Genomic DNA, 72,089 nt, shown 5'->3' on the forward strand with positions numbered 1-72,089 from the left:
ATAAAATCCAAATATAAATTATAAGTGCAAAAGAATTACAACTCAATCAAAATCGGATTTCTTCAAGAAATTGGTTGGAATCTCGCTATAGGATGAGCTCCAACCCCCTTTTCAATAACCACACACAAATCCTATTAAAAAGAAAATTCTCAACATGAACGTTAGCATTATGACTAGCCATAAAATTACGCAACCTCTTCAGAAAATCAATGGTTTTGTGGCCTAACTCAGCAAGGGTAGTAAAAGCCTGTGTACCAAAATTATAACCTTGAGCACTACAGTTATCAAAATACTTAGCTTGCTTACGAGCAACAACACCATTGATAGGTTAGCCCGGACTGAAGGAACGAACCCCACATCCAGTGAAGGGAGAGACACCTAAAACATCAATACACGTATCACGACCATTATCCCAATTATAAGCCAGGATTTCCGCAAGTCTCAAAGCCATACCCTCATTCGCAAGAAAACCAAGAGCCCCCTCTTTCCTTGCAGGCACAACAACACGATAACACATATCAACAAAGGTGTCTCGTATAAGGTCATGTTTGAACTTGAGGCCCATCTCACTAGCATAATGAAGAGTGTGATCATCATCGACATCCATTTCCCTGTCATAACAAGGGGATGCACTATCTCCCTCAAATAAGGGAATCCCAAAACGATAATGTAGGATAGCGTTGAATTTTCTAGACCCAATCTCCTGTTTAAGGCCCTCAATGGAGATGGGGCAAACAACAGATTTAGTTAGCATAGATTCTTCACTGCCTCGAAAATGGAGAGTTGCCAGGGAGTGATGGGGCAAACAACATCGACACATAGGAAGTAATTACCGCTCCACAATTACATCGATTACCTCCATGATCAACAATTATGTACTTTTGTTATATTACAATTCTTATGTTTTTGTAATATTTTATTTTTATACTTTTATGTTGTATCTATCGGATGTACTTGAATTAGCCTGTTCATGACTTCCAATTAATATAATCTAAAGAGGTATATCCTCTTCTTTCCTTAAAAAAAATTACGGCTTCACAAATTTTGTTAAAGACCCGTAAAGCGTGAGTAAGGTTGGAACAAGGCCCAGCAAGTCGGTGTATATCCCCTTCCCTCGTACAAAAACAGGTTTTATTTATCTTTACTCTTCTACAAACCCTAAAATCCCCTGATTCCCATCTCTATTTCTGAAACCCCAGATCTTTCTAAACCATTTTCTGCAAATTTTTATTTCGATGGATTATTTCAAGATTCTCCCCTCTGATATTACATTGGACATCTTAGGTCGAGTACCTACTGAATTAGTTTTGGAGTGTAAATCAGTCTGCAAAACATGGAACTATCTCGTTTGTCATCATCCTTCGTTCTCCAAGATCCACTTCCATCACCATCTTAATCATCCTTCTGATTCTGGTAAGGTGGGTTTCATTGCTGTTACTATTAAGGAAGATAGTAATCCATATTTTCATTATTTTGAATATGACGAGAACCATGATCAGTCAACAACACCCAATCAGAGAATTACAAGGATTAATTTAGCCTGTCCATTTGAGCAAACTATGTTTTTTGGTTCGATTAATGGTTTAATCTGTTTTTATCGATTTACCCTAAAGCAACCGAATGGAACTGTTTGTATCTGCAACCCAATTACCAAAGAGTACGTTATGCTTCCTGAAATTAAAACGGATTGTCGTGGTTTTACTGATCAGAATGGTTATTGGATGAGCGCATTTGGTTATGTTTCTTCAACCAATGAGTACAAAGTTCTGAGAATAATGGTGCGCACCGAATTTGTAGAAGTTCACATATACACCTTAGGGAGTGGAAATGGATGGAGAAACCTTGGGAATTTCGATGTTGGAATAGGTTCATATTGTGATGAACAAGGTATCTTTGCCAATGGAGCTGTTTATTTTATGGGAAGTCAATTAGATATACGATCTTAGTCTTCGATTTATCCAGCACCTCCTTTGCCCCATCACCAGACAGCAATTCTTGGCATCATAATAAAATAGGGATTTTAAATGGGTTTTTGTATTTTGCTGTTTTGCTAATTGACGAAGGCTCCTGTGCCATTTATTATGACGTATGGCTATTAAGAAAGAAGAATGACAATCATGACATGAAAGAGCAACAAGATCATCAGTCATTTGTTTGGAGTAAAGAGTTTAGGATTGACTCATACAGGTCCAGATTAGTAGCCATTACGAAGGCAGATGGTGTTTTAACTTACATTGATAACCATCTCTACATTTTTGACACAGAAGCTTCGATCTCAAAAACGCTTATGGAATTTAAAGACCGATTTCTTAGCGTACATCCTCACAATAACACCTTAGTTTCACTGAAAGAATTAGGGGAGGAAGATACAAAGGTAATGTAGTCAGTTGAAGGAGATCGGAAACCATGAACTGATTACATCTTGAAATTGGATAACAGGGAACCTTTATGCCGCCAACCTACTGCTATCGGAATTGTACTAGTGAGTTTTATTTTAAAAATTATTGTTAGTCCTATCTTTATATTGTTAATTTTAATTTATAAATTATTGCAGTGTTACTTGTCTCGGTCTAAGCTATATTAAATTATTAATTGCTTTACTATTTGTGCATTTTGTTAGTAACTTGACCTTATTTGAATGGGTGAATTTGATGCATACTACGGTGTACTGTGACTTGTGCTATGTGGCTCATCATAAGGGATATGTTGCACCATATTTCTTTTGACAGCACTGTTTTGCAGTTAGCTTTTGTGGGGCTTCCCTGGAGGTGAACACGGTTTATACAAGGTTATAATATCTTTCCCTAGTGTAACTCTTTTGATGAACATATGAAACCAATAAAAAATCTACAGCTCAATAGTTATCCAAATAGATGGCAACGTACGTGAGTATTGCTTTTTGACTAAATATGTACATTCAGATTATAAGAATAAAATCATAATGTTCTTGATGTTGTCCAGGAGGATCTGATTCATGCAACCATCGCCTAATAAAATGAATGCTTCAACATTTCTGCAAGGTGCTGAATGTATTGGTATGCGATCATAAAACAGCCGTTCTTCTTTAGATTTATCGTTGTTATACCGTATGACTGCTTCGTTTGTTATAGCATATGCACTACATTGCAATTACGCACAGTCATCATTTATATATTCCAGTTACTAGACTTCGAATTTGGGGCTCCCCAAACTCGGATACAAAATGGAATACTTCCTTGCACTTGGGTAAGATTTCGATGAAATTCATGGTTTGACCGTTTGTATTTCCGGTCCTATTTTAATTACCAGATCATTCAAATAAAATGACATATATTGGCCTAACATATACTTTCCGCAATGATCAGTCCAAATTGGTGTCACAATGGATCATCTAGAGTGAATTATCAGTCCAAATTCAAACCCTTTTTTTTCTGACTCTCTGTTCATTCTGTGTGCATCATCGAAAACACAAGAGGTTATAAAGCTGATTACAGAAATCAAAAATGGAAACTCAGAATCTGATATGACAGCGTGATGCTTTTATATCTGTTACGGATCATTAAACTTTTGTTTGTTTATATTGTGACCCCAAATATTGTCACTTCCGCAGGTCTTGTTCTCCCTCTAGGACTAGGTGTACCTGTCACATAACTATCAGCATTTCCGGTTCACATTATAAAGGTCATGAACTGATATATTATTCATTGCTAAGATGTTATTTGTTTTGATACGACATACCAAACTGCCATTTTCATAGTTCTGGTTTATAAAAAATCACTTTGGAGTCATTACCCATTGGAACTGAGAACCACAGAGGTAATAAAAGCAGGCTGCACGCAGATAAAGCCAGCAGGCAATGGTATGTCTTATTTTCTGTCCGAGTTTAGCATTTGTAAGAATCTTGTTGTTGAAGCTAGTCGATGACTTTCCTTCCACAAGGACCAAAGAATTGCAGCAGGTAAGGCTTTGATGATGAGAGATTTTCTGGTTTTACTAGGGTACTCAAATTCTGCTTGAAAAAAGTCCCATATATGAATAGCTAGGTCACAGTTGACAGTGACGAAGCAAAGGCGATGGTGTTTCTTCATCCTTAATGCACATATAGCAATGATTGTAGCCCACGGTCTCCAATGTCTTTTACAAAGATGATCTTGAGTTAAAATTTTGTGTTTAGTAGCACTCCACATGAAAAAGCTGACTTTTGCTGGCCAGATATTCGACCAGAGTTTCTTTGGATGAACACAAGATAACAAGCTGTCTTCTTCGATATTTTCCTTGATTAACCAATTGTAGCATTTCTTAACATTAAACTCACCAGTATTTTGACCATTGGAGGTGAAATAAAGGGTGGACTCTCCAAGCTGTCGTCTTCGATATTTTCCTTGATTGACCAATTGTGGCATTTCTTAACATTAAACTCACCGGTATTTTGACCATTGGAGGTGAAATAAAGGGTGGACTGTCCAAGTGTTATCCTTAAAACCGGCCACCAAACCAGATGGGTGTGCACTAGTGAATACTCCACATGGCATGTTTACGGCTCAGTCCCAGAAACTTTTATGCTCCAATGCTGGTGAACCATCATCTGTCAACGACTGATTTTCCTTGGAAATATTTTTGGAAACCAAAATCAGTGGCTTCCAAATTGGGAGGGTGTTGAGAAATGGTGCGGTGTCCTTGGAAAAAATTGGGAGGCATATAGAGGGTATGCACATGGACTGCCCTTTATGTCAAAATGCTGTAGAGACCAATAATCATCTTTTCATTCCAATGCCAGGTAACCCAGACCATTATCATCCAGAGCATTATTACGGAAGGTCTGTATTGGTACAATACTTCTAAAGAAGTGAAAGCTGAAGAAGTAGTTCTCTCTAGCGTTGATGACCAGTCTGCACACCCTCCACATGGCTCCTCCCTGCTCCTAACATTTTCAAGGTGAATGTGGATGCAGCGATTGCCATTGACAGAGCTCATACAGCTTCTGCGGCTTGAGATGCAAATGGAGAAATTCTCGGGCTGGTTCAATGTTTGTCGACACCGTCCATCCTTTAGTGGCAGAAAATCATAGTTTTCTCCTCGCCTTCAACCTTGCCCAGCGTGTCGTAATTCAGAATATAGCCATAGAAGGTGACTGCCAGAGGGTAGTTCATATTTTGCAGAAGAAAGCTAACTCCATCCCATGGAGAACTCATCATCTTATTGATGAAAGTGCCAAAACCACCCTTATGAACTCAGTTGAGTTCCAAGTTGTCCCGAAGAAAGTCAATACTTTGGGTTATGATATCTCTGCTTACGCAAAACTCCACAATGTCCGAGCCTAGTGGACATCTTCTCAGTTCTTATCCCATGCATGTTGTTCAACTGGATAACACCATGATAGCTTGTTTTGAGTTTTTTTTGTTTTTTTTTTCATTTCTTGTTTTGTCCCTCTGCTTTGGAAGAGGTATGATCATCAAGGGATTGGTAATGAAAACATGTTGAACAATCAGGGTAATTCTTTTAACCAAAAGTATATTTATAGTGATTTGGGTAGGTTTTATACATTGAATATATAAGCTAGAATCAACGAAAAAGAGTTTGATCATACTATCATGATTTTATGCAAACCATGTGTCTGATTTTTAGATTGATTTAGATATTAGTTTGTTCATACTTTTAGATTGATTTAGATATTAGTTTGTTCATACAAACTATAGCATTATAAATAACGAATCTATAGAGACCCGTATGCTTGATTTTGGAGTAAGAAGATCAAGCGACTCATTGAGTTGACTCAGCGAGTTATATGAGTCAGATTAGCTGATTCGTTATCCAGATCGTGTCAGATGGACATGGTTAGCAGGCCGGTTTTGGAGGTCCGGGCCGGGTTGGCACATGGGTTGGGTTTAGGGCCATATTTCTTTTTTTGGATATTTGAACCCTTATGATCCGAATTAGCTTTGGGTTCCTTCTGCAAAGTTGAAGAGTTTTTCGACAACTTTATGATTATTGCATCAAAGTTGACCCATTTGGATAAAGAGATATTTATTTATGTTGAGATAATTAAATATCATGTTATAGATTCTTCAACTTGGAATAGATTCAGAAAAATTATTCTCTTTTTTATGTAAAAAAAAATCTTAGGGACATTAATAGAATCTTTGGTATTTCAGTACGTATACGTACATATCGTAGGTTTATCCCTCATTCTTTATGGAGTTTAAATTCAAATTGAATAGAAGGAGTCCTCTACCAACGCAGTCAACTCCATTCATTAGAACAGCTTCCATTGAGATCCATTTATCCACGATCCAATTATATTTGTTCAATACACTATTGTCAATATGAACGTTGAAAACATAAAGAAAAAAAGAAAAAAAATCAAATATCAACACGTTCTAAAAAAATAGGATTTAACGTAATAAGATTTTGATATTCAGCAACCCCGGTTAAAAAATAATCGCAGAAATCTAAACATTTATCTATCCAGCAATGAGGTAGATCAGCAGTTACTCCTCCGATATGAAAATAATTATGTTAACAACAATTAGTAATCTCACTTAGACATTAACTGGAAACTTGTATGATATTATGTTACGAACCTTGTAAAAGCCCAATGGCTAAATTCTTAGAATTCTTATGTGATTAAAAGTTAATCACATAAGAACAACAATCGATTCAAAAAGCGAAATATATTGTGGATTTCGAGGTAGGCCTGGATTTTCATTGAGAGAGGTGGGAACTCTGCAACCTTCTTGTAATCATTAAGATTCTTCTGAAGTGCGAGCATGATTTTCCTTTATATGTTGCAAACATAATTGTATGTGATTAGTGGGTATGTTGTGTAATATGCATCGTTGGATTTTTGAAATGTTATAGACATTTTATGTTGATTAGGAGTTCGAATCCAATATTATTATAGAGCGTTAGACCCTCAAAATTCTTGTTTTACATTTTCTTGTGAGAATCTGTTTGTTTGCATATTATGCCTGATTGTAAAACCTTCGGAACTAGTGACTGTAGTTTATTGAATCACGGAGTGTGCGGGAATTTTGTGTGGATGGAAGCCTGGAGCTAATATATTGCGTCTTATCTCATTAGAAGGGAGAAGTCAGAGTAACATATTTTGGTTGTTCGAGCGTCACTTTTGTGGATCATCTGGTGGTGTTTTTTACGGATATTGTTATTATAGTCACAATATCTGAGAAGATGATAGAATAGCATTCCTTTCGTGAATTAAATATTTCGACGTGTGTTGATTTCTTTGTGAAAAATTTCCCTGCGAGAAGTGCCTGTGGATTCCCAAGAGCTCCTTGCTAAGTCAAATAGCACGGGAAGTGCAAAATTATTATTCAGCAGAGAAAGGGTAAATATTATTATAGCACGGGAAGTGTAATATTATTACTTTTATTTTATAACTTAACCTAAATTTAAGTTACACGGGAAGTGCGTTAAATAACACAGATGAGGAAATAGTATAAACTAAGGTATCTAGGGAAATTACTCTTATACATGGTATGCATGATGACCGTTCAATGGTTGTTTCTTTTAAATCTGTTAAGCATATTATTGATAACTTGGAAATTACATGTTTCTACTTGGAAACCCTTTGGGATGATGTGCTCACTCATTCCCACTTTAGTTTCAGTAATCAAAAGACATGATGTGCGTGAAGATATCTGTTTCGTAGTAAAGCTTTATCAAATTTAAGAATATTATATATATTTTATTATATGTATTATTTCCTTGGTTGTAAAACAATCTAATGATATATTCATATCACTCGGCAGACTTTCAGTTATGCAGCATCCGAGAGTTTGGGTTTCGTTGTTAGTACTTTATGTAATTATAATTATTAAAATCGATAATCTAAATTTGATGCTTCAATTAGGTTATAACCTTATTAGCTAAGCAGGTTTAATATTTGGGACGCCACACTCACCTCTCTAGATATTGCGTACCATATTATAATATGAATAAAACATCACCACCAGATGATCTACAGAAATGACGTTTGAACAAATTAAACATATGTTATCCTATCCTAATCCTACTCAATGAAGAAGACGATGCTAAGACAACTCCAATCTAAAATGGTAACCCCATCTATACGAATGCGTACACCCCATGATTCAGAAGTTATCATCGAAGTCTAGAATATATAATAAATTTTTGATTACTCTAATATGCCTTTGCATAAAAATCTCATAGGTTTCTCAATCAAACCATGAAACCAATTTTTTTCCAAAGTAACTGAAAAAACGGGGGTCTAACAACACCACCCAATATTTCGCTTAGCAATCTGTATGGACAAACTCGAATATACTTTCAAGAGAATCAACAATACTCAATCAATTAAAAGTATATCAACGAGTTTATATCTCTCTCTTGATTTGATTTACTCAAGCAGATCCTGCGATTTCTAATCAAATACAAGGAATAACTTGGACGGTACCAAAGACCAATGTCCAAGGATCAATCAATGATAATAAACAACCAAAGGTTGGATTAATCTAATTGATGATCTAAACGCACAACCTCAATTATTTCAATTATAAAGATAAACAATATAATGCGGAAACTGAAATAACACAGACACCAGAAAATTTTGTTAATGAGGAAACCGCATATGCAGAAAAACCCCGGGACCTAGTCCAGATTGAATACACACTGTATTAAGCCGCTACAGACACTAGCCTGCTCCAATCTAACTTCGGACTGGACTATAGTTGAACCCCAATCAGTCTCCCACTGATCCAAGGTACAGTTGTACTCCCTACGCCTCTGATCCCAGCAGGATACTGCGTACTTGATTCCCTTAGCTGATCTCACCCACAACTAAGAGTTGCTACGACCCAAAATCGCAGGCTTTAACAATAAACAAATCTATCTCACACAGACAAGTCTATCAAAGGATCAATCTGTCTCCCACAGAAAAACCCTAAAGTTTTTGTTCCGTCTTTTAATAATAACCAAGGCGAACAGGAACCAATTGATAATCCGGTCTTATATTACCGAAGAACATCCTAGATTAATCAATCACCTCACAACAATCTTAATCGTATGGTAGCGAAACAAGATGTTACGGAATCACAAACAATGAGACAAAGATGTTTGTGATTACTTTTTATATCTTGCCTATCGAAGAAATCAAACAATCTCAAGCCAATCCATATGATTGTACTGTTACGATAGAAGATGCAAGATCAGATCACACAACTATGATAAAAGTAGTATCGATCTGGCTTCACAATCCCAATGAAGTCTTTAAGTCGTAACCTGGTTTTAGAAGAAGAAAAGCAAAGGTTAAAGGAGAATCGACTCTAACACGCAAACTAGTATCACACGTAAGGTGTGGGGATTAGTTTTGCAGAGTTGCTAGATGTCCCCTTATATAGACTTTCAAATCAGGGTTTTGCATTAGTTACAAAGCAATCAATATCCACCGATAGATGAAAACCTGATTTAGATTCAAGATAATATTTCTCAACCGTTAGATCAAAAACTTAGCTTGTTATACACAAATGACTGTACTCTTCTAGGTTTATTAACCTCACCCAAACGTGTACATTGTTGGTTCAACAATAGTCTAACCAAAAAGTTTAACCATATGAGCTTTCATACCAACCATGTTCTTCTTCACCATAACTAGTTCAAATGACTCAAATGAACTAGTTAAGAGAGTTTTGCAATTGCAAGGAAATCTTATGTAACTACACAAGAAACAATTAAAGCAAAGATGATTTGATTCACTCGAACCGGTTCATGAACTTTAATAGCCACAGTTTGCTGATGCATTCCTTAGTCTTTTAAGATTAAGTTCAGAAATCATCTTTAGATATATAACCTTCTCAAGTTCGCAGACTAGGTTCGTGGACTTAAGACACCGGATAGAGTTTACAAACTCCAGCGGAAATTCTCGAGATGAGAACTTCGCCGGTTCGCGGACTGGGTTCGCGGACTTATCTCACGCAAGTAGTTTGTCAACTCCAGCAAAAATTCTCGGGTTTGAGAACCTCGGCAGTTCGCGGACTTGGCACTTGCCATAGTTCCGGTTCTTTTGATCAACAAAGTTCGAAAACTTCGGTTCAAGGAATCCATTGGTTGTGTAATCTAAACTCTCATTCTAATCATTGATACTTTCTTAGAGGACGTTATATAGTTGTTACACCATTTCTCGTCAAAGCAATTTCCAAAGTGATTGAAACACTCATGACTTTCGCCACTAGGTAAAGATAAACTTGGTTGAATTGAAGAACTTACCAACACATATTTCGAGATATAGATAGGCGAGGTATACTCGGCTCGAAATACCAAATGTGTATAATCTAGTCTATATATAGCATACGACTTTTTTCTCAAAGAGTAGGAGATAGAATATATAGACTTTTGAGTGACAGATAAGTTCAAGTATCCACATACCTTCTTCCATGAAGTCCTTGAGGTCAACTACACTTACCATCCTAGTCCGAGACTTAGCTATAAGAGACTAGAAATCAAGACTTATAGTTTTGATCACTAACATTGACAAACATGCTTGAGATAGCAACGCATGCGAGTTTGACCGAGCGGTGCTCTAACAGTAAGGTTAGAATAACTTATTCTCATTAATAAGGTCGAACAATTAAGCAAAATACACACTCTTTTTTCCCATATTTAATGATAATAAATTTTGACACCTTGTCAGGACTCTAAACCTTATAGAAAAAGTCGTCTCTCTGTATATATGTACATAAGTATCACTCATACTTACAAAGGTACGAAATTCAAATCCTTCTAAGATGAATTTGAAACTATAAAGACTCAAATAAGAAATCTTGTTGAAATATAGTCGAATTTTATCTTTCTATATTGCTTAAATATTTAACCATTTATTTATTTTAATGAAATCTAATTTTAATTCCAAATGAAATTATATTATAACTTAATAATCTTTAAATTTTAGTAACGTAAATTATAATTCCGAAATACTAATATTATTATTGTTTTTACTTGAAAATATTACAATACTATTTAATCAAATACTATGATTATTAATTATTTAATATTATTGATGACGTAATTATTATTGTGTGGTTTTGGTCCATTTGGAAGAAGAATTGCATAAGTAGCTAAGTTAGGATTTCGTACCATGTGATTCCTATGTTTAGGTTGTTACATGGTTCTACAACTTAGATTAGTTGCAATAAAAGATTTAAAAAAACATAAAACTCTATTTCACATTTTAAAATTTTCAAAATAAATCACCATGTAATTTGTTGTGTGTAGATGTGTTATTAATAAAAATAATAAAGAGTTATAAGATGGAGTTCATTTGAGTGTACATCTAATTTTTGATGAAAATAGTTGTTCTGGTGATTTAATATAAAGTGTGTTAGATATGTATACATAAGACTAGCGAAAAATGAATTTTTAAAAGGGGAACATATCGTTTGGTCCTTTTTTAGGTGGTCCCAAGTCTGTTTAGTCCTTTTAGAAATCACCTTTTCCATTTGGTCCATAATTATTTAAAGATATTAAATGAACCAAGGTACTCTTTAGTGTTAATTCCTACTTATTTTTTGTAGTTGTTCATTCTGTCTGATGAATTCTGAAGTTTAATCCTTCAAATGAACACCTAATAAAACCTAAAAAAAAAATATTTACTTATTTTTTTGTAGCAGTTCATTCTGTTTGATGAACTCCAGAGTTCATTTTTCAAATGAACACCGAAGATATCCAAAGTAAATAACATATGAAAACAGAGTTCATTTTGTAAAATGAAACATAACACAAAAATTCATCATTATGACAAAAACAGAGTTCTTTCTTCAAATGAACACCTGATACAACCTATATAATCTTGGTGGGAACAGAGTTTATTCTTCAAATGAACACCTGATAAAACATATATGAAAGCATAGTTCATTCTTCAAATGAACACATGATTGAACCTACAAGAATACAGAGTTCATTCCACAAAATGAACACCTATCAAAAACTAACTAATTCAAACCTTGAATTGAGTGCATTCTTTACATGAACAAAAAAAAAACAGAGTTCATTCTTTACATGAACACAGGAAAAAATAATCAGAGTTCATCTTCAACACGAGTTCATTCTTTACATGAAAACACAAAAAAAAAGAATCCATAAAAATCAAAGTTCATTTTCATCTTCATCTTCAACATGAGTTCATCATTTTCATCTTAAACAACAATAGTGTCCATCTTCATCATAAACAACAATAAAGTTCATCATCTTCATCTTCATCTTCAACACGAGCAGCAGCAGCAACATGAGTTGCTCATGGAGACGCCATTGTTACAGCAGCCGGAAGAAATCAAAAACAAATCCAGAAAAATAAATAAATAGACTTTCACCTTAGAACCAGCAAGGATGAAGAAAAACATAAATCTATCGTCGTCTTCATCATCTTCATCGTGTTCATCATCATCTTCAACCGCAGCAGCATCAAACACAGAAGAAAAACAAAAAATCTCCGTCGCAAATCGTCGTCTTGTTCATCTTTGCAAAATCAAAACCCTAGAACTCACACAGATCTTTATTATGCAGCAGCAGAAGAAAAAATAGAGAGAGAAAAACTAGTTCTGAAAATATGGAGGTGAGAGAAAGTAAATATGAAAATAATTTCTTCTCTCTTGATAATTGAGTATATATGTCATAGGGTGACGTCATGGATGATGTAATGGTCCCAAAAGGGTATTTCTGCCACTACATGATGACAATTACATCATCCATGATGTCACCCTAGGACCAAACCATAATTTCTAGGACCAAATAATAATATATATTTTAAAAATGGACCAAACAGGCAGTTGACTAGGTCAATTGGAACAAAATATCTCTAATATATTATTTCTAGGACCATATGGTATTTCCTACTTTTTAAAATTTACTTGGGCTTTATATAAACAACTTCAAAAAGATATATATATATATATATATATATATATGAACAAATAACTGCATACAAAATGAAGTCAATATTAGATACATCAATCCATGAGGATATTCATCAAGAAAAAATGAGAAACGAAACCTGGACTCGAACATGATAAACTCTGTCTCCAACGACATCAACATAAGTGCAGAAAAATAAATTAGGCCCAGAGTAACTCTTAACGACATCAATAATAATGCTCATTTTCATTATTCCTGGATGAAGAAGCGGGTACCCGATATTGTATATCCTTGAGCATCCAACTCCAAGGCACCATCAAGCTCATAATGAGGATGACGCAAATGGTCTTTTCGTGCTCTGCACTTGTTTTCATGACGATAGCGGACGATGCAGATGACTAAGTAGCGTTCCGGTAACCTCTTTTCCATCATTCGATCATCAAACACACTGTAGTTAAGAAAGTTATCCACACATAAGAAGGAGGGGGGGGGGGAAACGACGCAGAGCCGTCCTTAACATATATGAGACCCAGGGAGAAAATAAATTAGAGCTTGTTTATTTTTTCGTATTTTTTTTGTCTATTAGAATACTACTCAGAAAAAGATGAAAAAACAACAATTCAAATTTTAAATATATTAAAGTAAAAGTAAATTTGTGATTCCAATTCATAAACTCAAAAAATAAAAAGCATTATTTAATTACAATGACAAGACATATATAAATTTGTACACATTCAAATGTAAAATTTATCACAACAATCATTTTAATGCGATATATTTTTTATATAAAAATACATCACATTAAAGGCAACCAAATAACTGGGATTTGATGGAATTAGGTGGTAATGGTATATTTTCAGTTAAAACTTTATATAATGCAACTGCACGGGCATAACAGACTTTGTTTATTCAAAAATGGAATTATTACAGCTTCTCATGGACATTTACCCTTTTATTGATAACATTGAATTGTATTTCATTCTATAAAATTAATACGGATGGGGAAGAAATGATACTTTACTATAATTAATCTTTTATATTCTTGTTAATTCTTAGTATTAATTAAGCTTTTTTGTGGTGGTTCATGGCATCTGGGTACACACGCATCCTTTTCCTTGGCACATCCTTCATACATGTCTTTTGTGTAAATTCAGCACCAACATTTTCCTATATTTTCACATTTTCTTGGGCGACATCCTGAAATATGAACATTGTTGCTCCCTGAATCAATGATTTCTTCTAACTCCGAAATGTCTCTGCTTGCTATACAAGAGGAAAAAAAGATGATAATCATTATCTACTTTTGACAATGACAACAATCATAATATATATTTCGATATCATTTTTCGTTCAGTTTACAGAGAAGTACCTTGGGTGATGGAAAATAGAGTTGTGAGAAAAAGGAAAATAAGACACAAACACCTGAAATCATGAGTGGCCATTGCAAACAAAATGTATGATGTATTTTTCTTTTTCTTCATTGAGGTAAATACTAGATGTACCTTTGTAATAGTGTGAGGCCCCCATTTAAAACATTGTTAAACATAATTAATAGGAAAAATATTGTCATAATCCTTTAGCATTAATTAGAAAGATTTATCTAAGATACGAATTAATATGGGGAATTCATTTTGGTCCAATATCAGTGTTACAATCAGAATCGGCTTCATCGGATGAGCTAGTAACTAGGTTTGAATTAATTGGTGGATTAGTGGGACAAAAATTTCATTTATTTAATACTCTTCTTCGATCATTTCCTGAGAAGCTAAGGTCCAGATGGATTGGACCATTGTCAAACTCACCCACTAAAATGAAATGAAAGGCATGAAAAGGGAACTATCAGTTCTTGTAATATAATTGCGTAACAATACTTTATTAATTAAGATAACATGAGCCTAAGTATCGCTTATTAGGGATGAAAGCGCCCCTCTTTGTCTCAAGCATGTCTCATCTGACTTTGAAGAGGCTCAATCTCATGATTAAACATTAACTGGCCCATGCTGATCCATGCTAGACCATCTCGTCTAAAGAATCTTTTACAAGAAAAGGACTCAGGCACAAACCTCACCTAGGGGACAAGCCTATTTTCCAGCATCTCAAACACATTCACGACTAGTAAAATGATCCTAAACTGTGCATGTTTACCCAAAAAAAATATGGATAACTCCCTTTGAGATCCTCATGCTCAACAAAGAGACCCATGGGAAATAACTCCATGTCACTTTTGTGACCGTACAAGAAGAGGTGGATACCAATCTCATCTCCTCTCACACTCTACATGCAATCTCTGAGGCATTACATTCCTTTTCACGTGACTCATCCTAGTCATGTTAACAAATAAAAAAAAAAATTCTTTATCTTGGCCAACTTAGCTTTAAAGAATATATCTCTCTGAACATATCATTACAAGAGATAACTTAGTCATGTACAAATAGGGAGATCTCAATTTTGAAATGAAGAGGGTACCAAGTACGCCATAATCATTTCTATATCAAGACATATATGACGCACACACCTTGCATGATTTAACTTAAACATAGACTGTGAAGAAGATAACACCACAAGATGTAAACTTGGTATATAAAACAGTTGTCGAAATTAAGCCTAACCATAGGGATCAAACCCAAGTGTTTTATTAACGCATAAGTGCAATTAATTTATTGTAACTAAAATAATAATTATAATATCGAAAGTAAAGTAAAAGCATGACACAGATTTTGTTTACGAGCAACCTGCAAATGCAGAAAAACCTCGAGACCTAGTCCATTTTTGAATAATCTCAGGATTAAGATGCCATACAAAGACTATAATCAACTTCGTTTAGTTGAGGGCAAGTGAACTAACTCCGTACACATCACCTAGTTCCTTCAATATCCCTTTGCCTACTACCAATATGGCCAACGAACGTGAATCCTAAGATAGAGTTCACTATCTCAAGTCGCTTCTCCCACTGTGAAGACTTCAAGCACTCAACTCCTTTGGATATTACTCTGAAAGAGTAAAGTATTAATATATATTCGACAATATATCTAACTATCAAGGGTTAAATCAGAGATATATGTTGAGTTAAAACAAAGGTTATGCCGTCTAAATAATATAAAATCTTTTATTCGGTTTAGATGAACCGTTATCTAGATTATTAAGATAATATCTAGGTGCACAACCTATCAGATTCGGATCTTGAAGAGAACCACCACCAAATGATAGATCGCTGGTCAATACGACTAGCTATAAGATATCTATCAAGATAAAAAAAGATAAGTCCGATCCCATCGATCAAGTGTGTGCATGAAGTAAATCACAAAGATAGAAATCAATAAGAAATATTCGTGTCTTTAAATCTTCAATGTATTTGCACAAACAAATTTGTCTAAGCTTCTGGTTATGACCTTGTGTAATAGGTTTTTTTAGACTTTTTTAGGTTTTTTTATTTTCCAATATATAGAGTGAATTTTTAGTTTTATTTTATGCAGTTATGTATGTTCTCTTCTTTAATTTCAGTTTCGTTTTTATTTAGTTTCGATTTTATTTTGATAATTTGTTGGTTATATTATAAAAAATTGAAGATTTTGTTTAGATCAGTTATCAAAAATTAAAAATAATAATGTGATTTACATTTTTCACCATCGTTCGGTATCTTAGTACTCAAACTTATCATGAATAGCTTCAACATTTTTTTCTAATATATTTCCCTTTTCAAGTCAAGTATTGTTTTCACCAAGATGGAGGACCATCGGGTCTGAATGATAATGCTTGCATTAGTGATGGACATTGAAAACTAACCCACTTTCATTCAAAAATCAAAATCCCACTTGTGGCATACTCCTTCATCTCTATGTATACCTTCGATTTTCCAATAACTTTTTTAGTTTCTTCCTCATACGCATTAGGAAGAGGACTTTGTATCTTACACTTATAGGGTGTCCTAGTATCAATGTACGCCCATTCCTACATTGATATGGTGTGTGTCCTAATATCTTACGCTTATAGCACTTTGTTTCAGTTGGGTATATGCATAAGGGTTTTCAGGTTTTAATCTAGCGGTTGGGGATTACTATGTTGGGGTGGAGGTTGTGGAGTCTTCGTGGAAGGTAAGGTTTGGGAATATGATGGTTGAGTAGTAGTGGGAGTAGGACAAGTACGTGGTTAGAATGAAGAAGGTTGTTTCCTTGTAGAAAAATTTGAAACAAATGTTTTCTAGGGTTAGAGAATGAGGATTTTGGGCATGGTTTTGGAGAAAGCATAAAATATTCAATCTTAAGAGCATTATTAATGAAAACATGAAGAGGGGAGTATTGTTGAGTAACTAACCTTTCATGAATACTCCAACCAAGATCATTGATGAAACAAACTATTATTTGATCAAACAGTCTCATTCAGGTCATTCCAAGACAACAAATGAGAAAATTCAGTCACATGTTCTTGTACGGAGCGGTTACCTTTGCGAGAGTTTTGAAAACAGATGAACGAGGTTTACATGTAGTCCGGAGGCAGAAATCTCTCTTCAACAGTTGTTCATGGATGGCCAAGATTGAACTATTCGCAGTTTCTGGTTGGCTCGTTCTGGTTGAAGATGATCCCACCATGAGGAGGATGGTCCTGTAAGCTTGAAAGAAACAAGTTTTACTTGTTGATCTTCTGGTATGTGCATATACGCAAGAAACAATTAATCGTACCAAACCAATCTATCTACGGAGTCTTTGATGAGTATGAGTCCATTGAACGGGGTTATATTAGCCCTGAGACAATAAGTTTGTGGATTTATCGTGTTTCTTTGATGGCGTTGTCGTGGAGGATACGAGTTTTTTGTTATTTTTGATAAGTTTTGTGCAAGTTCAGGGAGTAGAATATGAGTTAAAATATTCAGATAAATCAAATTATGGGATTGTGTAAGTTGAACAGGTAGAATATGTTGAAGTAGTTAATGGAGGTGGACGGTTTCAGGTCGGGTATTAGGTAATTCTCCATTTATCTTCTTTTTTTTTTCCCAATGAACTTAGTAGAATACCTTTCTATGAAATTCTCTGTATTCAAATCCTTTTTAGATTGACTTACAATGCTTGCGTCTCGGTTTGTAGGTCTTTCTTCAAAATGGTCTTTATCACCCATGTTAGTGGAGGTTCTCAATCGAGACTTTGGTACCACTTAGCGCAGCGTAAGCGCATAACTTGGATCAAAAATAGATAACGAAAACTGGTGTTAAACCAATAGATTCACAAATACAATAGAAAAAACTAGAGAACAATCACTAATTTAATATAATATCTTTGATAACTCAAATAAAATAAAAATATTGTATGCGTGGAATTTTACAATACTAGGCCTTCTTATATAGGCTTCACTATTTCCTAAAAGTATTATAACTAAAAAAAGGAAAATCAAACTAAAATAGGAAACCAACAAGAACTAGAATAGGGAAATCCTAAATTAAGAAAGAAACTAGAAAAAGGGAAGAGGTTTGACTCATGTCATGGGTGACTCGAGTAGCTAGATATCCTACATCAGATAGCCAGATTAAACTGAAATTGTATATGGGTGTTTCATACAATTGTATTTTTGCCTTCTTGATTTCAAATAATCTTTTTCCTCGAGAAAAGAAAAATATACAAAAAAGGTTGTGATTTCTCTAATGCTGGTTGTGTATTTGTGTGAAATCCTGCAAATCACATGCACAACATCTTCAAATACTAGAGAAGGAAATGACTACATCCAAGAGGTGTTTTCTTGAAATAGGAGATGGTCAAACAACTAGCATTTGGGACACCAACTAACTGGCTACCCAACCTCCAACCACTGCCTCCACCTCCACTGGCCAACCCCTGACAACTGGTTCATACCTTAATAGACAGTACCAGCACGAACTGAAATTATTAGGCCATCATCTCTACACTCTTACAGTCAGCAACACTGAGAATCAACTGTATCCATCTTCCACTTCCAAATATACTAGAGCAAAACCATTAGGGATCACAGACACAACTTCCTTCATGGCGAAATGAAAGCAATGTATCTGGCATTGGCAACAACAAAGGACATCGTATACTCAAGATTCATCTTATAATCTGATTCGCAGAAGCTAGTGAATATTTTCAAAGGCATAACACAATCAACATTATACACCATACCATTGATCAACAAAATTATGTCGGGCTTGAAGAGGTTTCGACAACACCAGGTGATTCATAAATATAGAAATGGAAACAAGCCACAAATGATGCGTTAGAAATCTGCATCATACCGAACACAGCTTGTTAGAATCTCAGCTCCTAAATCGTTGTAACTTAAATCATAACTATGATATAAACTATGCGTAAGGTTGAAAACAGAACTACTCCTACAATTAAGGGTTATTGTACTGTTGGATATTGGCAAGAGTTTAGGAAGCATCAGTGTGATTTCTTAAATCAGTCTTGATTGATTTTTAGAATTGTGTTTAGACTTCTATATAATCAAGGGTTTCCTATCTTAGCTAGTTTAGATTTCCTAAATTAGAGTAAAGCTTGGTTTCCTAATCGAAGTATTGTAAGCCTATAAATAAAGGCATAACCTTTAGGTTATAGGAATCTACATCATCTACACTAGTCTTTTCTAAACCCTTAGGTTGTATAAATCTCCTCACTAAAAAGAGAAGTAATCTCTCCATTAGCAATATGTAGATCCTCTCATAGCTTTAAGGTTAGGAGAGTTGGGAGAAAGTTGAAGGTGAGTTGAGAATGTGAAGAAGAATAATGGGTGTTGGGTGTCATATAAATGTATATTATCTAATATATATGAATGAAGTGAATTTCTGCTGCCCTTGGATGTAGGCCATTGTCGAACCACGTAAATCTCTGTATCTTGTGTGTTCTATGTGCATTAGATTCCGTTGTATGTTTAGTTTTCGTTTCTGATGCCTGATCCTGTGAAGCCTCGAGGAACAATATGAACCTCTCAGCACTAAAAACCGGTATCACAGCTTAGGTCTAGGTTCTTAAAATCTAGGGTTTGCTCGTTTGAATTGAGTCAGAAATGGTATGTGAAGATATCAAAGAAGATGTCAAATTTGAAGTAGAACACAAAGACGAGTTCACGTTTTTAACTAAAAATTTGTGGTAGAAGAATCGTAACAGTTATGAAAACCATGGTGAAGATTGGTACCGTTTTGAAATTGTGGTGCAAGGTTGCGGCCGTTCCATCAGAAAAAGTGGTGAATTAGTAGTGGATTTGTGAAAGAAGACATACTTGGAGATTGAATTATAAGCGTAGAAGAAGATGCATAAATGTGCATGATGCAAAATCAAGTTGTGTCAGTTTGAAGATCAGAGTTAAGTTGGAATTCAGAAAGTCGTTGTATAGCCTCATATGAAGAATCTTTAGGTCGTTTGAATTGCATCAAGGGTAAGAGGTGGATTTTCTGATTTGACAAGCACCGTTTGATGTATCAGTTGCTTATAAACGAATGTATTTGAAGTGTTTCACATTCGTTGATTGTTGATTGATACAGTATTGAAGTTGAAGCTCTACTTGAAAGGAGGATTTGACGTTGGTATACTTCTCGAGGCATAAACCCTATGTTTTTTGCATAGCTTCCAGTAACTGATTCCATAACCTTATTAACTAGTTTGATAAAGGTGTTTGGTTATTTTTTGGTCTTTACCTTGTTTGTTTGATACTTTTGTGGACTATTTGGGAATACCTTGTTGGTTTTCCGTTTGAATGTGCTTGCTTTCCAAGCCAAGTTGCAAGGAAACAAGAGTATTGTGATTGAAGTACAAGTTGAATGGTTTGTACATTGGAATAGGGTAAGATGCAAAACTTGAAGGATCCTTAGAATTGTTCAAAGTACCAAGGGTAACGATTGAGAATGTTACCGGTTTTCATTAGTTCGGTCATGTTGTCCTTGACATAGTCGAAGGAATTGAAGAAAAAGTTAAACTCAAGTTTTCCCCAGTTGCATGGTGTAGCGAGGATTGCAGAAACCTATTAGTAGGTTTCATATAATAATTATCAATCATTTGAATGTCTTAGTGTTGTGAGAGCACTAGTGGAGGGTTGGTAAATTATGGTTGAAGAGTTTGTTTTTCACGAAGAAGTGGTTGAAGCAGGTGGCTATAAGCATATTGCATTGTTAATGATCGATTGGAGAGAGTCGGTAAATTGGATTTCCTATATGGAGATATTGTGTGTGGTGGAGATGTAGTTTCTTGTTCTGTTTTTGAAGAAAAGCGGTTGAAGATGAAGTTGACACAATTTTTGGCATATGCACCTTGAGCATATGATTGAAGAAGGGTTTGTTTGAGTGTGTTGAGTTTGAAACTTACTTGTAGAGTTAGCTTATGAGCATTGAATTTTTGTTGTTTACAGAACAATGTAGGAGCAGAATTTTTCGTACCGTTGAACACCACAAATATGGTACATTTTGAATCATCCACTCGGATGTTTGAAGGCACCTATTTGATTTACTATTTTTAAAAGTTGAGCTAGGTGGTTTGTTACCTTTATTTTTGGATGATATTTGGCGGAGAATTAAGGTGTTTACCTTTTGAAGTCATCAAGTTGAAGAAGTGCAAGACCGTGGTGAAAAAAAAGATTAGTTATATGGATATGTTCTATTTTTGAGGTGAAAACTCGGTTGCAAGGAACAAGGTACCATTGTAGCACTTCACAATTGTAAGGTAGAATACTACATGTGAGGAATATAGTTAAGCGAAGAAATCGCAAACTATTTGAAGAATGCGGTATGTGAATTGAATTGAATTGCTTTTGGTCATAGGAAAAAGCATTGGAAAACAGGAAAGAAGTTTCAAGTTCAGACGTGATTGTTGGAACATGAAGATCTAATATTGATGAAGAATATGTGGAAGTTCTCGAGTGTTTGAATGTTTGTGTATCATGTGCATCCTCTAGGGAATGGTTTCTGACTTTTAGGAGTTTGAAGTATTTAGGTCCAACTCGAGAAGTTTGAAGTTGTTATGTGTGTATCGAAGTTTGAATAAGAATCTGAAATCATTAGATCCATTTAACTCTGTGGGGTTTAAAGTTGTTTAAACGGTGGAGTACTGAAGAAGTTTTCCAATGCATTTGCAGTGATGAAAGGATTGAAGAATGGAAATCTGTATTGCTCAATATGGAAGTAGAAGTATTAGATAGTGCGCCAATACATTTGAAGACTAAATCATGCAGTTAAGGCAAGAAGTTGAAGAACGTATAATCACGCAGTTTAGAATTTTGTGAACATTGTGTGAAAGAATCAAGCTTAGAGTTGGAGTAGAAAGTTCTAGTTTTCTGAAGATATGAAAATATCATGAATATCACCACATATGGAATATTGGAATATGTTCACCCAGATGTTTGGGAACTTACTTTGTAAGGTATGAATTTTTTTCATCTTTGATGAAAACTTCGTAGGTATGGGGGTACACCATACATTTGCATGTGATGAAATATTGAGCTCCGCATTGAAAGACGAAGTGTTGGAATTTGAAGAAGTAGGATGGAGGAAGAGCTAAAATTTGACAAGTGAAGTGGTGAGTTGAAGTCAAAGACTATATCCTACAAGTTCAAGTACATGTGCAAAGAATTGAATCTTGCAAGTTTGAAGAATATGTGCATGTGAAAATCTATGAAGTTGAAGACGCGTCAAGAACTCATAGATAATTGGATTTGCTGAGAAATTAGCAAAGTAGCAAAAGAAATGGTGGAATTCGGGTAAGGCCTTCCTGGACTTAATCATGTCTTTTGAGTTTGTTACACCATTTTGGTGTATTGGTATCTTTAGACACAGTTGCAGCCCTGTTATGGGATTGAATTTGTGAAGCACATGTTGAAGCACATTGCATCCTTAAAAGGGATTTGAAACACCATACGATGTGCTGCTGTCAGTTGATACATTTGAACCTTACACAAGAATTTTGGAAGTTGTACCAGTGCAACATCTTAGGATGATTGAAGTATGAAAGAATCATTAGATGATTGGAGAAATGGAGTCCTTTTATGGAAGTGAAACATCTTCGGATGGTTGGCACATACGGGTGAGTGAAGTATTGAAGTCCTTTTATGAAAGTGAAACATCTTCGGATGGTTGAAACCTACGGGTGAGTGAAGTATTGAGGTACTTTAGTGGAATTGGAGCATCTACGGATGATTGGGACCTTCGGGTGATTGAAGGCATTAGAGGTGAATGTCGAGATTTCATGCCAAGGTGAGAAATCAGAGAATAGTGAAGTTGAAGTTGTCCTAGAAATCTTTCCAAGGTGGAGAATTGTTGGATATTGGAAAGAGTTTAGGAAACATCAGTGTGATTTCTTAAATCAGTTTTGACTGATTTTTAGAAATGTGTTTGGACTTCTATCTAAGCAAGGGTTTCTATCTTAGCTAGTTTAGATTTCCCAAATTAGAGTAAAGCTTGGTTTCCTAATCGAAGTATTGTAAGATTATAAATAAAGGCATAACCTTTAGGTTATAGGAATCTACATCATCTACATTAGTTTTGTCTAAACCCTTAGGTTGTAGAAATCTCCTCACTAAAAAGAGAAGTAATCTCTGCATTAGCAAGATATATCTTTAGGGTTAGGAGAGTTTGGAGAAAGTTGAAGGTGAGTTGAGAATGTGAAGAAGAAGAATGGGTGTTGGGTGTCATGTAGATGTGTATTCTATGATATATGAATGAAGTGAATTTCTGCTGCCCGTGGACGTAGGCCATCGCCGAACCACGTAAATATCTGTGTATTGTGTGTTCTATGTGCATTAGCTTCCGTTGAATGTTTAGTTTTCGTTTCTGATGCACGATCCTGTGAATCCTTGAGGAACAATATGAACCTCTCGGCACTACACGTACAGAATCATTATATCAACAAAATTAAGGATGGACAAAACCAGTGAAAATGTAGTAAAAACCATTTTTGATTTTTAAGCCTTTGAATAGCATGATGTAAGATTAAAGACTGCAGGCAGGGGTAAGATATCCAGTACTAATAACTAAAGGTTGTCCCAGCCGGGAGCTGAGATCTGAATCTAGCTACACCTTAAAAACTTGTAGGACATTAATTTGTGATAGGCATGACTTGCTCTTTCTTGAACATTTAGCTTGTTTTCCAGAGCGAGCAGTTCCTTCTCTTCAATCTCTACTTGTTCTTTCAGTTTCCCTGAACAAATATAATGGCATTCAACGAAACCATTTTCAAAATACGCTTACGGATGCTAAGACAAACTTGGACATAAACAGTAATTGAACTCACTTTTTCTCTGCAAACTAATTCTGCGAGCCTAATGTCTAAATCCACTTCTTTCTGTTTCAATCTTGAGGATTCTGGTTTAGGTTTCTTAACCAGCTTTGTTATCTCATCGACATCCTTTTGCTTCCGTTTCAAGCTCCCGTCCGTCTTATTTTCTGCCTCCTCCCTCTGGCATCTGCTATAAGTCTTTTTTTCACACTCTTGTAACGTTCTTTCCCACTCATGCAACTCTTTTCTTTTTTTTGGCAATAGCTTCTGCTGCTCCATTCATTTCTCTCCTGGAAAGAATAACCAAATCAAAGTTAAGATGACACAAAGAAAATGTGTGCAATAACTAACAATGATAGGGCAATGAAGTAAATGAGATACTCTGCATTTGTCGGCTGCCCGAGTATACTTTCAAGTGTTTTTTCACTTTTTTCGGTTTCTTTTCAATTTTAGAACTCTCTCCTTGAGCAAATTCCATGGTATCATCAGCAGCATGCATTTGGCCAATATTTTTGCAGTTTCTTTTCTACTGATATATTTATGACTCAACTAAAAGAGAAAAAAGTTGCTACCAAGACAGCATCATCATAACAGTATAAATAGTTACTAACAATGTTATCATGATTGAATTAGACAGAAGAAACAGAGAGAACTTCTTATGAGGGAAAGTTAAGTATTTTCTTTCATGCCTAGAAAAGAGATCTTGTCGTTTCTGCATATAAGTACCAATCAGAATTACAGGTAGCTATCATTATGGTATACAAAGTTATATTAACATGTACGGAGTAAAAGTTCAATATTGTTATCGTAATATCTTGAAGAGCCAGAATTGAGCTAAACGGGAAAGTTAGAATAGGTTCGTGAAGGATTAGTTGGACGCTAAGGGGTGAATGTCCATATTCAGCCGGAGGATTAACTGGTATCTAGATAACCAATATAATGACCCAGACAAGCTGTGCTCTCTCCGTTTGGTTGTGAAGCTTCTCAACTTAGCAGAGGTCTGTACAAATTACAGTTGATCTGACTTTCACCTGTGCCTTTCTTTCTACTTGGCTTCTCTTGGTCACCAGCCATATATATATGAAAGAAGTAATGACCTTAGTATCCAAAGATATCGAACGCTAAATGTACATCCAGAAAAGTGAATATGGTATTGTAAATTAGTACCTCAGATGGGTACAGTCATCATTTTGTAAAATAACTCCACGGCGTGGTGCCTATATAAGGGCATAAAGAACGATTAGTTATAACATTTCGAAGGAGCACCATTCAGTTATTCAATAAAAGCATCAAGTACTACTCACAGAAATAAATCTATGTTACATACTGCCTGAAAGCTTCCCTAGAATATCTCTCCATTAGCCACATTAGCTTGAAATTTTTATATCAACGGAACTTGAAAACACCAGGCCAGTTGATTCCATCAGGAGGTCCACAAAAGCACAAAACAATTATGTCCAATTGCTCTGCCTGCAGCAAATTTTTATATCTAGTTAATGTTCTGAGAAATCCATTCATTCATGCAATAATGATAACTCAACAAGCATAAAAAGATAAAGCACGACCGAACAAAGCATTAGGATCATGTACTTCAAAATCTTTGATATATCCTTGACAACATATAATCTTCGATAAATCAAAAAATTTTGATTCTTAAAAAAAGAACGATTTTTTGGGGACCATGGTTTTATTTTGGGTAAAGACATTAGAAGTAAATCTAGGTCACCCCTTATCTAGATATTTATATTAATACCTAAATTACCCTCCTGATTAATTTTGGATGATGATTAGCTAGTGTTAATAATAGTTAGTGTAATGATTAGTGAGATGATTAAGTTAAAGATAATTAGTGAGATTAAAAAATCAGATGAGTTTTTTTTTTAAAGAAGTAAAATTATTGAGAGAGTAAAGTTAGAGAAGATGAAGAAGGAAAACATGAAAAACGATGGATTTTACCAATCACAACCGGAGAAAGGGTATTTGGATACCCAGGTATGCTTCAAACTTAGATAATGTTGGTTGAATTGCTCCAAACTTTCAAAAAAATGAAATTTTTTATGTAAATTTGGGCCAGTTCGGTTAACCATATGTCAACAACATGTAACCGAACACACCTGAAAGTGTAGTTCGGTTACCATATGTCAAGAACATGTAACCGAACACACCTGAAAGTGTAGTTCGGTTACGTTTTCCAAACACGCAGGTTACCGAACTCGCTCGTTAATGGAGGTTTTGGTCGTACAGTGCAATGTTCGGTTACCTAGGATAAAATGCTAGGTAACCGAACGTTGAACTTGACAATTTATTTGAGTACATCTTGTGTGTTCGGTTAGTTCGCAAACTTCAACGCAACCAAGTTCCCAACCGAACTTCAGGTTAAAAGTAACCTAGTGTTAGAAGTTCGGTTGGTTCGCAAACTTCAACATATTTTGGGAATCAACCGAACTGGGTTTATAGGTAGAGTTTGGTTACAAAGAAAACTTAATAATTTTGCGAACGAACCGAACTTATGGACTTGTATTGTTCTAATACAAGGAGTTCGGTTAAAAGTATTTTTTCCGAATCGACCGAACTTTGAATTAGGTTAAGAAAAAAATAATTTGTGATAACCGAACTTTTTACTGCAAAAAAACTCCATTAAACCTCTCTGCAACTTACATTTTCAACTCATTTTGATGATTAGTTCTCATTTATTCAACCAAAAACGAATGACAAGTAATGGGTTTGTGAGAATACCTTTGTTAATGTTTTAAATTAAGCTATATATATAGTGGTGGTGGTGGTAATCGGCGGTGGTGGGCGGTGGTGGTAATCGGTGGTTGGTGGTGGGTGGTGGTTGGTGGTGGTGGTAATCGGTGGTTGGTGGTGGTGGTGGTAATCGGCGGTGGTGGGAGGTGGTGGTGAGAGGAGGTGGTGGTTATATATATATAGAGAGAGAGGTGGTTATTGTGTTGGTTTTAAATTAAATTAGGTTAAGGATAGATTAGTCATTTAAATGTTCTAGGACACCCCTTATAACCATATGGAAGGTGGCCTAATAAGACCATGGTCCCCAAAAACACCATGGTCCCTAAAAAATCATTCTAAAAAAATGTTCTTGTAACAAAGACGAATATACGGAAAAGTGGCATGCCCAGGCCCAACTGTGATACTCCTGTTGCTCAAGTCCACTCAAGGAGGAGGTTAGTTCATCAATTCGATGAAAGTGATGATGAAGAAGAGTGCCCAACTCAGCTGTGTACCGAATCTTCTAAATATTCTACTCAAAATATTGATAGTAGACAAGTTCAAAAGGATACTGGAGAGTGCAGAGTAAAAAAATTGGTTTTAGGGGGACTGGAGAATATTCCAACTCCAATGCAAAATGGGTCTTCTATGCCATGTCTCTCCCCTGGTCCTGTGAAAATCAATAATGCTATATGTCCCAACTCTCAATCGGGTTTTCTGCAACCCAACTTAGGTGGCGTCTATGTGGACGTGAATCTTTACTGATTCTTTTTTATTTCCTTTTTTCTTTTTTTTCTTTTTATAAAAGATACAAAATCCCACTGAATATCTGCAATATCCCATTTTTACTAATTAAATCCGATAAAGTCCTTTGATAGAGGGGAATACCGTAAAATGGGCGGGAATCAGTAATACTCAATTGCTTCTTTTTCTTTTAAACAAACCCTAAGAAATCTCTATTGTAAGTTTGCTGAAGAAGAGATTTAGATGGTAAGAATCTAACTTAAAAAATCTGGCTATAATCTATAGTATTTTCATACCCAAATCAGCAAAATTGATGATCTCTTAGTGCAAATCTGATTGATGATTGTTTTACTAGTAGTCCTCTTTTTGTATGATTTTTTTTGTCAAGGAAGTAGGAACCATAACCTGATCATACTACGTAGAATTGTAGATACAACAATATATGTAGATCTTGTTGTTTTATTTTTAACTTGGCTATGTTGATTGCAATCTTTCTTTTTTTATCTTTTAAGTTGATATGTTACTGATTTGTGTTTTTTTTTGGAAGACATGGAAGAAGAAGCTATCGATGATAAGATAGAAGGAAGAGAAGACGAAGATGTTAATCATGGGGCGCCAGTTGTTGGTATGACATTCGGCGATAGAGAAGAACTGTTCAACTTTTACAAGGATTACAGCAAACGATTAGGATTTGGGGTAAAGAAAAGATCAAACAGAAAAGATGATGAGGGGGTTCTAAGATGGACTACATTTACATGTACTAAGGCGGGTAAGACTGTGAGTAGAAGAAAAAATGCGTTGAAACCTCAACCTAGTAGTAGAACAGATTGCAAAGCTCAACTATCAGCAAGTTTAGACATAGATGGTCGATGGATAATTAATAGCATAAATCTTGTTCACAATCATACAATTTTGAGCCCTAGCCAATCTCGTTTTATTTCTTGTCACCGGTATATAAGTGATTCGGCGAAGAGAAGACTTGAAGTAAATGACCAGGCATGAATCAAGGGAAGTAAAATTTATAATTCTTTTGTGGTTGAAGAAGGCGGGCATGAAAATCTTTCATTTTTAAAAAAAGACGCCTTGAATTATATTCAGAAAGCACGAAATTTACAACTCGGGGAAGGTGATGCTCTTGCAGTTCAAAAATATTTTACAAAGATGCAAAGTTTGAACTCTGATTTCTTCTACAGTATGGACCTGGATGATGAGGGTCGCTTAAAGAATATGTTTTGGGCAGATCCAAGGAGTAGAGAAGCATACAAAGAATTTGGAGAAGTTGTCACATTTGACACTACTTATCTGACAAACAAGTATGCTATGCCTTTTGCTCCTTTTGTTTGTGTAAACCATCATGGTGAATCTATTTTATTTGGGTGTGGGCTGATTTCGAATGAATACATTTTCTTGGTTATTTGAAACATGGCTTACATGCATGCATGGAAAAGCTCCAGAAGGAATCATAACAGATCAAGATAAAGCTATGCAAAATGCCATAGAGATTGTGTTTCCAAATACCAAGCATCGTTGGTGCCTTTGGCATGTGATGAAAAAGTTACCTGAAAAATTTAGAAGCTACAAAAAGTATGAGGCTATTAGTCTCGATATGCTCAGTGTTGTTTACGATTCACAAGATCTTGAAGAATTTGAACGAGACTTGTCTGTGTTCCTTGAAGAATATAACTTGCATGAGAATGAATGGTTGACTACATTATATGATGAGAGACATCTTTGGGTGCCATGTTTCGTCAAATCCCATTTCTGGGCGGGGATGTCAACCACTCAAAGAAGTGAAAGCATTAACGCTTTCTTTAAGGATTATGTAACTTCCAAAACCACGTTGAAACAATTTGTTTATCAATATGAACAAGCAACAAATGAAAAAGTGGAAAAAGAAAGTCAGTCTGATTTTAAATCGCACAATTCAATGCTATCAATTGTTACTACTTATGAGTATGAAGTACAAGTTCGAAAGCCATATACCACATCAAAATTCAAAGAGTTTCAAGATGAACTGACAGGAATGATGTACTGTATATTCATGAGTTCCCAAGAAAACGATAATCTCTCAACTTATGGCATACGAGAAGATATCGTAGTTGGGGAAGGAAAAAAGAGAATGATTTTTACTATATCATATAAGAAAGATGAATGTGTTGTACAATGCAATTGTTGTTTGTATGAATCCAGGGGAATCCTTTGCAGACACGCGTTGGCTGTCCTTATTCGAAATGATGTTGATGAATTTCCAGAAATATATATTTTAAGGAGATGGAGGAAAGATGTGTCTCGGAGCCATACAAAGGTTAAAGTAAATTTTAATGCTTGTTCTGCAACTCCTGAACGACAAAGGTATGATAAAATGTGTTCAGCCTTTATGAAAATTGCAGATCTTGCATCCACGAGCGAAGAACGTTGTACTCATGTTATTGAGTGGATGGATACTATGTCCACAAAATTAAATGATCCTAAACAGCAATGGTCTAGTGCTATTGTGCGCTCCAACAAATTACTTGATCCACATGTAGCTCAAACCAAAGGTCGACCAAAAAAGTTGAGATTAAAAACCAAATTCTGGGGAAAAAGATATATAAGAAAAAGAAAAGAGATCAGTCCGAGGAAAATGCACAGGTACATTCTACTTTCACAATACTTAACATTCAATTACTTTCTTGAATTACTTATCGTACAAGTTAACTCATGGGGATGTTTTTGTAGGATGTTCAAGTCGATGTTCCTGTCAAAAAAACAAGAAAAAGAAACAACTCGAATCAGTCCAAGACTACAGCTGGTACTCCAAAGAAACCTAGAAAAAGGAACTCTAGAGCTCAATCGAGTAATACTACTCCAAAGAAATCTAGAGAAAGGAACACTAAAGTGGAATCGTGTAAGCATACTCCAAAGAAGCCTGGAAAAGGAAGCAAACTAAATCAGTATGCTCAAGATGATGAGGTAACCACTGCTCAGGATGTTGAGGTAATTACTTGGTATTATGTAAGACAAAATTGTGTTTTTGATAACATATAAATGAAAAATCAGAAATTGAAGGATGAAAGAATATAGCCAAAAAATGTTCTATGAAGAAAGCATAGCCATAATCCCTGCCCAAACGTACAATTTTTTTGGCACCTAAAAGGCTGCAAAGTGATGTCAGAAATATGAATTTTCAAACTTGTTTAGCTTCGTATAATCATTTATCATTACTTGGATTCTGAAGCTCTGGGGTGGTTTTAGTCACTTAATTTTTGGCATGATCAGAACTGTATGTTGGTGACAGAGTGTTGATCATTTTCATAATGGATATTTATTTTCTTGATTTTGGTTGTATGTAGGTTTATCATCCCATACAATCATTTCCTCCAGAAATGGTAGAGGAGTCTCCCATCAATGAGAGCCTAGCAGTGTCCATGGGATCAAATGGCGAAGTAATTTCAACAGGCCTAGGAGAAATACAAGAGAGTCTCACAATAAACCAGACACAAGAGAGCATTATGATGAGCTCACAAAGTGTCCTACTTAACTTCAAGCAAATGCAACAAGAACCCAATGGTTTCCCTGGACTAGAAGATCAAACCAGTGGATTATTTTGGTTTCGTGAATGAGGTTCCATGTGTAGTAACCTCCAATCTAAAACAATTAATTTTATGTTTTTGTCTTTATTCTTGATGATAGCTAACTATGTTCATGTTATGTTATCTCTAGAGTCAATTTTCATTTTTTTGCTTCACTGATCTGCAGTATAAATTATTGGAAGGGTGAATGACATTTTGAACTCAATATTGTTTTGAGTAGATTGTTTAGTATTTTTATCATTGTTGTTGTCTAATGCTTGATAAAAATCATCAGTTAATCCTCTCATACAACGTTTCTATCTCGTTTCCATCCTTTCTCAAATGTCTCTGTCATTTTTTTACGGAGAAAGTATAGAGTGCAAGTATCTATCTTGTGTTAGAAGCACTAGCCACTATTATTATCCATACTTGCCACACCCGCACAATATCTTATATTCTTATCCCCAACTATAAGTTTAGAACGCATTTGGAAAATTTAACAGTTGAGTATTACTGATTCCCGCCCATTTTACGGTATTCCCCTCTATCAAAGGATTTTATCGGATTTAATTAGAAAAAATGAGATATTGCAGATATTCAGTGGGATTTTGTATCTTTTATAAAAAGAAAAAAAGAAAAAGGAAATAAAAAAGAATCAGTAAAGATTCACGTCCACATAGGCGCCACCTAAGTTGGGTTGCAGAAAACCCGATTGAGAGTTGGGACATATAGCATTATTGAAAGATTAATTAACTAAACAAAGAATGTAGATTCGAAATTGATTAAAGTTCTTTGAATCTACTAGAACAAAGACTTTCCCACATTGGATAACCACAGAAATCTATGGATTAAGCTGCTTACTTCAGATTGGCAAACCAGAAACATCACTAAAAATAAATGAATTATCTGCCTATCCTTTGGATCAAAAAATTAGGTCCAGTGTCAAGTCGGGTCGACTTGGTATTTGCAGCGATCAAAATCTCAGTCAATGCACTTATCAGAATAACCATTTTAACCAGCCAATCTCAAGCTGATGCAAAGGATGATTCAACAATAGTAAATCTATGTACATGATGAACAACAAACTATTTCTTCAAAATCAGTTCAGCGCACTTTTTGACAGAATCAATATTATCACTAACTATATATGGCACACAATTACTAGTTATTGGAGTACAGTAATCTCATATTTTTCGAAAATGATAGGGCACTCACTTGTTGCTTCCGCTCATTAATGTTTTATAAAGTGGGGAGCTCTAGAGTCTAAATTCTAAGATCTCACCCCGTTGGGTTGTCTATCTCGAGAATCTGGAGCATGTGAACAGTGAGCACATAAGTATCATCATCAGACCCCAAGAAACTCGTGCGAAACAAATAGCTCCAAGCGTGGTTGATAAGCAAAAGTACGTTACTTGTGGTCTGATGTAGATGGTGATGTTTCTACCATCCACAGACCCTAGATCCTCGAGGTGGACAATCCGTTGGGAAGGATGCCATGACCCAAGGGTCCAGAAACGTAAGCAAATGGCGAGCAACAAGCTAGTGCCCAAATCAATGTCTAAAAATTCAAAACAAAGTCAAGATATTTAGAAAGCTCGTAGTCTACATATATTGGTCTAGATACAATGCATGGCCAGTAACAGCAGGAAACAACCCTTATTAAGCGAAAAGCTAGTAAGTGAATAATAGGTTGGTGACTTCTGGCAGTGCCTTCGTCACTATACATGGATAAAAAGAATAAAGACATAGCAGGAAACCTAAACAAATTCATATAATTCAGCCTTGATGGCTAAAATGCGTTGCTTTTGGTGTTAACCGTGTCTATTCATGTCACTCCCAAATCAGACCAGAATTTCTTTACTTTAACCCTAACTGGGTTAACAAAGTGATGAAGCAGGTGGATCCCCATATGATATCATCATCCTACTCAAAGCCCTTATATCCGTTCTCAAGTTCAACGTTTATCCACTCCTAAATCCATATAAGTTAACCATAGGAATGATACATATCATCCCTTATCTGCTAAAAACAGAAACACTCCAAAATATACTGATCGAATTACCAAGAAGAACATCTTATGAGGGAGAATCAAGAATTTTCTTTCATGCCTAAAAGGAGACCTTGTCATGCTTACAATGTGTCTCTCTAGCTTTTTAATCCTGAATAAAGAGACAACTCAATAGCTACTACATAGGGCAGCTCATCACTACTTAAACTTAAAAGTATCACTAACCTTAATGTAAGCTTGAATACACAATTAGACCCTGAAACCAGACATAATCTAGAATGTTACCAGCCCAGTTTAACTTCAGGTGATCAAGTTTAAACCATAAAAAGCCAGTAATGTTTACACTCTTGACCCTTCTAACAAAGTATCATTATTGCATAACACCTAATCAGAATTACAGATCACTATCATCATTACTGCATAAATACATATATTAAAATGCGGAGTAAAACTATTGTTACCATAATGTCTCGAAGTGCCAGAATGGAGCTAAAAGTGAATGTTAGAAGCAGCTCTTGAAGGATTATTTCGAGCTATAAAAGGGGTCCGGAAGTCTAAGGTACGAACTGATGTTGAAGATGAAGGTTTGGTGCCAGAGAGGTTTAACATCTACCTCTTCTCTAGTACAGAAAGTTTGTCCTTCGAAATCCAGCTTGACAAAGGCTGCATTGCCTGGACTAAGATCCCCACATACACGCCAACACCAAGTTTGAGGCTCCTGTCAAGCTGAACAAACCGTGGGAAAGAATAAAAATGTCGTACTATCTAACTATGACATATTGAAGAACTCCAATAAACTATGGCATTTCTGCACCACCACACCAAATTGGGTAAACCAAAAAATACATGTACAATTAACAAACTGAAGCCACCAATTTTGGTGTAAATGATTAGTTCCAATAGGATAATATCTAGAAATTTAATGATGATGAGAGGTAAAACTCAGTTTACAGCTGCACTTGCCGATCAAACATTTAACTTCTTCTAAAGTTACACCATACCATCAGGATTCATAAATCAACCGACAACGTAATGCAAGAAAATCACTCAGCTGTCCACTCACAAAGGTGGGATAAGCCCAATAAGTTAAACAGTAAATCAAACTTCTATTCCATCATAAAATGAAAATCAAGATCAATCAGTCCTAAATTAGATTGACTTAAAAGAAGAATTCATTGTTCAATTAAACTTAAATAAACAAACATGTATTATAGCATCACATTTTACCTAATCTATCTCAATTCTTAATTGAATCTCTTAAAAAGCATTCAAAGAAAAATTAAAATATTTTACGCTTCAGCCATCCTTTCATTCAACTCAAAATTCATGTTGCCGTGCCCTAAGTATTGGAGATCCACCCAGCCTCATCCTTCCACTGTAGATGAAATAAGAAAAGCGAATTAATTGAATCTGGTAAACTATTATTTTAGAAACTAAAAATAAAATGAAGACGAGGGGTAAGATTTTACGTTTGAGAAGAGATATAATTATGCTGCGATCTTCTCAATGTTGTTGTTCCGATGATCTTCTTAATCAGTTGATCGATCTGTGGTGGTTTTTGTTTTTGAGGCGGCGGACAAAACTGAGGAGTAGACGGACAGGGAGAAAGAAAACTACCAATAATAATGCCCTAAACGGCAGCTAGGGTAAAATAGACCAATAACTTAAGAAGTTAACTACACCCCGGTCCCCGGTTACATCAGTACAACAGGACATACAAAAGTTAGCATTTCTCGTTCAATTTGTGTGGGAGCACTTCTGGATTTTGACCCCTGAAACATATTTTAAATTTTGAGTCATAGATCCTTATGGAAAAAAATAATAATTGATGAGGCATTTCTGGATTTCTTCACTATTTCTAGCTTTCTAGGTTAGTCAATAATTATAGCTTTGTTTTTATTATGTTTTCTACTTATCTACACTATTACGATGGTTTTATAATATTCTTTTGAGGTTTATCTTTGTATTAAGGGCGGTTATTGGGTTTGGTTAAGATCAATAGTGATGCTCTCCAGCGAAGAAACCTTCATCTTTGTTTTCTCTGGTGACGAATTCTTCATCATCAACTTATTCAATGACGGAATCTTCGTCTATAGTCTTTCTGTCGAAGCTTCATTACTAGTTATTAAAAGATTTGAGTAAATCACTCCTAATTTGGGGACCACATCGCTGAAGAAGAAAAACAAAATAAATAATTGAAATTTAATTCGGAGAAAAACAATTCTTCCTCTAATTTAATGGGGTCCTCTTTATACTTGTATTTTGTTTTACTCCGGTAATCCTTCTTTTTTTCTTGCTGGATTTCTTGGTATTGAACTTTTACGGTATATTCTTGTTACTGTGTATTCTCTTATTTTCGATTTTAAACTCATTGTAACATTGAATTTCCATTAATGAAAAGATTAACTGTTTACCATAAATATATATATATATATATATATATATACGGGAGATATTTTGGATTAAGAAGCAAATTAAGAATCACCTTTGTCACAATGAATATTTTAAGTCACTCGGCTTCTTACTTAAGATGATGGCCGATCATACATTTCAAACCCGAGTATCCAAGTATACTATACAACGCATAGAGCGTCGTACCATCAAAAAGGAAAGGTTAAGAGTCAACACCTGCAACTACAGTATTCCGTTCACATTAGAGCATTTCCAATAGAGGGGGAACATAATCTTTTTGAATGATATCTATAAGATTTAGACTCCCATTTAACATAAATGCATCTCTAATAATTAGGTTCGGTAAACTAGGAGGAGTGGAATATTAAATATGAAGGTATTAAAGAAAGTATTAACTACACCTACGGAATGACTCCTAACTAGTTCCATGTCATAAATTTATTTTAAATAATCAATATTTAATATAGAATCAGGCTAAATTTTATTTTCTTTATGTTAACCTAAATATAAAATACATGGTACAACCTTGATTATTGGAGATGAGTTTTAGGACACGTATAAATTCCCAACAATTGAAGGTATAACAATGATCTCCACGCAAGATTTTTTTGACCTACCATTTGGAGATACTCTTAGGGTATGAATAGGATTCTGAAAAGCTCTTTAAAAAAAATAGAAAATATATTTTCATTACTTGTAAAGAATTATGTATCAATCGAAAAACATATATACACGGTCAAAGAATTTAATATAAGCACATCATATTAATCCACAAGTTACAAGTATATACAATCAATTCAACTAATAATCTTTAACAACCCCAAGGTACTAAATTGTTGGAAACTTGAATAGAAATTACGCTAGTTACATCCAAATTAAGAAGGGTTGTGTCTATTCCATTTCAAGGAATGTGGCTTGTGACGCCCTAAATATTAAACCTCTTTAGCTATTAAGATTATAGCCTAAACCGGAAGTAACATAATCTAGATCATCGAACTTAAGGAACATAATTACACGAAGTAAAACAAAATTAATTCCCAAACACTCTGATACTTTATAGATGAAAAAATATCAAATGATCATCAATACGTTAGTGTTTTGTTTAACACATAAACAAAGAATACATATACATAAAAGATACATAAACGCTCTTAATTTGCTAAAATTTTGAACTACGGACTCAAATATCTTCAAGCGTGCCATCTTTTCTGAAAAGCGAAATAAAGTGTGAACGAGTGAGCACATCTTCCCAAAAGGGGTCTCAGTGGATACCATTATAACATTCAAGTAATTACTAACATGCTCCACAGTTCTACTAAATAAAAACGATAAAACATGTTTTACGCACAACATAAATAAGAAGATTGCTCGCTTCCCCAGATATTGCGTCCATTGTGGCAATATCTGTGAAAGATCCCCCACCGGATGGATCTACGAGAAATTAATTAAAAAACCTAGAAATATGTTATCCTAACCTCATCTCACTCGATGTAGAAGAAGATGCTAGGAATAAATCCAGTCTCGAATGATAGCATGAATCCAGTTACCATAAAATATTACCGTGGAATGCGTACACTTCATAAATTCCGATGTCATCATCTAAGTCTAGAATATATAATAAGATTTTTATTAATATGATATGATCCCGCACAACAAGTTCACCAAAGACCCCAATCATTATTTATAGACCGGAGTCTCCAAATAATGACCATCTCCAATCATGAACCTATAATTTCTTTCTAAGTCAATGTCATAGTAACCTAGTCATACTACTAAGACTGAACAATCAAGCATAATATGCGTACCAGTGATTCCCATAAATAGAAATAGTATATATTAATATTAAAATGGAAGGGCATCCGCAATATTAAGTAATATTCAAAAAGAAGAACACCCTCCCTACTATATTAAGACAATAAAATTAAAGATATAATATTCAAATGGAAGAGCATCCTCCCTACTAAATAATATTGATGACAGAAGATCATCCGCCTTACTTAACTTAGGAAGGAGTCTTGGGGAAAACAAGGACACTCCTCGCGAGGGAACTACACAGCGCAAATTACAAATATACTCAATCAGTTGCATAAGAACATGCTCACAGATAACAAGGATTCATCAGGTTTGCAGATAATGTAACTTAATGACTACAAGAAGGTTAGAGAGTTCTCACCTGATATAAAGGCTAACCACTCCAACTTCAATAATTCCTATCCGCAATCTCATATCGCTGGTCATCATTATCATTTTTATCATCTTGGACGTGCAATTACCATCTGGATCAACATGACAATGATACATAAATAGTCTTTCAAAATCCAAATCACTATCCTTTGCTTTATCTCAATCTTTGTTCTAAAACTCCCCTATCCCGTTCTTTACTAAACTCTATAGAGGTTTTGTATCTAAATTAATCATCCAAGTGTCAGGATGAGTGGTCGGAAACTGGCCAGAAAGGTCGCGTTGAAAAGTATCTCAGGTGATTGGTCATAACTGTCAAACTAACGGTCAACAAAGTTAACTAACAGTCAACATTTGGTCAGGGGGTCAATGTCAAGTCCAGGTCAGGTCAATGGTCAAGTCAAGGTTAATAGGTCAACCATACAAACTCAAACCCAGCACAGTCTTTATCTACAGACATTACGATTTACCACCAGTTCAACTCACCTCACCTGCAACTTTAAATAATAGAGAACCACCATTTCTAATTCTTTTCCTTCTTATGTGATTCAATTTAAAACCATGATGTTTAGTTTTCTAACCTAATTGTTTTTCTTTCAACAATTAAATTAACAATCAACATAATATCGTTCCAACTAGAATTTTAAAGATCGATTTCTCTTCAAAAAGAAATGAAATCTGTTTTACCTACACGTTAGTATTTTATTTGCTAGCCTATTTTTTCATTTTTATAAATTATATAAGTGATAATGTATTATTTTCTAACCTATTTCCCAATATTTTATAAAATACAATAAAATATGTGGATTCCTCGCATCCAATCCGCTAACCAGCAGGTGTCAAATCCGCGGGTGATGGAATGGACGTGGACACAAATATTACCATTTTGATGGATTGGATTTTGGTTGCACCAAATATACGGGATCCAGTTTTGATTATCAGTAGAAATAGGATTTGAAACGCCATTAATTCCATCTAGAGTTGATGAACTTGTCAATCTTGGAAAATTTTCCAACCCAATGTTGAAATTGGAGTTACAAGATGATTTAGAAGGGTTTTCTCTCTGAAGGAGGAGGATTTGCGCCTCCAGCTAGGGGTGTAAATTGGGCCGGGCCGGGCAGTCCGGCCTATTTATTAAATGGGACGGTATAGGGCGGGCAGGGTTATTTATCTACAGTAAGTACCCATGACCTACCCAAGTCTGTTTTGTAATTTGGGCTCGGGCGGGTAGGGCCGGGAGGGCCTTGAATATTACAAACAAATATATATTATACATATATATTGTTAAAAATAAAAAGAAAGTAGTAATACACAAGTTTTACTTAAAATTAATAATCAAATACGAGAATTGAGATGGGAATAAGATAAACCAAACTTCCTATAATTTTTTCTGAATTGAATCATCAGAAAAGGAAAATGCCTTAGATTTTGCTCAATATTTTCTCTATATGGTTAACAAAATTAGACTCCTATGGAATAAAAGTTAAGAAATTTATATGAACACTATGAGGGTTGACTATATTAAGTATATGTACCAAGTATATTCTAGGATAAAACAAAATTGGAACAATCACTTAGGCTAGATAAATGGATAACACTGGCGAGTAGCATTGACGGGATAATAGGGAGGGTATTTGGCCAGGCAAAAAAGTTTGAATTGTGGCCTATGCCCGCCCTCTTATTTAAATGGGCTAGGTCGGGCTAGCCCGTAAAGGGCCACGGTCACCCATGGACTGCCATGGGACAGGACGGACGGTACTGGGCCTCGGGCTGCCGGGCAAAATTTACACCCCTACCTCCAGCCATGGAGATATTAAAGAAATTTTTGCCCTAAAAAATCGCCTTCAAATCCCCTGCCACGTCATTGAAGATAGGAGAGAGACTAGTACAACAGCCTGTTGAAATACCTTATTGAAGAGAAATTGTTATATTTCCGACGTTATTGATCTATAGGTTTCTTTTTTCTTACTAAGGTACAGTGACTCCCCTGAAGTCATTCGAACAGTTGGCTCAAGTAGGTTTGTTGGTCACATATTCTATCTGGTAGTTAGTTGTTCTGTTTTGTTGGTTTTGTACAGCAATGGAGCTCGCAGTACTACAAGCCAAGGTCATGCATAAGTAAAATATTTTCTTTTTTTAGCCTTCCGAAATGAAATGATGTTCATGGGTAGCGATATTTTTGTTCCCGGCAATTTAATGTATTGTACGCTATCAGACTGCACTTAGATGGTTGAGTATAATAATTAGAAAGATTCAGTCATGGTCTTGTGCAAACTGCAGGTAACGTTCAGACCGGAATGGTTTCTTTGACATAAACAATTAATACAAAGGTCAACAATTCTTTGATACTGTACCGTGATTCCTATTACTAAACATATTACAATGAATGGACCGAGCAGTCAGGCAAAGAACAGTTTCAAAAAAGGGGACGGTAATGATAAAACAAAGATCCCTCTGCACCACATATAACTGTTCTCTTCCACAAAGTCATTGTAGCTGGCAGGTGACGTTTCACTTCATATGTCAACGGAATGTTAAAAAGAAATATACTACTTAGCATTGGTGGAATGTCTGCTGCCTATATAGTGCAATCTGCGTAAAACGAGAAATAATGATTACTATATCGTCTTTTCCTTCCAAATACTAGGATATAATGATTACTCTCCGTTCATAGAGTGGTAGAAAAATATGGCCATGCAGTACGAATTGCATGGAAGGTACAATTCTAACTACTATAACCACGCTGCATGCTCAGGTAAAAAGCAATGGGAAACAAGTGCCATAATGACGAGAAATGATGATTACTATATCGTGTTTTCCTTCCAAATGCTAGAAAACGGATCTCTGTGTAGGTTCTTAGCCTCACATCCGTCGCAAGACAGAGCCCTAGTATATGCGCCTAACATGAACAAACCAAATACCCTTGCGTTATTTTGGTTTACCGTTTCCATTTCCGATTCTGCTCATACCGAATCTCCAAATAATTATATACAAAACCCATTTATTCTTCCTTTTTGGAACAATTAGAAGATATCTTAAAACGAAAAAATAATAAAAACTATTTTAACAACCTTTAGAAGAATGTTGATCTTCATAAATACTTAACTATGATGAACTACGCTTGATTAATCAATCGAGGTCGAATCTCAGCAGATGTAAAAGGTAATATATAGAATCAACAGTGATGTTGATTACAAGATACAGTATCTTTGAAGAAATATCTGATGGTTCTTGACAAATTCATGAGAGATAATGAGATATCTTATAGTTATGTTCAAATTCTTACATAATTTGGAAGTAGATTTTGGTGTAAGAGATGTGATGAAATTGCAAAAAAAATTTGATGAAATTAGAAAAGATTTAATGGTTTTCAATAAATCTTTGGTTTGGATCAAGACGAAAATTGAGTACCAACTACTACAGTGGTACCTTGAGGCTTTGTGGCTTCAGAGAACTGAGGAATGAGATTTTATAGGGAGAAATGGTCTTACTGGGTTATAATGTGAGTGTAAGATTAATGATATGTAGTAATTAGTACATTCATAGGCTATGTGTGTGGTTGAAAAATACCATATGTGTTTAGCATGAACATAAAGTGATCCCTATTACCAATCCTCTTTCTTTGTCCTGCATGCAGTTGATAGGTTTGCTGGTCCTAGGATATGGCATTCATAGAGGCCGAAAGGCATGCACATGGTTTGGATGGTTATAATTGGCATCCCTTTAGATATCGAGGTGAAAAAACTAACAACACTTGGAGATGTTGATCCAATAAACATTGTTGGCAAGTTAAAGAAAAGTTTATCACAACAGAAATAGATTCTGTTGGTCCTGACAAAGAAACTGAGATATTGCCGGTAAAAGTTTGTAATGAGATGTTGATCCAATAAAAGTTCTTTCTTTTTGTTTTTCCTTTTTTTTTTTTTTTTTTTTTTTTTTTTTTTTTTTTATTTGTGATTGAAATGCAAATTATTTATGCCCAGAGCATCAGGATGGGGATGTGACTTTGCATAGAAATTATTGCAGTAGCCAGCAATTAGCACTTTGATTTATCGGTTTAAATTTGTTGGTTTTGTTAGAGTGTTAGTTTTCCACTGAGCAGCGTCTCCAAATTCAGATTTGAAATATCAAGAAAAATAAGATATTTTTTTTTTGTTTTGAAGCATGCAGAAAAATAAGAGATGTGATGAAATTAATTACAAAGAAATTTTAATGGATTAAATTAAAAAGATTTTGGTAAATTGATGAAGGAATTCCGAATCGTTTTTAGAAATAATTTCTAGGGTTTCTGGTTGCAACTGGCACATGGGGAATAATTGATTGTGTACCTGCATCCCATCTTATCAAATTATCCAAAGTTGGTATGGCATTTAAAGCTGCTGACCAAAAGAAGTACCGCACTTTAGGAGGAACATATTGAATCCATATGTAAGAGACTAGAATTTGATTTGGAAAGGCTGGCAACTGCTCCACCAGCCATTTGTAGCATGTTTTAGCATTAAAACCACCTGCAAGTGTGCATTTCAGCTCATCTGTAGCCTCATCATCTAAAACTGGGGAGCACCCAAATCTGCAAACAGTGCAATCATTTATGTGGTCTCATTCTGTGTCAGATTGCTGCTCAGTTGGATGTTCCATGCTCCATATTGCACTATGTCTTTGATTGTAGCCTTCTTCTGTTTTGACAGTTTATATATATTTGGGTATTTCATCTTTAATGGTTGAATCCCAGTCCATTTATCCCACAAAAGCTGACTGAATTACCTTTGTTAACTTCTGCGGCTGTAATTTCCTCCAGAATTTGTTTATGTTTTCTTATTCCTTTCCAGATGCTTCTCCCTTGAGGTTCTAAGTTATCCTTTATCTATAAATCTTCTTCCTGAGCTTTCATTTTTTTCTTTTATCACTCTTCTCTAGGGCTGGCAATGGATAAATATCCGCCGGATATTGGTCATACCGATAAGGTTAAGGTTAAGGGTTATCGGATATACGATATCCGATAACATCCAATGGATATCAAAAATCCAATTCGATAAGGTTAAGGTTAACCTATCGGATATCGGATTTTTATCAGTTAATATCCGGTTTTGTTGGACAGAAGCAAAATCTGAAATTTAACGGAATTTTCAAGTGTTTAGCTTAACTGAAAGACAGAAAAACCCACACAAACAGCCAACACATCCCTTGCTATCTTTGATAGAATTGGGTACACTTTGATCTTCTTGTTCTGGATGTTGGGAAATTGGTTGACTGCAGCTTGGAGTTCCAACTCTATTGGATGCTTTTTCACTTTGAGACATTCTGAGAACAACGACAACCCAGAAATAAACACACAGTTCATGAGTTCATTAATGTACATATGACATAAAAAAGGATTAAACAGAAACAATCAATTGGAAAGAAAAAAAATAGTGATGCAGACAAACAAATAGTGATTCCAAATAGTATAAAAATGAAAGTAGCAGGGGAAAAATCTCACAAAGATTTCTTGAAATCAGTTGACATATTAACATAGAAATGACAAAATTAAACTAAAAGGAAGATTCAAATTCCTTTGGAGCAACAACAATATATAGCAGCTTAAGGGTATCGTTGGTTGATATAAAATTGATAATCAATCAAACAACTCAAAACCCTAAATTCAAATCAAATCGAAAACCCTAATTTCATCTGAATTCAGTTGTAATGAAAAATCTAAAAGAAGAACATGAATACATGATTGATTCTAACAGTTAAAAACAGATATATTCAAACATCAAACATGCAAATACGCAATCGATTTGGGGAAAAAAAAACCTAACTTCGAAACAATCGATTAGATTCATGACTAATGACTTACTTCTTGAGTGAGAGTCTATGATCATCAATATTATCGACCAAATCACGATCAAATCGATCACTCAGTCCCTCTCTCTCGATCAAATCACGATTCACGAATATCTTTCTGAGTTTTCTGTGTTAGAGAATGAGAAAAAATGAGTAACACTAAAGAGTCTGAGACTTTGATTAGGTTATTCTCCCGACAGATAATACCTAGGGGTAGGAAATTACAAGTACACCCCTAGGCTATCGGATGTTGGATATTAACCTAAAATAAGAACCCCAATCCGATTACGATTCCGATAAGAGGTATTATCCGATAGCTTATCGGATTCCGATATCCGATATCTGATATGTCGGATTAAATCCTATAGGATGTCGGATTTTTGGAAACGGATCTCGGATTTCGGCTATCCATTGCCAGCCCTACTCTTTTCCATAAGAGTTTCTTTTCTCTTGTGAATCTCCATGACCATTTTGATAATAGAGCTTTATTGGTAAGTCCAGGATTTCTGATTCCAAGACCTCCCATTTTCTTTGGTCTGCACACTCTATCCCAAGCCACCCAATTAATCTTCCTTGCATCTGTTGTTGAACACCATAAGAAGTTTCTCATTATCTGATTGAGTTTCTTTTCCACGCTTGCTGGCATAGGAAAAATGGACATATAGTATATGGGCAGACTTGAAAGTGATGTTTTAATCAGCAAAACTCTTCCTTCTTTAGTGAAGAATATTATCTTCCAAGGTGGAAGCTTCTTCTTTTTTCAATTACTGCATCCCATATTTCAGTGCATCTTGTTATTGCTCCTACTGAAAGTCCCTAATATTTTAGAGGTAAGCTTTCAATCCTACACTTTAGAATATCAGCCGTGGCTTCTATTTTGTGATCAGCTCCTATACTGATGAAAACACTTTTTCTGAAATTTACACTTAAACCAATGATAGCTTCAAATAATTGAAGAATTAAGACCGAATTCTCTGCTTCCTCTTCTTTGGCATCTTAAATTTTAAGTGTGATATTTGTATAGAGTTAATTGAGAATCATGATATCATATTCAGTTGTACATCATTCTTCATCAATTTTGAGAAAATTTCAGCTACTAATATGAATAAGAATGGGGAGAGAGGATCTCCCTGCCTTAGCCCTTTTTGTGGTTTGAATTTTGGTGTAGAGACACCATTTATTAGCAATGAATGTTGAGCTGAGGTTATACACCATTCCATCCAGCTAACCTATTTTGGTTCAAATCCTGAGCTTTGAAGTACATTCTTTAATGTTTGCCAACTAACATTGTCAAGTGCCTTCTGAATATCAAGCTTGCACATTACTCCTGGAATTTTTCCTTTTAATCTCGAATCCACCATTTCCCCTACAATTAAAATGTTGTCTAGAATTTTTTTATCAGCTATAAAGGCTCCTTGATTCTCTGTAATTAGTTTTGGCGGCACAGCTTTGCATCTTTGAGAGAGTACCTTGGAAATCACTTTGTATATACTGCAAAAATACTAATGGGTCTAAAGTCTTGTGGGTTATCCACTTGCTCTTTTTTAGGAATTAAGCTAATGAAGGAACAATTGATTCTCCAATCTATCTTCTTTTGCTCTTCAAATTCCTTGATAACTGCCACGAAATCCACTTTTATTACAGCGCATGCTATCTTGTAGAATTCCATATTGTACCCATCAGGTCCAGGGGAATTGTTTCTTTTAAAAAAAAATTTACCTTCCATACCTCCTCTTCTTTTATCTTTCTTTCCATCCAATTGCTCTATTGCTCTCTTCAGTTGTGATTTTGGAAAAAAATTCTTCATTCAGCTGAGGTCTGCAAGTGCTGTCTGCTTGAAATAATTTGAAGAAGTAATTTGAGATTTCATCTCTTATGTCTTGCTGAAAAAAATTATCTTCCCTATTTATAACTAGCTTTTGAACTGTATTTCTTCTTCTCCTACCATTGGGTAGAGTATGAAAGTACTTAGTATTGGCATCTCCCTCTTTGAAATGTTGAGTTTTAGCTCTTGCCAACCATTTTCCAGCATTGTTGAGATTTATTTTCTTTAATTCACAAGTAATTTGAACTGTATTTCTTCTTCTCTATGTACGTGCTTGCAAGGTAGAATTTTGACGTTTGATGTGAGTAAAATATTTATCTGACATCACAAGTGGTCCTAGCTAGATATCCATGATTCGTAATAGTTAGCTAGACATTACATTCAAAAGCTGTGTGTTTGGTGGGTGAAAATTGCCATAGGTTTGTTTTACCATGAACCATGATATATACCATTATGGTAAAACAATACATGCATTTGTGCTGCCAGTACTTCCTTAAAAATGTGTTACCTTCAATTCTTTATGTTATAGACCATTGGTTTTGAACATCATCCGTTTCAACAGCTCCCAAACTAATGCACACGGCACTAGATTTTTTTTCTTAAAAAAAGGTAATACTGTGAATTCCAATTTTAGTTAGCATGTGGTGTGGTGCGTAAGGTTTCAAAGAAATAGCACATTCTCTGACGTGCATGCCCATATCTCTACGATGTCACAAGATCAAACTTACTTTTGTACAGTTCCGATTCATATCCCTACTCATGCAAGTTTCACTTAATACGTTGTTTAGAACATTTGCCTTCTTCCTTAATTTGTTTAATTTGTTTCATTTGGTGATTTCTTAATTCTTATTCGAATTAATCAGCATCCAAACTAAGAATTTCGTCGATTGCTATGCTCTTCCTCGTCTTTGGATGCCTAGGTATCACCGTAAGCCTTTCCTCAATCGGATTGAATTAGTTGTATCTGTTAGTTAGCTTTCCGTTGAGCGGTGTTGTCCAAATTCAGATTTGAAATATCAACTGAACTACAACTTCAACTAAACTACTTGATAAATCATGTATCCACCCACATATATACCAAGTTAAACCCGTGACAGTCATGGTCCATCTGCATGAGTCGAGAAACATAAAGGTTGCGTAAGCATCCAGTGGGATAGGGGTGGACTTGTATAATGGAATCATACATCATTTCGGTGACTGCACCATATATATGACGTATGCTATCTAGTTGCTTGAGTTATGTATGTTTATAGTAGTGATCAAGATAAGTTGTACATCGGTTTCGATAGTTGTTGACATAAATTGTACCTTCTCATGCATCATGCATGACGTAACTAATCTAATTTGCTACCAGTCACCTCACACCAATCCAACTAGGTTAATCGTTTAAACTGCCTCAATGTCAGCAAGATACAAGCTTCTAGCTATAAATCCCCAGCCCATGACCAAGAGATTATGTAGGAGTTAAATATCGCACATATTAATAATCACGCGAAATGAAGAATACAACATACGCGAGGAGCATCGCACACAGCAAATTGAGATGCACATCAGATGATGTCAGCAAAGTCACGGGTAATGTGTGAGGAGTTATGCGAAGATGTAAGATATGCGAAGATGAGCGATTGTATATGAGCGAATATATCGCACGGATATCCCGAAAATAAAGGAATTCTTATCTGTCATCCACTATGTAAACCCCTATATAAAGGAGAGAGTAGTTGGCTTGTAGAAGATTCGAACAGAAGTCTTGTAAGAGAGAGAAAGTGATTTAGTCTACAAAAGTGTTATTGTAAGTATCCATCAATCTTGTAAATAATATAAATATATTCAATTAGGTTAATTGGAGTGTAGTTGTAAGATTTCTTACAACTACATTTTTGGCGCTAGAAAACAGCTATGAATGATAAATCCTGATACCATATCATAAATCGAAAAAGAAAATAGTGAGATCAAAAAATTTAGCAAATGTTCAGAATTGAATCTGTTGTGGGACAAGGAATGGCGACTAGAAGGAGTAACAGACTCGCTGAATGAAGAAGAATTACAAATCTTGAGCAAGAAGAAGAAGAAAGAATGGATGAAAATCAAAGAGAAGAAAATCCGATTCGATTTTAGCGAGGACAAGAACAAAATATCGATTATGATAGAGTGAGTGTCCACACTGCGATGAAAAATTCTGCAGAAGAAGAACAGAGAAATGGGAACATAGAACCAATTACAGCGAGTGAAGAAAGTATGACGGAAGAAGAGGAGCGTGCGAACTCGATCCGACAAAATGATGATTTACGAGAAGAGAATCTTAGATTGCAGGAACAACGGTCAAGAAGCGTTACATGCTCAAGATCAAGATCCAGTAGGAATTCTTCCAGACAGAGCCAATCTAATCGAAGAAACGATAGGCGAGAGCAACATATGGAGGTCATTGAAGAAAATTCACAAGAAGATGAAAATTTGGAAGATCATAGGGAAACAAGACGTATAATTGAGTTAGCAACTAATCGTTATGAGAATCAGCGCGAACTTCTTCGAAGATCAAATACCAATCCTGAAAGAGAAGAAGAATGTCCAAGGAAAGGACAAATGATATTACATGGCAGGGAGACACCCAGAGAAGAATATGAGCGCGAATGAGAAGTTGCGCGTGCAAGAGATAGACAGCGAAGAAGGGAAGAGTTAGAAGAAAGAGAATTACAAAGTGGATTGCGTCACACTGATAGTAGAACAAGGGAGCGCGAACATCATCGCATAGAAAATATGAATCAAGGTCGAATAACACCACAAGAAAGAGAAATATCAAGACATCGATATGATCGCACAGGCAATGAAGAAAGACACGACATAATACAAATTGAAACAAATGCTGAAAGGCGTAGGCGAAGAAGAGAGGAAGATTAAAAACAGGAGATACAAGAGGCAATACACCAAAATAATCATGAGAACAGATTGAGACAAGCAAGGCCAAAAAGACCTATGCAAGAAGATTCGGATCAATCATTCAGCAAAGAAATACTCAGGGAGATGGCAGAATTAAGAGAAATGATGACTGTAAAAAGAAATGATGGGAGAAGACAACTATAAGAAGCAGTGGAGGAAGCAGGAAAAACTCCATTTACAAAAGAAATTCAAAGAGCACCGATACCATCTAAGTGCAGTTTACCCGCATTCACAAGCATATTTGACGGAAGTGCATACTCTAGATGTTTATTGCAGTGGGAAAATTATGATGCAGTAATGTGCAAGTATTTTGCTGCAAGCTTAGCAGGTTAAGCTCTGAAGTGGTTTGAAGGATTACCTGTAGAATCCATTGGTTCGTTCCATTATTTACAAAACATATTTTTGGGGCAATACATAAGTAACAATCTATCAAGACCAGGGATTGAAACTGCATTTGGACTTCGCAGAAGAACGAATGAAAGCTTACGTCATCTAACGACTCGCTGGAGAACAATGTGTAGTGAAATGGGAAGGAGGGTGGACGAGAGACATCTTATTCTGGCATTCATAAATGCTCTTTTCGCGACAGATCTATTATACACCCAAATTTTTAGAGTAAAAGATACAATTACAGTGTCAGAATTACGCAAATTTCAAGAAGAATATATAGCCCTCGAAGAAAAGCAGAGAGATATGGAATCTTACCCAGTTGCAGTAACAGATTCGAAAGGTGGAAATAAAAGTTTACTACCGAGACTCACGAATGCTGTTGCGAGTACATCGCAGAGAAATCCAGGAAGGAGTAACGCAGAGATGGAACAAAAATTAGTAGTTATGGGCAGTGCAGATCAAGCAGAGTTTGAAAAAGAGTACAGAGATAAACAACTTCAAAAATATGGAAATAATGAATACATCTCATCCAGGTAACTCTACAGGACAGCAAACAAATTATAACAAGAAAGCTGTAAGAATAGTGTGGGAACAAGTAAATCTGCCAAAACTAAATACTACAGTAGATAAAGCATGGGAAGCTGCTCTCCTAATGGATGATATTCCAGAACCACATAATGCAGGCGAAGAGCCACCACCAGGGAGGAGGAGTAAAGATTATTGTGTCTATCATAGATTCCATGGTCATACAATTAGCAATTGCAGAAATGTGAGGTAGATTATATTGCGGATGATCGAGCAGGGGAAATTAGACCACTTTCTACTAAATCAAACAGGAAATTTTCCACCACCACTATCTCAAGGAAATAAATACGGAAAATAAATGGATAGGAACACATTTGTTATTGAGGTGGGAGCGAAAGCAAAGAATCTATTCTGTAACTCGATCATATATTCATTCAAAACCATATAAGATTTTCATGATAATATCTTAAGTCGAGTATATGCAAGAGATGATGAAGGAAGGGAAATTTTCAACCTGGCAAAAGTACCATCCTTGAAGGACTGGCAAAAGCATAAGATTTCGTTCAGCGCAGACGAAGTCCCGGAAGGCAAAGCTTCGCATGAGTGCCCGTTAGTGGTAAGATTGGGAATCAACCCGAAACCATTAGAAGAAGATGAAGAAGAATAAGAGAAAAATACTTGGGTGATAAATATAATTCTTATAGACACAAGAAGTTCAGTCGATATTTTATTTTATCACACATACAAAACAATGGGCGGTAGAGACGATGAACTGATCCCCTCAACATACAAGATCTATGGTTTTAATGGCTCTGCGAACAAACCAAAAGGGGAGGTAACTATGAGGATTCTTCTGCAAAGCTTACCGACAGATATCACATTTTGTGTAGTTGATGTCGAGTCACCATACAATGGTTTAATCGGAAGACCTTGGTTCCATAGCATACTAGCTGTCGCATCAATCTTTCATCAGTGTATAAAGTTTCCTTTACCGAAGGGTGTTGGAATTATAAGAGGGGACACAATTGAAAGTAAAAGTTGTCAAGAAATTGATATTGATAGATGCAAAGCAAGGGAGTCTAAGCGAAGAAATTGGCAAAAGAATGCAGCAGATAATAAAAGAGCCGAGAGATTAATGGTCGATATTTGAGGAAGTATAATGAAATCGAGTAACGGAAGGAAGGAAAACAACACTTGATGAAAAGGGAATAGTAAAAATGGATAATAAAAGATGCAGATGAATAGCAACAGAAGCAACAAAATGAGTGGACGCAAAACATCATAAAGTGGAACGCAAAAGGATGTTCGCACAATGCCAGTTGAATGATTATAAACATGGGCGACATATTCGTATGGTATGTCGCACACATGTGAATTTCAGAAAAGTCATAAATGAGGAAGACAAATGCATATAACGAATGTGTATGATTTTCTTTGAATCAAATGATTTGATAACAACATTTATGTACTACAGTTGATTAAAATGAAAAACTTTAAATTCAGATGGTAAAACCATAATGACAAAATACAAAGTGAAATATTTATAATAAGACCTTTATAAAAGTCTACAGAAAATGATATTTACTATAAGATTGGCTAGGAATCCAAATATGGCATGCACCCTAGTTCCCTCATATGCAAGAGGCAAAATAGTAAGACCTAACGCACGTCACAATTGGAAAGACCTAGAAGGCATGAATCAAGGGAAGGCTACACCGACCCCGGAACTTGAGTTGTGAATATTTGGGGTGATAATTAAACGATAATTCCCATCCGGGAGAGATACCTTAAATTTTCAGTCTAAGATACTAATCTTAGATTGAGAGCCTAAGGTGAGAAAGTCTCTCCTAAGGAGTACAGAAACTCGATCAGGGCGCCGAGGTACACGGTTGAGTCAACAGTACCCGCGACGTCTGGAGCGTACCTTGCCACTCTTGACAAGTCCTGACTATGATGCACTCGGTCCGAAGATACCCCACTTAGGGTGCGATCTAGCTGCCATAAGCACTATAGGTAGTGTATGCGAGATCGCGAAATCAACTGGTCGTTGAAAAGCCGGATGTGAAGATCCATAATCTTAACCAGATAGAGGTAAGCTTCCTTGAAGGGGCAACCAGGGGGAAGATAAGGACGGAACCCTCCATTAGGGAGCTGAATTGTGTCAAAAGACGTAAATGTTCCAAGACTTTTACTCATGGGAGTAGTAAGACTTGAGATATTTATGCGAATTACACTGAAGAGGAAATAATACAAAGATAAAATGGTAACATGATATCAATGGGTCAATACACTATGGTGTCATGACTGCCTGCGATTTCATCGCACATAAAAGAGGCAACATAAGACCTTTACATAGGAAAGCACAAATAAGACCTCACGAATAATATAAAGTTAATTCTCAAAATTTCTCATATGCTCGCACCAATAGAATCTCTGGATAAAGGATAACAATTATCTTGGTATAATCAAAGATATAACAAATAACAAGAGGCAAGAATGGGGATGCGACAGAAGTGTTATTTGCCACATTTTGATAATATTACTTGTATATGAGGAAAACAAAAATATGAAGCGAAGAAAAGAAGAATCATATTAAAAGATGAAAGATGAGTTTACAAGAATCTACAAGTATATTATAACAAGAAGAAGCCAATAATTTTAATCTTTCTCATTTCGCTCAGACTCAAAATCGCTGACTTCTTCTTCAGAATCATCCTCTTCATCAGTAACTTGGATATCAGGGATTGGAACATTTTCAAGGATAGTTGGGAATTGGTACTTTGACAAAGGAATACCATTTTCGACACAAACTTGCCTAACAGCAGCCTCACGAGAACGATTAGCATCGTTGCTGTTGTTTTGGACTAAGTTAAACCAATTTTGCTTCAGTTGCTGGTACTTTGAATTACGAGCAGACGATTCTTCTTCTTTAGCAGCTAAGCGAGTTTCTAACTCTGAAATTCGCTTTTTTTGTTCCTTCTTTTTCTCTTCGAAGTAAGAAATTGAGAAAGATTAAGGGATATAAAAACGAAAAGATGATATATAAAAATGAAGATCAAAGAACAACATATGACCTTCATAATTGGAAATAATGTCTGCGACCAGTGTAGAATGCTCAGTATGAAGACTAACACTTACACCTAAATTATTTCTAGCATCGTTCAGAACCCTAGCATCCCAATTGAACTCAGCTTCACTTTCTATAAGGAGTTGAGATCGAACTAAGTTTCTTTCCTCAACAAGAATATCTCTCTCATGACGAGCCGAATCACGCTCTATCTTAATCTGAATAAGGTATTCTTGAAATTGTTCTAATGCTTTCGCACCCCTAAGAGCACTTTTATCTTTTTCAGTAATACGATCGTTCTTCTTTGCCTCCAATATTTGGACCGCTTCTTTCTCCTCATAAAAGCGCCGTTTAAAATTGTTCGCACTGGATAATGCATTTCTATGGCGTTCCCTAAGAGTAATATATCTTGATCTTAATTCTTCTAAACTAAAGTTTTGAAATCTTCGAGTGGGGAAATTGTTTAGAGAAGAATTGAGATATTATAAAATAATTTCAGCATCAGGAAGGTTAGCGGCTTCATCTGAAAGGTTATACAGGACTGCGAAGACAATCAAGTAAGAAGTGCGAATGATTGAATGAAGGAAAAAGAGTGAGAAAGTCTGAATTGCATTCCAATGGGTTCCTTGTTTCTTTCTCGAACTTGAAGGACCAATTGAGAATTAGTTGAATTCTCATTTTTAAGTTGGGTATTCTCGTTCGCAAGGATTACATTAGCATATGAAAGAGTAAACTTCTCATGTTTCAGTCTGACAATATCAGCTTGTAACTTCTGAAGTTTCCTATCATTGTCCAAAGCAATCGCATAAGATATGCGGGCACCCTGTAAGGATAAAAAAAAAATCATCATAAGTGGATGTTGCGAATACGGAAAAAATCAAAGATAAATGTTATAGAGTGTTACGAAGCCACTCATTGCAAATTGGAAGTCTGGATTTATCAGAGGCAACTCCGCGAAGTGATCGATCCCCTAAATCAAGAACAATACAGATCTTTGAAACCAATTGGAAGGCACGTTCTGTTTCATTATCATCAAGAGTGGTAAAGGCATCTCCAGAAAAAAGATCTGACAGCTTTTGACGATATGAGTCAATCGAAACCTCTTCTTCAGAAGCTAAGTTGTTTCTCTCCGAAGATTCAGAGCCCGATGAAGAATCATGTATCGCACGTTTCCTAGAGACATCATCTTTCAATGAGGTTTTCTGGGTAAATTCTTTGAAGCAGGTTTCTTAGGGATTCTCTTGATTTTGCCTATAACTTTGTCGCTCAATGGATTCTCCTGTGCGAATAAACAAGATAAGTAACAAAGGCAACAATATTGTTAAAATGAGAAGTGTGTTTCTTACTTATTTATTCTGCAAAGTTCATACCTTGAGCGAAGTAGTGACTTTTGAGGCATCCTGCGAAACAAAAGAAATAAAATATAAAAAAATTACAAAGATTTACAAGTTGGGTTAAGAAGGACACATACCACTACTTTATTTTCTTCGTTTTCAAGTAATTTGAATTCCCAAGGTTGATAAGGAGGAAAATCTTCTGGAAGAGGATTGTCCAAATCATCCACGGTTCTACCAGAAACAAAGGGCCCATGCAAGATAACAGGATAGTTAAGCCAACTGGAATCATTAGATCTACGAGCAGCACGACTCGAATTTGAATTCCAATCTACATCTCGCATTATTTTATCATCCTCGGCGATACCATCTGCTCTTCTAGCGCGAACAACCCATTTAGTCACATTACTCTTCATGATAGCGATGTAGTAATTATTAAAGAAATTATCAAGAGTGTACTCAGCAGGATTTATGACTTTGTCACGATGACCTTCTTTTCACACCTCTTCGGGATAAGAATTTCAAGACCAGCTGCGCGACGAGCATATTCTAAGGGTATCCTAATAGCATCACCACTCAGTTGAAATATTCCTCGTGTGAATCTCTCATCAGAAAGAATTATATAGAACAAAGGAATCGCAGGGTCGTATAAAGGAATTAGCAGAGATTGAAGTTGACCTATTGAAACAATGATTCTTCGGCTATTCCATTCTTCAGATCTAATTAGTTCGAGGTTAAGTTTGGATGCGAAGTTGCAAGAAGGAGGAAGAGAGAGTTCATAACCTCTTTGATTAAAGTCGGTTTTCATTCTGTTAAATTCGACGTCCATCTTTTTACCAGTAGGAGCCATTAGAGAATGGGGATGAAGAATATGAATCTGCAGAGAAGGAGAGAGAATGAAGAACATAAAAAGAAAGTAAAAGAGAGATATTATATGAGGAAGAGAATATATAGGAAGGAGCGACCCGTTTTTCAAAACTTACTCTCTTTAATGCAAGGAAACGAACAGATAAAAACTTGCGGTTAAAAAAGACGTGTCAAGAAATGAGTGGTTAAGAGGACACGCGTACATAAGAAAGACTTGAAATACGGATAACTGTCGGCAAAGTAAAATGGAAAAAGATAAGCATGCGCGACCTTAAAAAGAAGAATTTCTCATATCGCTCATTTTGAAGAATCAAGCGACATGAGAAGAGGCAAATGTAGGAGTTAAATATCGCACATATTAATAATCACGCGAAATGAAGAATACAACATACCCGAGGAGCATCGCACACAAAAAATTGAGATGACACATCTGATGATGTCAGCAAGTCACGGGTAAAGTGTGAGGAGTTATGCGAAGATGTAAGATATGCGAAGATGAGCGATTGTATATGAGCGAATATGTCGCACGGAGATCCCGAAAATAAAGGAATTCTTAGCTGTCATCCACTATGTAAACCCCTATATAAAGGACAGAGTAGTTGTCTTGTAGAGGATTCAAACATAAGTCTTGTAAGAGAGATTGTAAGAGAGAGAAAATGAGTTTAGTCTACAAAGAGTGTTACTGTAAGTATCCATCAATATTGTAAATAATCTAAATATATTCAATCAATGCGATAATTTCACATGATGATTACGTAGAGAAACAATTAGGTTAATTGGAGTGTAGTTGTAAGATTTCTTACAACTACAGATTATTTATCACATCTTCTTCTTCGTTTTCTCAACTTCTTATCTAGTTATCTTGATGGATTCTGGTTCGTGAATTCATCGTCGATTTCCTACCTTAATTTCTCTTATCTAGTTATCTTGATGGATTCTGATTCATGAATTCATCGTCGATGTCCTACCTTGGAATAAAGGGTGAGTTTAATTTTTTGTTGTTGTTGCTGTCCGTTAATTCATCTCAATGATTATATGAGTAGATAAATCAAATTCATTGGAAGATGATCTACTTACCATTTGGTTATATTCTTGTTGCTGGGAAAGATCGCACATGGAAGCAGTTGGAAGGAAACCACTAAGTTGTTTGCGTTGTTGCTTAAAAAATGGTTTATGTAGTCCTAATGATTTTGAGATTTGGTATGAGCGGACTCGAAAAAAGAGCAACGAGCTTTTGGAAAGAAAGAAAAAAAAGAAAAAATGGATTATCTACTCCAGATTATTGTGTAAAATATTTGATAAACATTTTTTGTTCGGAAGTATAGATGTTGCAGTTGGAACACCTCTGCAACTATCAAAAACTATTTCCGAAAGGGTCGGTGTTAATGTTTATCTAAAGCTACGTGTTATTAAGTTATTTTGAGTGGAACTCTGTTGAGAGATTAGGTGCAAAAGTTGTCCTTGTTGGTGCTCTTCTACTTCACCCTGGGGCAAAAGCTATCTTTGTCAGTCACTTAGCAAATCTTAACCTCTATAGTTATAACCTTCAAGGTTTATGTGCGTGGTTTAGCTGACAACAAACTTTTACCGAGGGTGTCTTTTTGTGCACTCCGGAATTTTCATTTCGGTTCCGGATGACTAATTTGTAAGAGAGTGCTAAAACAATATAAAAAGAACTTGGGCTTTCATTTTTTTCGAAACATACATTGAAGATGCATATATATAGTTTTTATGTCAAAATGCTGCAGGTATAGGTCGTCATGGAGGTGGAACCATATGATGCAAATGCAAATGCAAAGGCTTTGTCTTTACACCATTGACAGAGAACCCTGTTTGACCAGGTTGGTCGTTTTGCGTACGACGGTGTAACTGTGGAAGTTGTTGGAGAAGAAACTTTTTGCTCAGAAAGGTTCTTGTCCGACTACCTTCAAAGATATGGCGTTATCATGTAAAATTTCACGGCTAACAAGAACCACGCCATATAGACTCAGTGTCCTTTGCACTAGCAGAGCTAATTAAACCTAGTTAGTTGATGTATAACATGCGTTACCTTTTTGTTGAAGAATCCAAATAACGGAAAGACAGGCTGGTAGGACATAACACTTGTAGTGGCCGGCCCTCACTTAACCTTTTTTTTTTTTTTTTTTTTTGCTAGGAAAGGAAAAATAACATTGATTAAAATAGGTTTACAACATTTTGGAGAAAGTAGGGAATACTGGATTCATCCCATTCGCCTGTAACTTTCTCTATACGACTATGCTTAGCAGCTAAGTCTGCAATACGATTAAGATTCCTCTTAAGGTGATTATACCTTATCGAATGAATATCTTTTAAAAGAAATAGACAATCATCTAAAACTGAGCAAGAGGACCAGCTAGTCTGTCCTTTGTTATTATTCAGATAAGCCATAACATTCTTGGCATCACTAATTAAGAAAATGTCCTGGTATTTTTTGGAGAGGATCCATTTAGCTGCTTCCAGAATGGCTAAGCTTTCAGCACCCTCAGGACTAGAAGCAGCACCAGCAACTAGTTTGCAGCCCTTGAAAGAACCTGCATGGTTCATTGCCACAATGCCAGCACCAGAGTTTTTAGTATCCTTGTCAAAAGAAGCAACACAGAAAACAAGTAAGTTGTTTTCAGGTATAGTATTAAGAAAATTATCCTCATTGACAACAACAGTTTGAGGATTAGAAATAACAGCATTGACCAAAGAGCTAACAGTCTCATCTGCCAAACTAAGAGCAGTATTTGCAGTGAGTTGAGGATTCAGGGCTTGTTGTCAAAAACTTTAGAGCACCTGTCTTTCCAAATGCACCAAGCTGCAGTGAACACAATAGAAGATTTATCTAGCAGATTCTTAGTGGAGAGCCATTTAGAAATCCAGTCCTTAATGCTAATGTCACTATTCAAGTCTTAAGCAATAACATGACTGACAGCAGGGAGGTTGGACTAGACATTCCTATCAAAGTTACAATGAAGAATCATGTGTTCTGAAGTTTCATTGACTCCAGAATTGCAGGATTTGCACTAGTTGTCATGGTTGCTGCTATAACTAGAGAGCTTACTGCCTGTGGGAAGAATGTTTTCAACACATGTCCATAAAAAGAGTTGAGTTTTAGGCAAAAGTGGAGACTTCCAAAGAGCCTTGTGTAATTCTAGATCTGGATTGGGTGTAGTATTATGTGGCAACTCATTTGCTAATAGCTTATACACAGATTTAACTGTTAAAATGCCATTCTTATTAAAAGGCCAAATGAGAGTATCACATCCAGAGACTTGTATTCTCATCCTACAAATCCTTTGAATATTTTCACTGGTGAAGAAAGCTTCAACTAAGGCAACATTCCAAGTCTTATCCTCATGATTTATGAGGTCAAAAACTTTATAATTAGGATTAGGAAAACTAGAACACAGAGGCAAAGAAGCATTAAGGATCCAATTATCAGAAAAAGCATGAATAATAGATCCATCCCTTAAATCCCATAAAGCATGTTGTTTCAGAATATCCAGACCATGACAGATACTTGACCATACCTAGGATTGACTCCATGGTTTTTTATAATGAATGGGATGACAGTTTTTGAAATACTTTCATTTTAAAATCCTAACCCAAAGCTCATTAGGGGAGTGAATTAAAAGCCAGGCAGTTTTAGCTAAGAGAGCAAAATTCATTTTTTTAAGATTCCTAAAACCTAATCCTCCATGTAATTTATGAGAACAAACCTTTTCCCATTTCTTAAAGTAATAGCCTCTACGACCATCTTTACCCCACCAAAAATCTTTTTGAGATTTCTCCATTTTATCAACAATGGTGTCAGGAAGAAGAAATGAGTTCATATGATAATTGGAAGTAGACTTTAAATTATGTTGAACAAGGACAGATCTACCATATTGGGTTAATTGCTTACCCTTCCAATTAGCAACTTTAGAATCATGATGATTGTTCAAATGAGACATACAGTCAGTCCTATTTCTAGTGACAAAAAGTGGGATCCCTAGATATTTTTCATTAAGTTCTATTTTCCTAACATTCATTGATCTGATAAGAGACACACAGTGGTCTGGAAGAACATTCTTTCTAAAGAAACAAACTGACTTTTCAAAATTATAGAAAAAGCTTTCTTTTCTTTTTTTTTTAATACAAAGATGACAGAGTATACAAGGAGGAAAATAGTTCCACCTTCCACTCTGTGCCTGTACATCAAAATGGGCATTCCCCGCACTAAAAGACGATAATTACAATTATATTACAATGAATATAGGGCCATAATTATATTAGATAGGGTTCAAAGAATGACAATGACCAAAATTTATTTCCTGTCATGAATTTCTATCACAGGAAAATCTTTTCTGGTAAGGGATCCCGGTGATGATGTCCACGCGGTTTCTGGAATTGATGCGCAGTTGCTCATTAAGAAATGCACACACTATGAAATTTGAATAACACATTAATAGTTTGTTTTTTTCCCTGTTTTTATAACTTCTGAGGTAATTCAATTAGTTAGGACAGCCAATATGTTGGAATGCCATGTTTCTTAATGCTTGCACTGTGAAGTGGAATTATCATTCATCTATTGCAGTCCAATTATTCTGCCAGTTCTACAATGTTATGCATTGTTTCCCTATTTAATAGGTTCTACATATCTGTTTAGTTCTTCAAATACGAATTTTAATAGGCTCTACATCATAAGAATCTGCATTATTTTTTGTGTGACGGGAGTTTATCATATAGTAATGTATGAACTGAATCTAATCAATAGACCAAACCAATGGGCCACCAGCCATAAATGCACACACTATGAAACCTTACACCATACGTCATGTGATTCTCTGGCGAACTGGATTTCACCCATTGACAAACTTACACCTTCACAAAATAGTGAAGATGAGCCACACCGAATAAAAAAATCCCAAACGACGGGGCGAGGCGAATCCGAGTCAAACCAACTAATCGAGTCACACCAAATCAAAATAGTATAGCGACGGGGCGGGGAGAAGCTGAAGCTGAGCCACACCTAATCAAAAATGTATCGCGACGGGAAGGGGCGAAGTCATGCAACAACAAATCAAAAACGTGTCGGGACGGGGCGAGGCGAGGCGAAGCCGAGCCACACCTTATCAAAAATGTGTCGCAAAGGATATGGGCGAAGCACCATGACACCTAATAAAAAATACGCAATGGGGCGGGCGAAGCCGGGTAACAGCAAATCAAAAATGCATCGGGACGGAGCGAGGCAAGGCGAAGCCGAAGCCGAGCCAAACCTAATCAAAAAGGCATCACAACGGGCGGGGAGAAACCGTGCAACACCAAATCAAAAATGCATCACGACGAGGCAAGGCGAAGCCGAAACCGAACCACACCTTATCAAAAATGTATCGTGATGGGGTGGGACAAAACCCCATGACACCTAATAAAAAATGCACGACGGGGCGAGGCGAAGGCACATCACACCAAATCAAAAATATGGCTAAAAGAGAAGAAATGCCCGAGCGTACCACGGGAACAAAATCTAGTTTAGTAAAAAAATAAATAAAGTAAAACAAACAAAATCCATTGAGTTTCTCCGCACGAAGATCAACACCTGCACCAAAACATGGTTACTGGATTGCTGACGAAGCTATATTGAATTCAAACAATTCGTGGTTATATTTTGCAAATCAACAGCTTTCCCATTCGATCATACTATATGGTATCTACTTGGGTCCATGAGGCGAAGAAGAATAATTTTTCAACCCGTATTCATTTCTCCAAGTTCGTCAGATATGTTGGACAGTGTTCCAGATTTCCAACTGCAAAAAGAGCAGCAAAGAGACTACCGACCACTTTTGTTCTGGATTTGGACAGTATGGACATCGAATTTCTACAAGGTTTGGGTTCTCAATTATGTTTATTTGTATATCATAAAAATACTATGTCGTTTTCTTGTTTGGGAGAGTGTATTTATCGGTAAGATGTATGATTCTTGACACTCCCTAATCAGTATACGGTATATATGTAAAAAGATGGTGGTTTTCGTAGGAGGTTTCTCTTTAGCTAATGAAAGGCACGATGCTTGCTTGTCAGACTATTTCTGTTCATAAATATTTGTTCTTTCTTTGCTATAAAAACGCTAGTTCACTCCACATTAGATACATGTGAAGGTGCAGATTTCAATGTAAAGCCTAATCCTACGGCGTGGGCCAACTCGCGGATTTCAAAGTCCATCTCCACTTTCCCTATTTCCTATCCACATAAATTTCCATCCCCAATAATCCTAAGTACCATCCACATATATTTTTATATATCCTAAATAGTAAATACCATCTGTTTGATATTTAAGCATATCCAAACACATTTAAGCATATCCAAACACACATTGTGGGCATATAAATTAATACACCTTACATCGAGAGAGGTAGACTCCCACTCAAAATGCTCTCCCCTCTCTCCTCACCACTCTTCACTCGAAAATTCTTCCCTCTTCCCTCTAACCGCTAGTTCTGACCGGTTTTAATATGTCCTTTTCTCTCAACGTCTCTTGCAACAGATAGTTTTCATCGCCGGCCCCGTGATACTCACCGGTTTATTCATCTCTGAACTGTTTAATGGTTTCTACTTCTGATTACAATACCCAATCATGAGCACTACTCACAGGAATCACGACTGCAACTGTAATTGCATTATTCAAATCACAGGAATCACTCAAATCACACAAATCACAAAACTCTCTCATCTCACTCAAATCACAAAACTCACCCATGTCACTCAAACAACCTTTTCAGTATGTAACACCCAAATCAATATAACCTCACCTGGCTTTCCAACTCCTGCTACTGGAAACATCACCACAATCTACTTTTCAATTAAAAGTTTCCCTCCCTATGGGATAATCTCTCTCTCTGAGTACTTTTCTCATACTAAATTATCTCAATGTCATTCTGGCAAAATGAGGAAGTTTACCTACATTTTAAGCTCCCTCAAATTACCAATTAAAAGCTCCAATCTAGGCATCTCAATCTCAAGTTCAGGCTCAATATTGGACTACTTCTTTCAAAATCTAATTCTGAGGTATCCAGCCTTCTATGACTCTTTAATCATCTGCTGGAAACCTACTAGCTTAAATTCTGGTATGTATCTATTATCTAAATTGGCTGCTCTGCATGGAGGTAAGATTTTGACTCTAATCTTATTTAGTCTTTTAATCATATATCTCTCCCACCTAGTTATTTGTTTTTCATTTCACTCATTTTCATATGCTTACTTACCACAAGGTATGCTAGTCATGCTCTTACTTCTAGCCATGATTATAATCTGAACCATGTTATCTCTCAGGTCTTCCCCTTATGGAGGAACTACACTGACTATATCAATTTTATTCATATAGATGATCTACACTGCACATTGATTTCAAGTTTTAAAAGTAATAACATGCATTTTGATTTAACCACAATTAAACAAATTCTAAAACCCATTCTTTCGTTGGTTCCCAATTTTGAAGTTTGGTCTCAAACAAAAAATAAAACTTTCTGTCTGTTTGTTACTACTAATTTCACTTTGTCCAACATTTTCAAACTTACCTGGCTAGATCTCTTTTTCTTCTCCAGTTGCACTGGCAGCATCCCTTATAGCTCGAGCTATTACATTTCTGTACACCTGTGCTACAGCCCTTGCATCAGCTCCTGGTGGAAATTTATCTTCAGCTAGCAATTCAGGGAGTTGAGGCTCTTCTCCACGCATTGCACTGGATTTTGCAGATTTGTATATATATCCCATAATTCTAGAATCAACACCATGGATCACAGGATCGCCTCTAGGAATTTCAAGTGGATATGTAACTTCCCCAATTCCAGTCTGAGATACTTCGACCAGATCCTGAACCATCTGCCTAAGTGTGGGTGCAAGCATGAACAAATTTGGGAAAAATATCTTGCCAGGAGTAGGAGGACGAGTAGCATTAATTCGAATTTGATCCTTGGCATCGTCAGGAATTTGGGCAGCAAAGAATTCCTGCTGAGTTCCACCATATACGATCCTCTCATCACCTACCAGTACAATCCCCTCCTTTACCACTCGTCAGCCCTTCTTGGGATGAACAACAAACAGAACACATCCATCTTTAACACCCACAAGCCCCTCATTCTTGATTCGGCCTTGCTCAAGCCTCTGTGGTGGTTTCCCAATTCTGGTGGATGCATGCACAACCCTTTCTTCAGTGCATCTCTTCCACCTCCAGTGCATGCTCTACCACCCCCAAAACCTGCTCTTCCATGCATTGCACCAGAAAGAATGTGCAATTGATTCTCATTATATCCAGAAAAACCTTCACATACCCTTGCAGCAGCAACCTAAAAAATTCAATTGCCAAATCTCAAAACATTCCCAAACTGATCACATATCTTAAAACTCTAATCACTCTCAACACCAGTTTGAATTACAAAAAAACTAACCTGCTCCAAGGATTCCCTGACTCGGGCTTTCTTTTGTTCGCCTTACACACCTTCTTGGGAATTCATTGTGACAATATTTGGTAATTGATTACATTTATCAGTGTTACAAATATGAAAATGGTATACATTTGTAGTATTACCTTAAGGAAGAAAAAGAAGAACACATATACACCTACTCAATATATTTTATTAAACAATGGCCAATTCCGATTTCAAGCGTTTAGGTCTTGTTATCCTTCTTCTCTCAACTTTATTTGCCCTCGACCAAGGTACTTTTTCTGTTTTATATATGGCCATCATGAATTTGTTTAATCTTTTGCAAATGATATCGTATGAATATGGTTCTTGTCATTAGCTAATGATTATCTTGTTTTCCTCTTGTATAGCTAGCCGAGACATATCAGAATTAGGAGAGATTATTCCTTCAGGAAGCAATATTAATGATCCAGGATGCCGCCGAATAAAATGTGAAGAAATTGGATCATGTTGGTGTTGTATTTGGATAAAAGATGCTAAGAGATGTACCCAGAAGCAGGATGTGTGTCTAGCTAATAGCCATAAACCACCACAGAGAGGTTAATAAGAATTATCTATGCCCTTGCTCCAAATTACCCATATATATTATTTAGCATGTTATGCAGCTCAGTGCTATCAGTAAAAGTTGTATGCTTTTAGGAAAATTCCCCTAAGATTTGATGATTTAATTTTGGAATAAATTGATGAAGTAAACAAATATTGTGATGGACCCGAAAAATATGCCAAGCGCTCCCGGGCGTGTAGGCCATAACTTCCCCGATGCACCATTATTATGCTACTTACCGGGTCTTAAAGCTTAGCAAATGCACGTTCATTTTCCCTTGTAAGCATGTTCGAAGATATTGATACAACTAACTAACCTTCTACAACGTTCCATCTTACTCCCTGTTCTACAAAGGGTTGAAATCCATTGAGGCTATGGCCGATGCATGGTTATGTGCACCTTTGGCCTTTGGGTCCTTTCTAGGTATATAACATGTCTTGAAATTGCGTGTAATAGTAATTTTTAATGCGGTAAATAAGAGTTCGTTGCTCGAACTTGTAAAGATTTAAAAACATAAAAATATATACAAACATTTGTCACATGATCAAGAGATATCGGGACTCAGGATTTCACCAATTCTTATACTCATGCGATTCAATTATTAATTCTAGACAATTAAAGCTTATATTGATAACAAATATCGACTCTTACTTTGCCAAAAATAGATTTTGTAAGTATTATATGTAAATCATAAGCATGATGCATCAAGAATCTCATGGATTAAGCATACATCATCAGACAAAATCACAAATAATCAATAAAAATCATAATTCCATTCATAATAGTGCAAATAGTCATAAAATAATTAAATAAAAATTACTCATGCATAAAGAATGGTTTCTTCCATCATCCCAGTATTGGGGTTTAGCTATTCATATTAATCATACCCTCAAAATATTAATTCAAAGATCAAAGTGTGATCAAAAGAGTCAAAAGTTATAAAACAGTGGTTCTGTGACCCACAGTATACGTCCAGAAAGAAACGATACCAGGGAACTGTAGTAAAAGAACGACACTCCGCTGCTGCTGTTGACGCTGCGGAAAATAAGACTTCTCTGTGCAGTATGTTCTTCGTGTTCTTCAAGGTCCTCTAATGGCAGCAACAGCAGCAGGTGGGAATTGTTGTTAATCCTTCTTCTTCGCTCCTCTGCGTCCCAAACCTTCCCCAAACTCTTGATCCCCTTTCTCTGACCTCCAAGGACTCTATTTAAACCCGAAGCATGCATCGAATCTCCTCCATAACTCCACAAATCCTCGGCAGTGAAAGAAAATATTTTCGGATATTTTCTTTCCTGTTTTAGCTTTTCACGCGTTTTCTCTGGTCCAGCATGCTCCAATTCGATTACACATGCTCCAACAGGTTACTCGATGCATGAAACACGAGCAGAACACACACAAAATCTTCCAGAAGTCATAGAGAAACTCTTCTGCATGTGTTTTACCTGTTTTGAGACCGTGAATTGGCTAGCCAATTCTAGCCAAATTTGAGCTAAGAGAACACTCAAAACAGCTTTTCCATGTTAGATCACAACTTCTCACCAATTTTCAGCGATTGAATCGCACTAGAACACCTTCATTTTTCTGATTGAAAATCTGTCAGGAGTGAAAATAGTTTTCCCGCCAAAACACGAATTTGAATGTTGAAGATGATATGCCCCATATCCTGAACTGGGGTGCGAATAGTAGATGCCTTGGGGTGACCTGTGGGTGCCCCTTAGTAATTAGGTTACCCCTTATCCAAAAGCGAGAGTCCCAATAACACTTGTCCTCCGGGTGCCAAAATCAACTTTTCTAGCCGAATTTTCCAAAAATGTTTAAACACCTACAAATAAATAAAACACCATGATAAGTACAAAAATGGGCACTAACAGTATATACAAATGAGATATATTAGACACATAAATGCGTCTATCATTGGGCGTAGGCCATTGCGCCCCTCTACTAAACTTACGCATTGATGAGAGCATGCACTTCTCTTGATCGTGACAATGGTGCATCAATCAGGCTCATGTCGTACCCTCTTTAGGCATATGCAATCTCCACTAATTTTCATATAGATGTTGTCAGAGCATAGCTCGGTCAACCTCGCATGCGTTGCTATATATGTTTGTCAATGTTAGTGATCAAAACTATAAAGTCTTGATTTCTAGCCTATTAGCTAAGTCTCGGACTAGGATAGGAAAAGTGCAGTTGAGCTCAAGGACTTCATGGTGATTCAACGACAACGACGAAGATCTACACCAAGGAACCGTGGAACTTCATCAACAAAAAGGTATGTCAAGACTTGAACTTATCTATCACTAGAAAGTCTATCTATTCTTCTCCTACTTCTTATGAGACAAAAGTCGTACGCTATATAGACTAGATCATATACACTTGATATTTCGAGCTGAGTATTCTTTGCTTATCTTTTACTCGAAATCATGTGTTGGTAAAGCGTTTCGCTTTGATCAGGTTTATCTTCACCTAGTGATGAAAGTTTCAATCACTTTGGAAATTGCTGTGACGAGAAAGGTCTGTTGTTCTTCACGACTGAATATCTCCCTATGAGAATGTTCCAATGATTGAAATGAGAGTTTAGATTATATAACCATGTATTCCTTGAACCGAAGTTTTCGAACTTTGTTGATCAAGAGAAATCAGTAGGATTGTGAATTGGCTTGCCAAGTCTGCGAACCCAGTCCGCAGACTCAGTCCGCGAGATGAGGGAAGTTCTCGACCGAGAATTTCTGCTGGGATTTCCAAAACTCGTTTGTGTGCTAAGTCCAGGAACCCAGTCCGCGAACTGGCGGAAGTTCTCAACCCGGGAATTTCTGCTGAGTTTGGAAAACTCAACCGATTAACTTAAGTCCGCGAACTTGTTTGTGAGATTCAGAGGTTATGATCTAAAGATGTGCTCTGAACATGAAACATTAATTATTAAGGAATGCTTTATGCAAACCGTGGCTATAATGTTCATGAGTCGATTCTAATCGAATAGAATCATCTTTGTTTCAATTGTGTCTTGTGTAGTTACATAAGATCTCCTAGAAATTGAAAAACTCTTAACTAGTTCATTTGAGTTAATTGAACTAGTTATGGTGAAGAAGAACATGATTAATATGAGATGCTCATATGGTTGACCTTTTGGGTTATCATGTTGAACCAACATACGTGTACTCGTTTGGGCATGGTTTTCTCAAACCCAGTAAATGTGTACCCAAGTGTGTGTGACATGATATGACTTTCGATCTAACGGTTGAGAGATATTGGATTGAATCTAAATCTAGTTTTCATCTAACGGTGGATAGAGTTTGCTTTGTACCTAAGGCAAAACCCTGATTTGAAAGGCTATATATATAGGAGAAATCTAGCTAGAGCAAAACTTAATCCCCACACGTTTGTGTGCTACTAGTGCGCTCGCTAGAGTCGATCTCCATTAACTCTTGAATTTCTTCTCTAAACACGAGTTAACGACTTAAAGACTTCATTAGGATTTTGAAGCCAGATCGATACTACTTTTATCGTAGTTGTGTGATCTGATCTTGCATCTTCTATCGTACTAGTACAATCGATTGATTGGCTTGAGATCGTGAGAGTTCTCCGATAGGAAAGATAAAGAAGTCCCAAAATCTTCGTCTCACTGTTTGTGATTTATCAACAATCCGCTTGTGTAGTCAAGAAGGATTGTAGAGAGGTGATTGATTAATCTAGGTTGTTCTTCGGGAATATAAGTCCGGATTATCAATTGGTTCATGTTACCTTGATTTTATATCTAAAGACGGAACAAAACCTAGGGTTTATCTATGGGAGACAGATTTATCCTTTAGATAGACTTTTCTGTGTGAGATAGATTCGTTTATTATCAAGTCTGTGATTTTGGGCTGCAGCAACTCTTAGTTGTGGGTGAGATCAGCTAAGGGAATCAAGTACGCAGTGTCCTGCTGGGATCAGAGGTGTAGAAGTACAACTGTACCTTGTATCAGTGGGAGATTGATAGGGGTTCAACTATAGATCAGTCTGAAGTTAGTTTGCAGTAGGCTAGTGTCTGTAGCGGCTTAATACAGTGTGTATTCAATCTGGACTAGGTCCCGGGGTTTTTCTTCATTTGTGGTTTCCTCGTTAACAAAACTTCTGTTGTATGTGTTATTTCTTTTCCGCATTATATTTTATATAATAGAAATAATACAGGTTGTGCGTTCGTGATCATCAATTGGAAATCCAACCTTTGATTTTTGATTGATATTGATTGATCCTTGGACATTAATTGGTCTTTGGTACCGTCCAAGTTATCTCTCTTTGATAAAGACTCACAGATTTCTATTTGCTTGAGTAAAGATCAAATCGAGAGATTAATATAATAACTCCTTGAGATGCTTTTTATCTAGATTGAGTGTGACTGTCTAGTTGATTCTCTAGCAAAGTATTTCGAAGTTAGTCCATACAGATTGCTAAGCGAAATATTGGGTGTTGTTGTTAGACCCCCGCTTTGTCAGATGTAGATTACTTTCTTGCAATGCCAAATTCGTAATCGGTGCATATGACAACACCGTGTAGCTTGATAGGCAGTATGAGTATCCATTGAATGACATACAACTAGCCTAATCAAGTATGGCCACAATCATCTCTTGCATCGCAATACAGATCCAGATGATATGAGAGGACAATATGCCGCAATCATCTCACAATTCGATGATATGAGCGACAAAGTGCTGGATCGGAACGCTGCAACTCATTGTGGCTTCCTACATACATTTCCCTACTTTAAAGGGATCGTCGAAGGGACCGCAACATAAGCCAACATATATTACAAGGTTGTCTCCTAGCAATAATGGTAATGGCCTAGTCTGTATAGGTCGTTCCGTCAATATGCACAAAGATTGTGCATCCCCGAGTCCGCAGCATGGCATAGTGATGCCTTCGCATCATATGCCCCATCGGCAAGGCTACACAACCATAAATGAGGCCTAAGTATCATTACACCGTTCCGGCTAAGCTATATATGAAGCTTACATGGTGCATGGTCCGCATATGCATCTTCAACCAACCACCCCTCCTTACATACATTTTAAATACATTTATACAACTTAGGAAAGGGGAGAGGATCGACATGCCCGCTTCAATATTCATGGCCGTTTCCATGTGTTTCTGAACGACCAACAATGATTGCAGGGATTCCAATCTGGCCCACATGTTAAACTTCATTATTACCCAATGATTGTGCATCATTTACTTCAATGTATTGCACAATATTTACTCTGGCATATTGTACTGTGATTGTGCAATATTCTCTCGACCATCCTAATGTACAATGACTGCGTAATATTGGCTCTAGGACAATAGTCCGCATAATGCGCAATGTTTGTGCTGCAACCCCCAAGGACATCAACCCAAGTGGTCTAATGCACCATGATTGGCTCTAGTCCAATGTAGCTTACACTTGGTGCCATATTGGCCGTGGGGTGATCAGTCGCACCAATTACTAGGATCGGTTACACCAATTACTAGGATCGGTCACACCAACTATAAAAATCGATCATACCATCTCATGGTGATTACTTAGGATCGGTTACACAAATTAATAAAAAGTAGTCATACCATATCATAAGTCGGGCATTGTGATTAGTTATACCAAGATACATAACATATTTACGATTTGTTCTACCATCTCACACATATTAGTAATCCGAAGATTTGCAATGAGTAGCCGTACCAATAAGCCTAATGATTTCCCTTTCGATTCATAAAACAAGTTCATGAATGTAATTCCTTTAAGAAAATGTAAAACATTGTTTCCTACGAGCAAATCTTCCCCATAACCCATTCATATAATCATAATAGTATGTACACGATTATATTAATGTCATATCTACGAAGTTCAAACGATAAGCATTATACTTCGTAGTATAATTCCCTAATACTATGATTACACAAATATGACCATGTTACATCACTAGAGTATGATACAATATGTACATTATACACAGCTCAAAGTTATGCTTTCAATATCTCACGACTTGAAAGATACGTCAAGAATGAAACAGTTCAAGTGAATATTAATAACCTGAAGTGGGAGGATGATGTCGTCGTTGTAGTTCGCTACTTCTTCATATTTTTCAGGTCTTCGACGTAATACTTGTATGTCTCAACATTCCTAGAATATATAGACTTACCTAACGAAGTTGAATCTAGTATATAATCCAGCGACTTTAGATGGGTTTTGACACACTAAAATATGATAACCAAACTTGACATTCCAAGGCTTAGTGAGTTCAACCGAGCTATGCTCTACCAGACTTAACAAGTATGAAAACATATATTTCTGTTCATGTGAATTTTGATGAAGATGGTTTTCCTTTTGATAACAAGTCTTGCACAACAACTATTTCTGAGATTTCATATACTTCTGAAAATATTTTAGTTCAAACTGATATTTCAACTACTTCTACTGGTACATTATTTCTTATTACAACTAGGTCAAGAAATGGAGTTTCCAAGCCTGAACAACTGTCTTCTGATTTTATTTCTTAGTGCATGGTTAAATATCCTATACATTTAGCTTTTATTGCTACAATATCAGATAATGTTGAATCAAAATCATTCAATAGTACAGTTAAGAATCCAAAATGGCAATTAGCGATGAAGTATGAGAATACAACATTAATTGAGAATTGTACATGGGTTTTAGTACAGTGTGTTAGGAAATAAATGTGTTTATAAGATTAAACTGAATGTTGACGGGTCTGAAGAAAGGTTTAAAGCCAGACTTGTGGCCCAAGGTTACAACCAAATGGATGAAGTTGATTACTTTGAGACTTTTAGTCCTGTAGTGAAGGAAAGAACTATAAGAGTTTTTCTCACAATTGAAATCTCTAGAAATTAGTTAGAGAGACAATGACAACATCTAACTGAATATTAATTGAAACCCCATTTAAGCTATCTCACCAAGCGTCCTATCTTAATTAAGTGTGAAAGGACAATAGTCCCACATCGCTAGATTCCGTCTAATTAACTATTAAATATAATATGAAAGGGCCGCTTCATTCATTGGAAATTGGTTCTGAGTTGGATGCCGGCAGACTTTAACATTAAGTTTTCTTCCTTTGAATCATACAATAACGACATCTAGCGCTGCAATGACAACATCTCACTGAATATGAATTGAATTCTCATTTGAGATATCGAAGAGCACACATTTGCATATTCCATTCTAATCTCTAAATTAACCATTGCTTGTATATTCCCCATTAGAGCTATCGAAAAGAATATTCCGATCTTTAAGTTTTTGTTTTTGTGCAATTTGTTGATCAAAAAACTGATAATATATTGGTAAGTTGGTTAACTAAAATATACACATCTTTTTAAAATTCTAACTTATCTTTTAGGATCTGTTTCTCAGTATTAAATGGTTTGTTAGGAGAAGTTAAATCACGTTTCTCAGGTGAGTTTTATAAGGATTATATGGTTGTTGATTCGACAGTTATTGGACACCCCTGTGTTTTTTAAACAGTTCACCTCAACCAAAATGACCCATTTAAAAAAGTAAACTGCATGCATGCATGCTTAACTAAATATGCCATTGGTTCGTAGATTTTATTCTTATAATGCTTCCATTCGATCTCTTCTTCGTCTGACCATTTGAAAACCACCCCTGACAATTTAGCTTTAACTGTTGGAGAAAATGGGTTTTTAATAAATAATTTTTTGTCTTGGTGTGGCTTGGCCTAATGACCTAAGGGTCTAAGGATACTCACTCATTTTTTAGGTGAATAAAACAGAGCCTTTAGTCCCACATTGTGGAAAACTAAAGAGGATCTCCACTGTATAATCATACTCTTATGGGAGAAATAAACATAGCCAAACCCATGCGATATGCGCGTATGCCATGCACCAAGTCCCTCTTCTACACTGATTTATTTTTGGCTTCCTTTTACGTGTTTTACTTGTTTTTGAAGAAAATCAAAACCTAACTTGATTTGCAAGTATTTCATCCTATAAATACAACTCGAAATATTGTTTTCCAAACACACAAGAAACGACCCTCTTTCTGTCTTCTTTTCTTCATCTTCTTGTTTTTGTTTTCGTGAGGCGTTCTACTTTCATTCCCGTTGCTGAGTTCATGAGTGGGTACCTTGCGTTGAGCTAACTCAAGTTATATCGGGAAGTCTTATCCTAGCCACATATTCGCTGTGAGGGGTTTAGCATTACTCACCTCGAGTATACCCACGAACTAATGTGTTAAGGAAAACTTGTTGAACCTGTGATGCTGCCCTCGTCAAGTTGTTTCGGTAGAGTTGTTTCGGGTTAGTTCTTTACATATGATATTACTTTTGATACATCTAACGTGTTGTTCATTGTTGCGAGATTCCAACATTAACAACCTCCAAATGGCCTCTAACCATCGTATTTAATCTTCTAGGTAATTCAAGATTCATTATTAACACTTCAAACTATTGATTAGAAAAGCTAAAATAAATATAACATTGAAACTAACCAAGTGTTTTATGACCCATAACTTTACTACATGGTCAGACTGTAGCATGATTAATCTAGAAATAAAATGTCTTAATTAAATTGAAAAATTGGGAACATTTAATCTTCTAGTTAAGCAAAGAGCATTTAGCATAAGATAGTGATCTCTCACC

The 72,089-nt window shown here is 36.0% G+C and overlaps 1 protein-coding gene and 2 long non-coding RNA genes across 3 annotated transcripts; 1 reads left to right on the top strand and 2 right to left on the bottom strand.

The window, feature by feature from the left end:
- Positions 1–13,749: 13,749 nt before the first annotated feature.
- LOC113293725 lies at positions 13,750–14,341 on the bottom strand. The gene is made up of 2 exons (XR_003332506.1): positions 14,231–14,341; positions 13,750–14,124 (listed from the first exon to the last, which is right to left on the bottom strand). It is a non-coding gene; the product is annotated as an uncharacterized LOC113293725 (long non-coding RNA).
- Positions 14,342–28,968: 14,627 nt separating this feature from the next.
- Positions 28,969–31,135, top strand: LOC113296375 (protein FAR-RED IMPAIRED RESPONSE 1-like). The gene is made up of 3 exons (XM_026544683.1): positions 28,969–30,057; positions 30,252–30,509; positions 30,866–31,135. The coding sequence occupies exons 1-3, from the start codon at positions 28,969–28,971 to the stop codon at positions 31,133–31,135; spliced, it is 1,617 nt and encodes a 538-aa protein (XP_026400468.1).
- Positions 31,136–33,514: 2,379 nt separating this feature from the next.
- Positions 33,515–34,718, bottom strand: LOC113293643. The gene is made up of 3 exons (XR_003332421.1): positions 34,562–34,718; positions 34,320–34,467; positions 33,515–33,818 (listed from the first exon to the last, which is right to left on the bottom strand). It is a non-coding gene; the product is annotated as an uncharacterized LOC113293643 (long non-coding RNA).
- Positions 34,719–72,089: the final 37,371 nt, after the last annotated feature.

This window comes from Papaver somniferum, chromosome 7, assembly GCF_003573695.1.
Source record: "Papaver somniferum cultivar HN1 chromosome 7, ASM357369v1, whole genome shotgun sequence".
Classification (NCBI taxonomy): domain Eukaryota; kingdom Viridiplantae; phylum Streptophyta; class Magnoliopsida; order Ranunculales; family Papaveraceae; genus Papaver; species Papaver somniferum.

Bases quoted from the DNA above. Each gene is read 5' to 3' on its own strand.
- LOC113296375 (XM_026544683.1), top strand. From the start codon at position 28,969: ATGCATGGAAAAGCTCCAGAAGGAATCATAACAGATCAAGATAAAGCT. The intron at 30,058-30,251 runs GTAGCTCAAACC...ATGTTTTTGTAG, and splicing joins ACAAATTACTTGATCCACAT to GATGTTCAAGTCGATGTTCC. The intron at 30,510-30,865 runs GTAATTACTTGG...GGTTGTATGTAG, and splicing joins CCACTGCTCAGGATGTTGAG to GTTTATCATCCCATACAATC.